Here is a 72,089-nt window from a genome sequence, read left to right on the forward strand (position 1 = left end):
AACAGACCGGGGTCTCCATTGTGGTATTTTAGGCTTCATATTGCTCCATTACCGGCAAGCCAGTCTAGTACCCGCACTCTTTTAGTACGAAGCCACGCTGTTGTAACACGTGCAGAATGTGGCTTGGCATTGTCTTACTGAAATAAGCAGGGGCGTCCATGAAAAAGACATTGCTTGGATGGCATCATATGTTGCTCCAAAACCTGTATGTACCTTTCAGCATTAAAGGTGCCTCCACAGATGTGTAAGTTACCCATGCCTAGGGCACTAATATGCTTGGGATAACCCCTCTTTTTTTGTAATAAATGCACATAAATATTGAAGGTAACAAAAGTTGCTTTTGCGTAATTTTGCGAAACAAAACGCTGGATAATGTCTTACCTTATACACACATCATAATAATACTCATATGTTGAAGCACAGTACAATCCATCAAGCGGTGCGGCTTCATAGCTTACCAAAGTCGTACTAAAAGATTTTGATGGATTTTTGAGCGCCGTGTGTAATGTTCGATATTTTCAATGGAATATATAAAACTTTGGTGTTGTTTACTTGAGTCATATTGCAGTCCACACAAATCTCTTATGTGTGACTGCCATCCACTGGTCACACTTATCATTTCACCATATACCAAATAAAATAGCTTCAAGGTCGGTAAGCACAACCAAAATTATTCCGTACTTTAGGCGCACCGGGTTATAAGGTGCACTGTCGAGTTTTGAGAAAATGTAAGTATTTTAAGTGCGCCTTATAGTCCGTAAAATACGGTGCGTGGTTAATCAGATTTGAAAACCAATCATTTGACAATAGAAGTTCAGTCACATATTTTTTGCACTTTGTTGCCCTGAAAAGTTTGGAAATAAAGACAATTTCGTGGTCAGTTTTTCTGTTTCTGCATCTGGGGTCCAAGCAACACAAATTTCCACAATAGTGGCGATTGCACGGCTCACAAATATGATGGAGCATTGTTGGAATGGGTTCTATGTTTCTAGTGAGATCTGGACACACTGATATTGAATTTTTTTTTTGTTTTGGTTATGGTACACACCAGTTGATGAGCTGAGCCATAATAGCACTTAAATGCTGGCAGTACAGTACTGTAGTAGGTCATACCCCACTTTGTGTGTGCTTAGTTAATTCTGCGTAACCCCCACACACACTCGCTATGGCTCAGTTTTATAATCTGTACAGTACTGAGCTTTTGTTGTATCAGGTTTGATGTTATCATTTGAAATATGTTGCTGAGAAACAACTGTTCTAACAAACAGTTGTTGAAATAAATGCAACACAGACGTGTGTTAAAGCAAATCGATGCCAAGCAAAGTGTATGTCGTTTGTTTACAAGTGGAGTATTAGCCGACATGATAGCGTACTGATCAGATTATATGGATTAGGGACATTTTAGCATGACATTTGGCCACAAAAAAGGATTTACCCTCAGTAAAATGTGATTTTAATGTGTTTAAGCTGCGACAGATCGTTTTTAACAAGTACTATAATCCAAACATTTAATTCTGTGAATTTGATAAAAGTCTTTTTTGAAGGACTTAGTAATGAGTCCGATGCAAGTAAAAGCAGACATGATGTTGGAAAAATGCGGAAGATTTTTTGATGATGCCATCACTTGAAATAGAGTATGATGAAGACTATGCAACTAAAAATGGACACAGCTTTGTCTCCTTTTCAGTATAACATTGCCAGTAACAAAATAAGTAGAGCAGGCAACGTGCTTTTGATAAAACTGGACCCTCTTGGTTTTCCCTACTGGTTCGTGTCCCCACAGTTAAAGGGGCCCTGTTCTGCTCCATGATGGTATTCCAGGGGCCCTTTAGTACACACATTTTAATGAATACTCCATAAATATCAACACAAATATACAGGTAAATCTGCATTCTTCACCTCCCTGCCGACACGCCTGCTATGCCATGGGTCGAGTGTCCGACACAATTGCTAGATTTACCTCTGTCTATATTAAGCCGGATAATTCCTTATTCCTATTTAGCCCAAACCCTGTGTCAGCCACACTAACCCATCGTTTAAGGTTCCCCTCCTTGGATATTATTTTACCAGTGACGGGGCCTCACCTGCCATCATGGAAAGAAAAAAAAATGTAAAAAGAAAAAAAATTAATTAAATTGTTATATGTATCCAGTGATTATACTATAAAGTTATTTTCCGTTTAACTTCACCAGTTTTAGATTATTTTTATTCAAAATCGCTGAATTTTCACATTTGCCGTTCAAATACTGAGAAGAGACGGTGCGGTGATCAGCAGCCAGTTGAGACACGTCACTCAGTTGTGCCTCACCATGGATTGCGGACTGGGCTAACTGCTGGCCTGCTGTGCAGTGAGACCGTATTGCCATATGAATTATATTATACATTTCCATAGTTTAGTTAGCTGAGGTATATAATGTACAGTGTATTTTGTCAACAACTGTATGTGTGTAACGTATTTCTTGTGCTGAGCAATCATAAAACGGCTGCGAAGACGCACTGTGTGAGGCTCGCGTAACCCCGCCTCCTGGTGCCGGTTATTGCACCTCCGCCGCAGACTGCACCCCCCGACGGGAGCGCTACACCAACCAAAGCCCACACCCAAACCCTCCACGTGCAAGACCGAATCCACCCAAAAAAAGTCACTTAACAAGAAGCCAAAAAGTGGAGCCGTGAACGACTGCAGGGACACAACATTAGGTACACCTGCAGACTGCAGCACGGATTTCATATTTCATTCATTCACAACTCCTCCAACACGAACACCACTGTTCCCGCACTTATAAGTAAAGGTAAGACCATAATAACGTGTTTTTTATTAAATGTGCTTTTTTGTGTGCTACAGTTTGTATGTGTAAAGTTAAAGTTAAGTTAAAGTATCAATGATTGTCACACACACACACTAGGTGTGGTGAAATTTGTCCTCTGCATTTGACCCATCCCCTTGCTCACCCCCTGGGATGTGAGGGGAGCAGTGGGCAGCAGCGGCGCCGCGCCCGAGAATAATTGTTGGTGATTTAACCCCCAATTCCAACCCTTGATGCTGAGTGCCAAGCAGGGAAGAATGCTGGTATGAGCTTTTAAACATAACCCGTTAACTGCTGCCAATCAAACGGTGAATAAGATACTCTTTAGGGTTCATATGTTTGTAAATCTGACTGTGATGAAGTCAGTGCCTCACCAGTCATGAACCTCACCGCACGTCACTGTATTTTACATGGGTAAATGCCCCATCTATTTCTTGAATCTCCGGCTCTGAGCTCTGTATGGACTGATTGATCGTTTATAAACGGAGTTCGGAAAGGAAGTGACGTCAGAAAGAACAGGCCGCAGCCAGCTTCATAACAACTTGTTTCCACTCAAAGGTAAACACTAGAAAGATGGAGGCGAATCATCCAGACATGCACGTGTTTCTCCTTCTACATGTACAGACGCTTGTAGAAATCATTCGATTGCAGCTATTTCGAATACAACACACCTCAGTCGGCAACATAGCAATGTTGAGCGACGGTTTTGGATAAGGCCTGGAAGAACGGCAGCCTGGTGGGATATGTTTGTCAACAAGTGTTTTGTGCCAGAGGAACGGCAAGAGAACTTTCGAATGTCCAGGTCAGCTGTGATTCTACTTAGCGAAAAACGTCCATTTGTCGAAGGGGAGACAACGAGAATGCGGGCTCCCGTGGATGTGATAAAAAAGGTAGCGTGTGGGAGACTTGTGTATGCTTGTTTTGTACTCCATAACTACTGTGAAGCCATGAAAGAGCCGCTAAACGAACAGTCAGGCATATATTCTCCAAACTCTGTGGAAGCTAAATTATGACAGCTGACGTTGTACTTTTGTAAAGCTGGGCTGCTTCACTGCATTATATACTGACTGGCTACGGAAGCATGTTGCACCAAACTCAAACTTAAAATCTCAAACAAACAACATTTCCAATGTCATGCGAAAAACTACCATTTTTATCGTTTTGCCATATTTTCAATTGTTGCTGCTTATTATACAAGGTATTTTGTTGAGATTTTTTTTAAGAGTCTAGAGACTTTTATGAGTTATTTAATTAAAAACAACTAGCAACAAATCGAGCTTCTTCTTCTGCTGTTATTATAAAATGTACTCGTGTTTAGAGACTCTACTCCTGTCCTTCGATGACCACGAAAGTGTTTGCACGGGAAGTAAAACCTATTGGAATTGTGCCGTTTGTAATCATAAGATTGGTAATAAAAGTAAAAATAGCGTCGGACTTTGTGTGATTTCTTCTGGGGGCTACAATATATTATATTACTTTAATTTGTTTTCATGTAAAAAAACAACAACTTATTTTCAAGGTGTGACACTAATAAAAATGCAGTGACGGTCCGCTACTATCATTACATTAAGGGGAAACCCATACACAAAAAAAAAATCATAATTGTGATTAATTGCAAAAAATATGCGTTAACTATGGACAAAATTGCGATTAATCACGATTAAATATTTTAATTGATTCACAGCCTTCGTTAAAAAAAATATTTGAAATGTGGAAAAAACAGAAAACACCAGCGTGGATGAGGCAGTGAACCACAAGTGAGTCAAAACATGACAAAACAGGTACATAGGACGAGCAAGGCAACTCAAAGAACAACAATTAACACACACAAGGAAAACCAGCGCTGATTGAAAACGGCCGCTGGTATACAGTAAATATGCTACTGATTAGTCATCAAGGACAGGTGAGTCTCCTGATCACTGATCAGTGGATTATGAAAATCAGAGCGCTGGGAAGGAAATTGCACCAAAAAGCAAGAAAGAACAAAACACAAGTCCACCAATCATGAAACTATTCTAAGTGATTATTACCAACTAAACGTCCACTACAGAGGACACTGGTTCCGAAGAGGTTACACATTAGCATATTTATCTCTTGTGCAGTGTCTAGTGCGGAGGTCAGCAATCCGCGGCTCGAGAGCCGCATTCTTTGGCGCTGCCCTAGTGGCTCCCTGGACCTCTTTCAGAGATATGTGAAAATGGAAAAAGATGAAGAAAAAAATTAATTTTTTGTTTTGATATATTTTCTGTAGAAGGACAAACATGACGCAAACCTTCCTAATTGTTAGAAATCCCACTGTTTATGTTATACATGTTTCACTGATGAGAGTATTTGGCAAGCAGTGTTTTGTCCTACTTATTTCAGCGAACGTTTAACTCATCGTAGTTTGCTTACATGTACAACTTTCTCTGATGCTGCCACAGAAAGACGTGTTTTATGCCACTCCTTCTTTGTCCCATTTTGTCCACCAAACGTTTTATGCTGTGCTTGAATGCACAAAGGTGAGCTTTGTTGATTTTATTGATCTGTTGGCGTGTTAATCAGGCATATTTGGTCAATCCATGATTGCAAGCTAATCGATGCTAACATGCTATTTCGGCTAGCTGTATGTACATATTGCATCATTATGCCTCTTTTGTAAGTATATTTGAGCTCATTTAATTTCCTTTACTTATGTCCTCTGTGTATTTAATTTATATTTGCATGTCTCATTATCTGTATGTAATATTGGCTGCATTTCTCATTGTTGTTTGTTGCCATGTTGTTCCAGACCACAGCAAACGTTACCCAGCTTGCAAAGATTGTAATAAGTCCATTAAAAGAAGACAGCCTGCCGTTTCCTTAAACTTGGACACACACATCTATACCTTTGGCCATTCTGAGCCAGAAATTTCCAGAAGTTATCTCATCCTGTGGGAAGCCTCCATTTTACTAATGATTTCCAATGTTGCAGAAATGTGTAGAATAAAAACTAAAATACAACATTTCTGTCAACAAAGATTTGCGTCAGCCTTTGATAGTAGGCTATTATAGCTAATATAGACACTTACAGCATGTGTTGCCTTTATTATAACACTTATATAAGACTTTTAAAGTCATTTTGATAGTAGGCTAATATAGCTAATATAGACGCTTACATCATGTGTTGCCTTCATTATAACATCCATCCATCCATCCATTTTCTACCGCTTATTCCCTTCGGGGTCGCGGGGGGCGCTGGAGCCTATCTCAGCTACAATCGGGCGGAAGGCGGGGTACACCCTGGACAAGTCGCCACCTCATCGCAGGGCCAACACAGATAGACAGACAACATTCACACTCACATTCACACACTAGGGCCAATTTAGTGTTGCCAATCAACCTATCCCCACGTGCATGTCTTTGAAGGTGGGAGACAGCCGGAGTACCCGGAGGGAACCCACGCAGTCACGGGGAGAACATGCAAACTCCACACAGAAAGATCCCGAGCCCGGGATTGAACCCAGGACTACTCAGAACCTTCGTATTGTGAGGCAGATGCACTAACCCCTCTTCCACCGTGCTGCCTTTCATTATAACACTTAAATATTTTTGACAGATTAATTTATTTTTGGTCCAATTGGTCTTTCAACGTTTTGGGTTGCCAACCCCTGGTCTAGTGGTTTTATAAGTTAATACAGACCTGGGCATTCTACGGCCCGCGGGCCACATCCGGCCCTTTGTGCGTCCCTGTCCGGCCCGCGTGAGGCCAATCATAAATTACAAAATACATTTTAAAAAGTATCTATGTCGAGTGTGCAATACAACGGTGCTGCTTTTATTTTGAAAAGCGTTATTTGTATTACTTCCGTGTGGACTATGCTCGTGCGCGATTGTGAGTGAATGTGAACAGCGGCAATCACAAATTACAAAATACATTTAAAAAAGCATCTATGTTGTGCGTGCTATACAACTGTGCTGCTTTTATTTTGAAAAGTGTTATTTATGGGCGTATGTCCGTATGTAACCTGTGAGTGAAGGTGCACAGCGACAAGTGATGAACGGTTACCCCAGAGACGCTAAAAAGAGAAAAGTTGATGACGAATGCCGTGTTTTCAACAAGACATGGACTGCCAAGTATTTCTTTACAGAAATTAAAGGTAAAGCTGTGTGCTTAATTTGTGGTACACAGGTTGCTGTGTTTAAAGAATATAATTTGAATCGCCACTACACGACGAAGCACAAGGAAAAATACCGGAATCTATCTGATGAAGCGCGCGCAAGGAAGGCTGATGCGTTGATGGTAAAACTACAAACCCAACAAGGACTTTTTGCCAAATTTCACACCCCCAGAAATGCAGCTGTCAGGACAAGTTTCGTCATTTCTCACAAAATCGCCAGAAAAAGTAAGGCGTTTTCTGACGGAGAGTTTATTAAGGAGTGCTTATTGGACTCTGTTGCGCTGATATGCCCGGCGAAGAGGGGCGCATTTGAGAACGTGTCACTCTCCCGACGCACTGTAACGAGGCGGGTTGAGACCATCGCTGGAAACTTGGAGCTTCAGCTGAAAAACAGAATGGCCGACTTTGACTGTTTTTCGCTGGCTTTGGATGAGAGCTGCGATGTACGTGACACCGCCCATCTGCTCATCTTCTTACGTGGGATAACTGCAGACTTTCAAATCACGGAGGAGCTGGCAGCCATGCAGTCAATTAAAGAGACAACCACAGGTAATGACTTGTTCACATAGGTAAATGCATGTTTGGACATGTTAGGACTGAAATGGGACAAGCTGGCAGGTGTGACAACAGATGGTTGTCCAAATCTGACGGGGAAAAATGTTGGACTTTTAAAGAGGATGCAGAATAAAGTGACAGAAATTGACATTTTTGCATTGTATTATACATCAGGAAGTGTTGTGTAAGACAGTGTTAAAAATAAAACCATCAAAATCTGCTTTTGTATAAAGTTAAGTTAGGTTAAATGAAATTATTATTATTATTTATCTTACGGTATATCAAAAATAATTTGAGCAAAATTTAATTGAAATATTGTTGGTGTGGCCCTCCAGCAGTGCTCGGGTTGCTCATGCGGCCCCTGGCAGAGGTGGGTAGAGTAGCCAGAAATTGTACTCAAGTAAGAGTACTGTTACTTTAGAGATTTATTACTCAAGTAAAAGTAAGGAGTAGTCACCCAAATATTTACTTGAGTAAAAGTAAAAAGTATGTTGTAAAAAAACTACTCAAGTACTGAGTAACTAATGAGTAACATACACACACATATCATATATATATATATATATATATATATATATATATATATATATATATATATATATATATATATATATATATATATATATATACACACACACACATATATACATATATATATATATATATATATACACACACACATATATATATATATACATAGATATATACAGTATATAATTTATATATTTTTTTTGCCGTTTTTGTTTACATGTTAATAGTGTTTTAATGAATATACATGCATGTTTAACACATATAGATTCCTTTCTTTCATGAAGACAAGAATATAAGTTGGTGTATTACCTGATTCTGATGACTTGCATTGATTGGAATCAGACAGTAGTGATGACAAACGTCCAGGTTTTCAAATGGAGGAGAAAAAAAGTTCCTCCTTTCTGTCTAATACCACATGAAAGTGGTTGGTTTTTGGCTTCTTATATGTCCAGCTTCCATATTCGTTTTTATACACTTTACAAGAAATACATTGGCGGCAAACTCCGTAGCTTGCTAGCTTGTTTGCGCAGGCTTTCGGAGACTCTTATTTTGAAAGCGCAGGCGCGATGGAGCGGCACTTTTATTGTGAAGACAGGAACTGTGCAGTCAGTCTTTAGGCTTTTGACGGGGTGTACGGTTGAAATAAAAAATGGTCGTTTTTCCTTCACACTTTTGATTGATTGATTGGAACTTGTATTAATAGATTGCACAGTACAGTACATATTCCGTACAATTGACCACTAAATGGTAACACCCCAATAAGTTTTTCAACTTGTTTAAGTCAGGTCATGTGACCCCTGGCTCTGTTTGATTGGTCCAACGTCACCAGTGACTGCATCTGATTGGTGGAACGGAGTGAACGTCACCAGTGACTGTATTTGTTGAAACGCAGGCACTATGAAGGTCTGTCTGACAGACCAAAACAAACAAAGCGTGCATTAACAGATCGATAAAAATTAGTAGCAAGTAGCGAGCTGAATGTAGATAAAAGTAGCGGAGTAAAAGTAGCGTTTCTTCTCTATAAATATACTCAAGTAAAAGTAAAAGTATGTTGCATTAAAACTACTCTTAGAAGTACAATTTATCCCAAAAGTTACTCAAGTAGATGTAACGGAGTAAATGTAGCGCGTTACTACCCACCTCTGGCCCCCGGTAAACATGAATTGCCCACCCCTGAGTTAATAGGTATGCCAAAGCAAGATGACTAATGAATGTAGGTAATGATCTCACTGAGTCTCTTCTGTGAACAGCTGACCTCTCTTTGTGGCTAATAGGTGAGAGTGTCCCATAGAGAGCATTCGTTTAGTTACTAGGCAGATTTTATTAATATTTAAAGAGGGCATTCTTGTACTTGTTGTGGTGCAAATTCACTTCTCCAGTGGTGCGCATGCTGCGCGCTCTCTCGGGATAAGTGACGTCTTCTCTGGAGACATATGGCTCCTCTGTTATTGTCGCACACAGTCGACAGACTACAGAGAAACCCTCTCACAGTGTGTTTTCTTATGCATACTCCGCGGACCCCGTTCTCATTCGAACAGAGAAATATACTCTTCGCCATCTTTTGAGCGCGTGAGCGAGCGGTACTGTGGGTTAAAAACCAATGTGTCTTATTGCAAGAAGAAGAAAAAGAGGCGATGCTATAATGAAACACCTTTCAAGTATGCAACATGCTCGACTGAATTAACATGAGATGAGAGGTTGTGACAATGACGGGACTAAAAAAAGAACAAATGGGAACTTCATCAGGCTGTGTACTGTACTGCCGGTGTAAAAACACACCATTTGCCAAGCACACGTTATATAAGCCCCTATGCATGGCGCTCACCTATGACCTGCTAAGTCAGCAGCCATGCTGTTGCCATGCAAAATGTAATAAAATGCGAGGCATATTCTGTATTAAAAATCCTACCTTCACAAAGACACTGACAATGTATAGGACAAGGCTTTTTCTCAATAGTGACTTAAAGCGCTTTACATTGAAAAACCCATTATCTGCATTGAAGCTATACATTTACACATTTACACTGGGGGCAAGGTGGGTCAAGTGTCTTGCCCAAGGAAACAACGGCAGTGACTAGGATGGCGGAAGCTGGATTCCAACCGCTCTACCACCTGAGTCTAACTTAATAGCAACTTAATCGAAAAGAGTTTGTATATCTTCGGTGTAGATTGCATAAAATATCATAGAATCTTATGGATTCAGGGTAGAACCACTTTGGCAGGGGTATTAAACACAATTTACTTATTTTAGAGGTAAAATTTAAATGTAAAAATAGTATATTTTGACACTGTTGAGTTTTTCAGGAGATGGTCAGAGACACATCTGCTTGCTTGTAGGAAGTTGCTCTTTGTGTTGCCCAATGTGTGTTTGTTGTACTGTCATTTTTGTGTTTGCACTGTTTGATTCACACATAGGACCTGATTTATATAAGATCCAAATACCATGAAAAAAAAAAAAAAAAGCTTTTACTATGAGTGGGCGTGTTGCCTGCGATTTACTAACACTGCATGTGCGGGTGCAATCGAAAAGTGGTGCAGACCGCTTTATTTAAATATAAAAGGCGTATGTAAAGTGAGTGTAAAAACTAATGTAAAGTATCAAACAACAGAAGAATAAGAGATTATTACATTTTAACAGAAGTGTAGATAGAACATGTTAAAAGAGAAAGTAACCAGATATTAACAGTAAATGAACAAGTACCGTATTTTTCGGACTATAAGTCGCAGTTTTTTTTCATAGTTTGGTCGGGCTCCAGTGCAACTTAGATATGTTTTTTTCCTTCTTTATTATGCATTTTCGGCAGGTGCGATTTATACTCCGGTGCGACTTATACTCCGAAAAATACGGGTAGATTAATAATTCATTTTCTACCACTTGTCCTTAATAATGTTGACAAAATAATAGAATGATAAATGATACAATATGTTACTGCATACATCAGCAGACCAATTAGGAGCCTTTGTTTGTTTACTTATTTATTTACTTTGTATGTTCACAATTTTATTTAAGGACTTAACTGCAATAAGCAACATATGTTTAATGTACCCTAAGATTTTTTGTTAAAATAACAGCAATAATGCAATTTTTTGTGGTCCCCTTTATTTCCAAAAGTACTGAAAAGTACCGAAATACATTTTGGTACCGGTACCGGTACCAAAATATTGGTCTCGGGACAACACTAGTCTTAACCGATTCAAACCATCCTAAAGTCAAAATACTTCTTACTCATGTTAAGTGTTGCATTTTTTTGTAGCTATTTTTGCATGTATAAACATAAGTCATATATTTTGATAGTTGACACATGCTAACTGTTTGCATGCTAGTTTTATTTGAGCTAACTTTGCACATATACACCTCAGTGTCATAAATTTTGGTACTTAACGGATGTTAACAATAGCATGCTAGCCTTTTTACGCCTCAGAGTAAAACATTTTGACATTTGACGCATTTCTACTGTTAGCATGCTAACATTAGCATGTTAGGTTTTTTACCTATCTTTGAAGGTATACACCTAATCATATTTTTGTACTTTACACATGCTGTTGAGTCATATTTTTGTTACCTGACGTTTTCTGGCCAGCGTGCTAACTGTTAACATTTCCGTTCCCGGCTTTGGCTTTTCAGCAATCTCACAAAATTTCGACTGGAATTGCAATTTCTAAACGTTTTTAGTGTTTTTTAGTATTGGATTTTAACTTGCCGTAATATATTTGTTTATTAGCTACAATTACACTAAACTATAAAGTTAAGTAGACGGCCAAAAAATACAGACCTGTGGGCTATAAATAGCCCACGCTGCTTTAGCGAGGTAATATGATTAAGGGTCTCTCTTTGCATATAGCATTTAGGGACAGACCAATCAGTGTCTCACTTATTGTCCTGAAAGAGGTCCATAGATGGCAGAAATCAGATAACAATGCAAACATTTGCTTTGACAGTGTCAAAATGCACTCATTGGTTAGCTTGGACTAAGCTATGGTTAATTGACATCTCGGCTCACACTTACTGAGAGTTGTAGTGATCTCCATCTGCTCCTGGCCTGGCCTCTTGTAGCTTGGTAGAAGTCCAGCTGACTGTCAGTTGTCCTGACAGTCTGACCTCCAGAAGGCTCCCAAACCAAATTTCACATCACATCAGGCTCCAATCGCAGCTTGGTCTGGTCCCTCACACCACATCTCCCCACGAGCACCTTTCAGACACCTAGAAGTGAATCCATGCATGCAGATTTTAATGATGCATTCTGTTTTGTACAATGAAGGACTGATAGGCTACAGAGTTGACACAACAAAAAAAGGCAACAGTGACAATAGATAGCAGTGTGATACCCTTTTTAAAGCAAGACGTTATCAGTAGCTTCAGCTGTTCAAACATACAAAGACCCCTAAAAATAAAACCAAGCAAAGTCTGCTCACAATTGTGTGCAAGGCCTGGATACACCAGATTCATTGTTGTTTTCGACTTTTTCAGGTTGACGGCATGATCAAAAGTCTGCATGGAGACTTCCAAAAGTTAATGTAGGTTGGCAGTGACAACACTCGTCACAGCTCTTTGCATCTTGAACTTCTAAATAAAGAGGTGTAAATGGGGCGTTGCGGTATAGCACACTGCAAAGGTTGAGGAGTTTATACATAAAAAGCAAAGAGGAAAAGACACTCAGTCTTTGTTCTCCTCACCCTTTGACCGAGGGTTGATGTTCTCTCTCAGCCCTTCAACTCAGCCGCTTGTGAGACTTTCCTACGATGGAAGTAAATCCGACAAAAGGTTTGTGCAGTTCTGTATAATTATTTTATTCCTCATGTGTTCACACCGACTTTGTTCACACGGCTGCATTTTCATTAGGATGCTGTCACTTTTCCTTCGGTCTGAACTGCTGGTCTTGTGTTTATACCTAAATTGCCAAGCACAGAACTATTGGAGGGTAGAAGTTCATGTCCCTTAAGGTACCCGAACTTGTTTTCATCGAGGGCCACATCGCAGTCATGGCTGCCCTCATCTGTAGCTACCATTATGATGTGCAGTGATGTTTTCAAATGACCGTAAGTCTTGAACTATACAAAGTATTTGAATGGTTGGAATCTGCGCTTTTACATGATGTACTAGTTACTATGGTAATCTAAGTCACAGCAGCTCAGACGAGGCACCAAGCATTGTGGGTGGGGAACGTTTCCACAGAGTGTTTCCAGAGCGAGCCTGAAAATGCGGGTGTTAGGGACAAACGCGGAAGGAGATTTTTACAACAAAGTTCTAAAGCTTAGCGATATATCAGATTGTAGGTGGGTTTTTTTTTACCCTTTGCGTTCATATTTCACTGTGTTTGTTGCTTTTTTGTTGCGTTTCGCTTGATTGTGAAATATGTCGATCGAGAGGGGGTGTGACGTTCATATGTTGTCAATATTCGGTGTTTTATCGTTCATAGTTAATATTGTAAATCCCACATTTTTTATTTTTTTCATGGAAATTTTGGGCGTCTCATTCAGTAAAAAAAAAGTAAGATTCCATTCCGTTTTTTAAGGCGGTCTGTCATAACGTTTTTAGCATTCAATCAGACGTTATTGTGAGGTTTTGTATTAGTGTTCCTAAAAATAAATATACCGGCCCTCAGACACATTTTTTTCTCTAAATTTGGCCCCCCCGAGTCAAAATAATTGCCCAGGCCTGTGCTACAATGATACTTACATACTCGTTTCTAGGAATTTGACCTTTATACCATATTTAAGACAGCTTGAGGTCTACTTAAGGTTACATTTGTTACGGTTCAAACACCTGCCGCGCGCTCTACCTGACGCTGATGAAATCCCTGCCTTCATAAGCCAGCGCGTCCTGCGTTCCAGTGCCAGAACGTAGCTACTTGTACCAGTCCAGTAAGCCTTACACGTCTCTAGTTTCCTTGCCTATGTGCTTCCTCGCTCTTTGTGTTTCCCCTCCGTTGTGCTCATTTTGTCTTGTCCTGTGTCGTTTCCTGGTTTTGAGATGTGTGTCTCGTCTTCCCGGATCCCCTCTGGACTTCCTGCTGCCTTCTCGGATCTCGACCTCACGCCTGCCCCTGGACAACAACACCTCGCTCCAGCCCCTGACCACCTGCCTGTCCCCGGACCTCCGAGCCTTCCTTGCCCTTTCTGGACTTTCACACTAATCTCAACACGCACCTTCAACACCACCCGGTAACACTCCACATATAATCGCTACAGAAAGTCACACCATATACATTTGGATTAGTCACACACTTCATTTAATAAACACGCTGCAAGCTAACGACGTCCCTGCTTCCGTGCCGTCTCCTTCTCCCACTGTACCGTGATCATTCTTTCACCTTGCACAAGTGATTAGGAATAACAAAAACATGCGTCTATGTCTCAAAAACAATAAATAGTAGACCGACGTGCCTTAAGGTCGAAGATGCAGACGCCAAATGAAGTTTAAAACAAAAGAGTGAACTTGAACTAAAGTGAACCCACTAGTGTATATTTGCCAGTGGTGTGCCGTCAGGGCCAGCAAGGCCTTTTCTGTTGGCCTACCATAACCAGAAATCATGATCATAATTACAGATAAAAGTAATGTTTAATTTACTTTCCCTAAATATCTAAAAGTATTCATATTCTCTTCTTGTCATATTATGCTCCTTTTTAGGTTATAGAGTTTTTATCCAATCAGAATTCAGCTAGCTTATGTTGCCATGCTGTACGAAGTCTGCCAGGGGCCTTCAGAATCAACAATGCGGGCGTCCGTGCACTGTAAGTGAAAGGGCACATAGAGTTGATAGACAATTGTGATAGCCAATCAGATCACGAGTTGTTGTCAGTAAGGCCTTCTAGCTGGCCCACGTTGAACGTGATATTTACTGTGATTGGATACTCACCGGACCGTTAAAAACTCCATTACCCAGCATGCCACAGTAGTGAAGAGCATGCGCAGTAGCCTCGTTTAGGGTTGTTGAATGTAGCCATGCTGGCAGCTGGATGTTATTGATGAGCACGCTGTGGAGTAAACTTTAAGAACTCAGCCAACATGCCTCGTCTGCATCTTTTCTGATTAGACAAGACAACACATATTTGCAAAGCCATTTTCAAGAATGATATTTAAAGAGAAAATACATCTTGTGAGACGATGTCGGCGATGAAATGGGGAAACGCCCGCCATTTCCACTCGAATCAGCAGACTTGAGGGATACCACTGGCTTATACGGCGTCGAATGGGTTCTACAAATTGTGAGTTCCATCCATCCATCCATTTTCTACCGCTTATTCCCTTCGGGGTCGCGGGGGTCGCTGGGGCCTATCTCAGCTACAATCGGGCGGAAGGCGGGGTACACCCTGGACAAGTCGTCACCTCATCGCAGGGCCAACACAGATAGACAGACAACATTCACACTCACACTTACCGGTAGTGTCGCCAATCAACCTATCCCCAGGTGCATGTTTTTTGGAGGTGGGAGGAAGCCGAAGTACCCAGAGGGAACCCACGCAGTCACGGGGAGAACATGCAAACTCCACACAGAAAGATCCCGAGCCCGGGATTGAACTCAGGACCTTCGTATTGTGAGTCGGACGCACTAACCCCTACTCCAACTTGCTGCCCAATTGTGAGTTCAAATATCTTATTTCTTTATTTTTTCACGTATAATATGTTTTTTGCTATTTTCATTTTGACAGTACCACATAAGATATGTTTTAATTGCTGATGCAGGTTTATTGATTTTTAAGTGTGCCAGAAAACAACCCATTTTGTACACTGTTGAGGTGTGTCAATGCCCAGTAAATGTGTTCCTGTATAGTATTTCTCCAGCAATGGTCGTGCGGTGACATGAATGATGGTATTTTGAGAGGTAATCATTGAAGTCGGACATCACTGAAGGCCTAAGTGGGAAACGCCACTGATATTTGCTATATAACATTCAAACAGTCTTTTTTTATGTGATTGCCCGCTCTTTCATTTTGCAACATTTTTTTCCTGTTGCATTTGTTTTAAGTAGACTGACCATACGTCCTCTTATTCCCGGACATGTCCTCTTTTGCGGGGCTGTCCGGGCGGGGTTTCTTAAATGCCTCAAATGTCCGGCATTTTGAGTCAGGGTTGTGTGTATTTTCAAAGTACGTCCAGGGTTAAGAAGGGGTTAAAAACAAAACAAATTGTGAAGGTGTGCGCACGCAGCAGCATTCATGAGGGAGGGGCAGAGACAGAGAGACAGAGAGACAGAGAGAGCGAGAGATCCCGGGGCAACCATTCTCCCGATTTCCACCGAGACAACAATATTGGGGGCGTGCCTTAAAGGCACTGCCTTTGCGTGCCGGCCCAGTCACATAATATCTACGGCCTTTCACACACACAAGTGAATGCAAGCATACTTGGTCAATAGCCATACAGGTCACACTGAGGGTGGCCGTATGAACAACTTTAACACTATTACAAATATGCGCCACACTGTGAACCCACACCAAACAAGAATGACAAACACATTTCGGGAGAACATCCGCACCGTAACACAACATAAACACAACAGAACAAATACCCAAAACCCCTTGCAGCACTAACTCTTCTGGTACGCTACAATATACACCCCCCGCTATCCCTCATCCCCCCTTACGCTTTTATATTGAAATAAATACACCTACAACTTATTACATAAAAACATAGAAAAAACTACCGGCAGCGGTAAAGTTTAGATCCATGAAGGAAAGAAGAAAGTGAATGAATGTTTATAACTGAATAAATTTACATATGTATACAAATTTGTCTTCTTTTTTTGTTATTTATTTTAATGAATTAAATAACGTTTATGACAACCTTTTTCCAAAACACAATATAGAATGTGAGATATAACAAGACAATGCATACCTTTATCATTTGTTTTCAAAACGCTTACAAAAAAGTGGTACCACAAAAATGTACTGTGGGACCCCATTTTTATGACTTGATGGGGTCCATTTTGAAAATTCCTATTTTATTTAAATAAATATATGGGTATAGGTTGATTGGCAACACTAAATTGGCCCTAGTGTGTGAATGTGAGTGTGAATGTTGTCTGTCTATCTGTGTTGGCCCTGTGATGAGGTGGCGACTTGTCCAGGGTGTACCCCGCCTTCCGCCCGAATGCAGCTGAGATAGGCTCCAGCACCCCCCCGCGACCCCAAAAGGGACAAGCGGTAGAAAATGGATGGATGGATTATTTATAAAGCAAGTTCAAGTATCATTGGCAAATTTTCACCCAGTCCCGGCCTTGGCGTGCTGCCCGCCTTGGCACGCATATATGTGTCCTCTTTTTGGGATTTCAAAATATGGTCAGCCTATTTTAAGTATTTTGTTTTTCTTTATGCTAGATAGGTTGATTGGCAATACTAAATGGTCCCCAGTGTGTGAATGTGAGTGTGAATGTTGTCTGTCTATCTGTGTTGGCCCTGCGATGGGGTGGCGACTTGTCCAGGGTGTACTCCGCCTTCCGCCCGTGTGCAGCTGAGATAGGCTCCCCCGAAAGGGACAAGCGGTAGAAAACGGATCGATGGATGGCATTCGTTTTAAGTGTTTTGTTTTTCTTTATGCTGGATAGGTTGATTAGCAACACTAAATTGGCACCCGTGTGTGAATGTGAGTTTGAATGTTGTCTGTCTATCTGTGTTGGCCCTGTGATGAGGTGGCGACTTGTCCAGGGTGTACCCCGCCTTCCGCCCGAATGCAGCTGAGATAGGCTCCAGCGAAAGGGACAAGCGGTAGAAAATGGATGGATGAATGGCATTCATTTTAAATGTTTTGTTTTTCTTTATGCTGGATAGGTTGATTGGCAACACTAAATTGTAGGGGTGTGGGAACAAACCAATTGGAATTCGAATCGCGATTCTCACATTGTGCGATTCAGAATCGATTCTCATTTTTTAAAAATATATATATATATATATATATTTTTTTTTTTTCATTTTTTTTTTAAACTAATCAACCCAACAAAACAGTACACAGCAATACCATAACAATGCAATCCAATTCCAAAACCAAACCCGACCCAGCAACACTCAGAACTGCAATAAACAGAGCAATTGAGAGGAGACACAAACACGACACAGAACAAACCAAAAGTAGTGAAACAAAATAGAATATTATCAACAACAGTATCAATATTAATTACAATTTCAACATAGCAGTGATTAAAAATCCCTCATTGACATTATCATTAGACATTTATAAATTTTTTTTAAAAAAGAACAATAGTGTCACAGTGGCTTACACTTGCATCGCATCTCATAAGCTTGACAACACACTGTGTCCAATATTTTCACAAAGATAAAATAAGTCATATTTTTGGTTCATTTAATAGTTAAAACAAATTTACATTATTGCAATCAGTTGATAAAACATTGTCCTTTACAATTATAAAAGCTTTTTACAAAAATCTACTACTCTGCTTGCATGTCAGCAGACTGGGGTAGATCCTGCTGAAATCCTATGTATTGAATGAATAGAGAGTCGTTTTGAATCGGGAAAATATCGTTTTTGAATCGAGAATCACGTTGATTAAAAAAAAATCGATTTTGAATCGCATCGTGACCCCAAGAATCGATGTTGAATCGAATCGTGTGTGAATGTGAGTATGAATGTTGTCTGTCTATCTGTGTCGGCCATGCGATGAGATGGCGACTTGTCCAGGGTGTACCCCGCCTTAGGCCCGAATACAGCTGAGATAGGCTCCAGCGACCCCCCACGACCCCGAAAGGGACAAGCGGTAGGAAATGGATGGATGGCATATCTGCGTTTGAAGCATTTGGATGTATCGGCCACCGTAAAAGGCAGCGGGTCTATTTTCTATTTTCCCCTCTAATAGCAGCGTTGTACCCGCCCGTCCATCCCCCACCCCACCCCACCCCACCCCGGCCCCGCCGCCGCCCTCTGCTGCCTTTGTTCTCCTCCCACCAAGCGGGAGCAGATGGTTCTCTGCTTGGCTTGGTGCGGGCTGACAGACAGCTGCTCTCCGCCAATAGGCTGCCCGGGAATCAGCTGACTGGCGTGGTTAGCGCCAGGTGTTTTTTTTTTAATCATTTTTGTGTGTGTTTTTTTTGCTTCTGTCGGTGTCAATTCGCTCGGTGAAGGCTAGCAGCAGGTCGGCTCGTCTCTCCGCCGACCAACGTGCATCTTTTCCGGCAGCAGCGGTGGAGGAATACACGTTTATATCCGGCTTTTTTGTGTGTGACAACAATTACAGTATTTATTGTTGTTTCGACGAAGGATCTACGCCTTTTAATGACATTGACATGAAACATCAACAAGGTGAGACCCACTGGAAAAACACCTGCTTTTATACACATTTTTTCTTTTTTTGACTTATTTCAAATGTTACTAATGGCGGGGAGTGTCGGACACAATGTGCTTATTGTAACTAAGCACTTTGTTTATCTCCCCCGTGCTTTTATTTTGGGCACACTCAAGGGCACCAATTTACGTCAATAAAACCATTATCCGATTTTATAATTAGACTTACCGAAAGCAGTTCGCCATAATAGAGAATATTATGAAATACGTCGAGGCAGCAATGCGTCAAAAACTAACTTTGATCTCTTTGCGGCGCCGGGGGCTTGTACGCATGCGCAGCATCGGCTATATGTGATTTGCATATTAATGTTTAAAGTGAATATGGGCAGATGTCTTCAGCTTCACAACAAGTGCGAGGAGGAGTTGCCTTTCTTGGAGATGCTGCACTGGGAGATGGGGGTGTGTTGGCAGGGGGTCCATTGTGGATTGTGCGGCTTCTTGCTGCAGCTGTTACACTATTGTGATAGAACGCAGGTGTCAAACTCGAGGCCCGGGGGCCAGATTTGGCCCGCCACATCCATTTGTGTGGCCCCCGAAAGAGTGGAAATAATGTGTAAATAAAGTGCCTTATCTCTTCTTAATAAATGTATTACAAAAATAAATGTACTGCATACAATTACATATTATATATATATATATATATATATATATATATATATATATATATATATATATGTATATATGTATATGTGTGTGTATATATATATATAATGTGTGTATATATATGTATATTATGTATTACAAAAATAAATGCACTGCGTACAATTAAATATATTTACACTTTAATCATCTCTAATGATAAAACAAAATATATCATACGTTTCAAAACAATGTTATCGTTCAAATAAAGATAACTACTTAAATATCTGCTTGACTTATGATTTCAAAGCAAGTAATCCAACAAACTCTTCATGTAAAAACTCGAGGCCCGGGGGCCAGATTTGGCCCGCCACATCCATTTGTGTGGCCCCCGAAAGAGTGGAAATAATGTGTAAATAAAGTGCCTTATCTCTTCTTAATAAATGTATTACAAAAATAAATGTACTGCATACAATTACATATTATATATATATATATATATATATATAATGTGTGTATATATATGTATATTATGTATTACAAAAATAAATGCACTGCGTACAATTAAATATATTTACACTTTAATCATCTCTAATGATAAAACAAAATATATCATACGTTTCAAAACAATGTTATCGTTCAAATAAAGATAACTACTTAAATATCTGCTTGACTTATGATTTCAAAGCAAGTAATCCAACAAACACTTCATGTAAAAATGTTACAGTAAAAAAATTTTGCAGTAAAATCCACTTTCCATATAGAGTAATAATACACTAGGGCTGCAACAACTAATCGATTAAAATCGATTATAAAAAGTTGGCGATTAATTTAGGCATCGATTCGTTGGATCTATGCTATGCGCATGCGCAGAGGCAATTTTTTTATTTGTATTTATTTAATTTTTTTTTTTTTTTAATAAACCTTTATTTATAAACTGCAACATGTACAAACAGCTGAGAAACAATAATCAAAAATAAGTATGGTGCCAGTATGCTGTTTTTTTTCAATAAAATACTGGAAAGAATAGAAAATGTAGTTTGTCTCCTTTATCCGATTATCAATCGATTAATCAAAGTAATAATCGACAGATTAATCGATTATCAAATTAATCGTTAGTTGCAGCCCTATAATACACTATAAAAAGTTAAAGTACTGATAGTCACATACACAAGGTGTGGTGAAATTACTCTCTGGGTTTGACCCATCCCCTCGTTCCACCCCCTGGGAGGTGAGGGGAGCAGTGAGCAGCAGCGGTGGCCGGGCTCGGGAATCATTTTGGTGATTTAACCCCCAATTCCAACCAAATATAACACAACATCCGTAGATTTTACAGTATAAAAAACTTGCATGAATTTGGTACCGTTTTGCCATTCCATTTAATTTAATTCCATGTATTTTTTTAAATTTTATATGCTGTAAAAAAAACAAAAAAAACCTGCAAATATTACGGTATAATTGTGGCGACTGAGCTGACAGTTTTATACAGTACAATCTCAGGATTTGGTTTTGTACAGCGTACGTAAAAAAAGACACGTTTTATATATACACATTTATATTCATACTGATTATTATTCACTGTTAAAGAGCAACCGTAACTGCGATGTGGCCCTCAATGAAAACGAGTTTGACACGCCGGCAAGGATGCTGACTAGTATCCACCGATACCGGCACCAAAATGTATTTCGATGCTTTTCAAAATAAAGGGCACCGCAACAAATTTCACTAGGAAAAGATACATATGTTTCTTATTGCAATCAAAGAACAATTTTGAAATTAAATAACAGTGAACATACTAGAGAACTTGTCCTTTAGTAGTAAGTAAGCAAACGGGTTACATAAACTCCTAATTTGGCTGCTGACATATGCAGTATATTGCAGCATTTCCGTATTATTTTGTCATAATTATGAGGGACATGTGGTAGAAAATGGATGGATTCTACTGTTCCCTCTAATTTTTCATGTGTGTGAGCAAACACAAAATCTCCCTGAGTTGAGCATGTGAGCAACATCAGATGTGCACACAGTGGCCATACCAGCATCACACCTGTCCCAGACCTGACTTAATAACAAGTTGCATGTTTTATTATAATAATAATCAAATGACAGCAGTCATTTTCATGAGATTATTTTCTGATATAAGTGTATTGTTTGTCTGGGTAGGGTTCCTACTCTGGAAATAATTTATACCCCTTTCAGAAATCACATTTAGTCCCCTTAAAACATTCGCATGTTGCACAATGAGATGTACGCATGGGATGAAGCAGACCTGGGAAAATTAAGGCACAAATGTTTTTTTAGATAATTAAGATGGAAACTGTAGCTTCCATTATGATGTGCAGTGATGTTTTGAACTATACAAAGTGTTTAGATCAGTGTTTTTAAACCTTTTTTCAGCCAAGGCACATTTTGTGCGTTGAAAAAATGCGGAGGCACACCACCAGCGGGAATCATTAAAAAACAAAAAACAGTTGACAGTAAAAAGTCGTTGTCGCAATTGTTGGATACGACTTTAAAGCATAACCAAGCATGCATCACTATAGCTCTTGTCTCAAAGTAGGTGTACTGTCACAACCTGTCACATCACACCCTGACTTATTTTGAGGTTTTTGCTGTTTTCCTGTGCGTAGTGATTTAGTTCTTGTCTTGCGCTCCTATTTTGGTGGCTTCATCTCTTTTTTTTGGTAGTTTCCTGTAGCAGTTTCATCCTTTAAGCGATATTTCCCGCATCTACTTTGTTTTAGCAATCAAGAATATTACAGTTGTTTGTATCCGTCTTTGTGAGGACATTGTTGATTGTCATGTCATGTTCGGATGTACATTGCCTTTGCTCCACAGTAAGTCTTTGCTGTCGTCCAGCATTCTGTTTTTGTTTACTTTGTAGCCAGTTCAGTGCATAGCCTTCCCTACGCTTTAATGCCTTTTCTTAGGGGCACTCACCTTTTGTTTATATAGACAGCACAGACACTCAAAAACAACACATCATTTGCAGACTATAAATTACTGGTTTGCAAAAAAGATTTTTAACCCAAATAGGTGAAATTGGATAATCTCCCACGGCACACCAGACTGTATCGGCACAGTGGTTGAAAAACACTGGTTTAGATGATTGGAATCTGCGCTTTTGCATGATATACTAGTTACTATGGTAGTCTAAGTCACAGCAGCTCAGACGAGGCACCAAGCAGTGTGGGTGGGGAGCGTTTCCACAGTGTTTCCAGAGTGGCCAGCCTGAAATGCGAATGTCAAGGACAGACGCGGAAGGAGATTTTTACAACAAAGTTCTAAAGCTTAGTGATATCTCAGATACATCAGATTGTAGGTGGGGTTTTTTTTACCCTTCACATTCATATTTCGCTGTTTGTTGCATGTTTGTTGCGTTTCGCTTGATAGTAAAATATGTCGATCGAGAGGGGGTGTGACGTTCATATGTTGTCAATATTCAGTGTTTTATCCTTCATACTTAATATTGTAAATCCCACATTCTTTATTTTCATGTACATTCTGGGTGTCTCATTCAGTAAAAAAAATGTACAATTCCATTCCGTTTAAGGCATTCAATCAGACATTATTTTGAGGTTTTGTATTAGTGTTCCTAAAAATAGATATACCGTATTTTTCGGAGTATAAGTCGCACCTGCCGAAAATGCATAATAAAGAAGGAAAAAAACATATATAAGCCCGGCCGAACTAAAAACTGCGACTTATAGTCCGAAAAATACGGTACCCGCCTACAGACACATTTTTTTTTTTCTAAATTCAGCCCCCGATTTAAAATAATTGCCCAGGAATGAGACAAATTGTATAATCCTGTCACTTTCTGTCTGTAAAATATATCTTTTCATGAGCATTTCTGTAATCTAGTAACAGCATTTCATGATTAATATTCATACCTTTATATTCTTAATACATAGGATAGGCACACATCTGATTGAGGAGTCATAGTACAATGACCTGGCATTTACACTTTGTGTGGTGTTGGAGGTGTGCGACTTTTTGTGTGGCCGTAAAAACATCAGCAGCTAAGTGCCATGAGTGTGTGTGTTGGTGCAAGTGAGAGAGAGAGCAGCTGCTGTTGTTATGACAGATGACCGAGTTGGTTTAAGTCTGGTTAATATAGCAGAAAATGACCAGTTTTGCTAGATATGTGTTTTTTTACTAATGTTTTTGGTGTGGTAAACTGTTTTGTTCAATAAAGTAAACGATTGAATTCCTGTCCTATTTAAAGCGTCTCAACAGACGTTCCAACGATCGAACGGTGTTGACGAACATTGTTTTATCTGTTGTTGGCCGCTTGTTGTCACCTGTCACTCACAGAGTTGCATTGCAAAATTCTACAAAACAAATTGTGTTAATTTCGTGTAGAGTTCAGATTGGATTTTATTTTGTGCGCGGCATAGTTGCTGTGCGCAAAGGATTATTAATCCACTTGTTCTTTTTCTGTTAATATCTGATTATTTTCTGTATTAACATGTTTTATCTACACTTCTTTTAAAATGTATTAAGCACTTATTCTTCTGTTGTTTGGATACTTATCATACATTTTGGGTGATACTACACATTTGGTTATTCATCCAATATTAAGTAATTACAGGATAATACATTGGTCATAATTAAAGTCCTCCTGTGTCCCGGGACATAGTTACTTAGTTTATAAACAATAAAAAAAGACAAACATTTTGTAATATTAAAAAATATCGATGTCATTATTGTAGTGTCGACTATAACGGCTCTTGTACTTGGTTTTGTTAAAATCGATATTTGTGTATATCCATTTGTTTACATTCTGGAGTGCTAGCTTGTTGTTAGCGGTTAGCTTTTGTTTCCTCCTACGGCGCGCCATGAAGCATGTTTAACTATTCCTTGTCTTTCAGGGATGATACTTGAATATCGTAGTTTTTTTTGTCGCCATGGAGGCGAGGAATAGTGATTTAGAAGTAGCTAGCTAGTTAATAGCAAGCTACGAGCTAGCTATGTGTTAAAGCACTGCTTGAAAAGCGGTGCTTCAATGTTTATAACTCCACTTTTATTATTAGTTTTAAAGCCAAAATATGCCCATTCTCCTTCTTTTGTCTCAACACTGTTTCTGCTTGCAAGTGTTCTGTGCGTGTGTTGATGTTGAGTCACGACATATGTGCCTCAGCGCGAACATCAGACGCATGAAAAAAACAAAAGTAACTCTTTTTCAATGGCAGTTAAGTATCTTTTTTCAATTTATTAGTACTGCGGTACTTTATTATTACTGGTATATCATACAATCCTACTCGTATCCTTACTTTCAATGGCACCCATGTGACGAGTGGAAGGGTGACGATGGGTGCTTTTTCAACAGGTTAGTTGTACAAACCCCGTTTCCATATGAGTTGGGAAATTGTGTTAGATGTAAATATAAACGGAATACAATGATTTGCAAATCATTTTCAACCCATATTCAGTTGAATATGCTACAAAGACAACATATTTGATGTTCAAACTGACAAACTTTTTTTTTTTTTGCAAATAATCATTAACTTTAGAATTTGATGCCAGCAACACGTGACAAAGAAGTTGGGAAAGGTGGCAATAAATACTGATAAATTTGAGGAATGCTCATCAAACACTTATTTGGAACATCCCACAGGTGAACAGGCAAATGGGGAACAGGTGGGTGCCATGATTGGGTATAAAAGTAGATTCCATGAAATGCTCAGTCATTCACAAACAAGGATGGGGCGAGGGTCACCACTTTGTCAACAAATGCGTGAGCAAATTGTTGAACAGTTTAAGAAAAACCTTTCTCAACCAGCTATTGCAAGGAATTTAGGGATTTCACCATCTACGGTCCGTAATATCATCAAAGGTTTCAGAGAATCTGGAGAAATCACTGCACGTAAGCAGCTAAGCCCGTGACCTTCGATCCCTCAGGCTGTACTGCATCAACAAGCGACATCAGTGTGGAAAGGATATCACCACATGGGCTCAGGAACAGTCAGAAATCCACTGTCAGTAACTACAGTTGGTCGCTACATCTGTAAGTGTAAGTTAAAACTCTCCTATGCAAGGTGAAAACCGTTTATCAACAACACCCAGAAATGCCGTCGGCTTCGCTGGGCCTGAGCTCATCTAAGATGGACTGATACAAAGTGGAAAAGTGTTCTGTGGTCTGACGAGTCCACATTTCAAATTGTTTTTGGAAACTGTGGATGTCGTGTCCTTTGGACCAAAGAGGAAAAGAACCTTCCGGATTGTTCTAGGCGCAAAGTTGAAAAGCCAGCATCTGTGATGGTATGGGGGTGTATTAGTGCCCAAGACATGGGTAACTTACACATCTGTGAAGGCACCATTAATGCTGAAAGGTACATACAGGTTTTGGAGCAACAAATGTTGCCATCCAAGCAACGTTACCATGGACGCCCCTGCTTATTTCAGCAAGACAATGCCAAGCCATGTGTTACATCAACGTGACTTCATAGTAAAAGAGTGCGGGTACTAGACTGGCCTGCCTGTAGTCCAGACCTGTCTCCCATTGAAAATGTGTGGCGCATTGTGAAGCCTAAAATACCACAACGGAGACCCCCGGACTGTTGAACAACTTAAGCTGTACATCAAGTAAGAATGGGAAAGAATTCCACCTGAGAAGCTTAAAAAATGTGTCTCCTCAGTTCCCAAACGTTTACTGAGTGTTGTTAAAAGGAAAGGCCATGTAACACAGTGGTGAACATGCCCTTTCCCAACTACTTTGGCACGTGTTGCAGCCATGAAATTCTAAGTTAATAATTATTTGCAAAAAAAAAAATAAAGTTTATGAGTTTGAACATCAAATATGTTGTCTTTGTAGTGCATTCAACTGAATATGGGTTGAAAAGGATTTGCAAATCATTGTATTCCGTTTATATTTACATCTAACACAATTTCCCAACTCATATGGAAATGGGGTTTGTATATCCTGGATTAGCATATTTGTTACTATGCCATGCCCTTTTATATTGGAGGTGTTCGTCTGCGTTTAATTTGTGACGTGTAATTCTCTGCCGAAACACTAGAGACAACTCCTTTGAGAAACCCATCCATCCATCCATTTTCTACCGCTTATTCCCTTTTGGGGTCGCGGGGGGCGCTGGAGCCTATCTCAGCTACAATCGGGCGGAAGGCGGGGTACACCCTGGACAAGTCGCCACCTCATCGCAGGGCCAACACAGATAGACAGACAACATTCACACTCACATCCACACACTAGGGCCAATTTAGTGTTGCCAATCAACCATTGCCAACTATTTTTTATCGTTATTAGTTCCTTACCATCTTTTGTTGAAAATAGGGGTGTAACGATAGGACAACGGATTATCACGGTTATTGTGACCAACATTATCACGGTTATCGTTATAATTGTGGGATTGTTGAATGTGCTCAAAGTACTTATACACACACTGAAATATTATAACTACCGTATTTTTCAGAGTATAAGTCCCTCCGGAGTATCAGTCGCACCGGCCGAAAATGCACAATAAAGAAAGAAAAAAACATATAAATCGCACTGGAGTATAAGTCACATTTTTTCTGGGAAATTTATTTGATAAAAGCCAACACCAAGAATAGACATTTGAAAGGCAATTTAAAATAAATAAAGAATAGTGAACAACAGGCTGAATAAGTGTACGTTATATGAGGCATAAATAACCAACTGAGAACGTGCCTGGTATGCATACTTGCCAACCTTGAGACCTCCGATTTCGGGAGGTGGGGGGGTGGGGGCGTGGTCAGGGGTGGGACAGGGGCGTGGTTGAGGGCGGGGGCGGGGGCGTGGTTAACAGGGGAGGAGTATATTGACAGCTAGAATTCACCATTCTACATCCTGAAAATATGCAAACAAAACTGTGTTTGGATAATTGATACTTCAAACTTGCATAAATAAATCTTAAGGAATACAACATAACTTGGCTTCTGAGAGCTTCAAAATTTAATGAATAAAATGCTAAAATTGTTGATAAACAAGCAATTATTTTAATAATTAAATATTGTCATTGTAAATGAATTATTATGATCATTTAGAATTAATTATTTCAAATATGTTTATTTTAATGTATAATTCTATGGCTGAATGTAATAAGGAGTCAGAAAAAATACAAATAAAAATACAATTAATTTTGATGTTTTTAGCAAAATTTAGTACAAATGTATTTATTTTTTTTTTTTTTTTAAATCCATCCATCCATCCATCTTCTTCCGCTTATCCGAGGTCGGGTCGCGGGGGCAGCAGCCTAAGCAGGGAAGCCCAGACTTCCCTCTCCCCAGCCACTTCGTCCAGCTCCTCCCGGGGGATCCCGAGGCGTTCCCAGGCCAGCCGGGAGACATAGTCTTCCCAACGTGTCCTGGGTCTTCCTCGTGGCCTCCTACCGGTCGGACATGCCCTAAACACCTCCTTAGGGAGGCGCTCGGGTGGCATCCTGACCAGATGCCCGAACCACCTCATCTGGCTCCTCTCGATGCGGAGGAGCAGCGGCTTTACTTTGAGCTCCCCCCGGATGACAGAGCTTCTCACCCTATCTCTAAGGGAGAGCCCCGCCACCCGGCGGAGGAAACTCATTTCGGCCGCTTGTACCCGTGATCTTGTCCTTTCGGTCATAACCCAAAGCTCATGACCATAGGTGAGGATGGGAACGTAGATCGACCGGTAAATTGAGAGCTTTGCCTTCCGGCTCAGCTCCTTCTTCACCACAACGGATCGATACAGCGTCCGCATTACTGAAGACGCCGCACCGATCCGCCTGTCGATCTCACGATCCACTCTTCCCTCACTCGTGAACAAGACTCCGAGGTACTTGAACTCCTCCACTTGGGGCAAGATCTCCTCCCCAACCCGGAGATGGCACTCCACCCTTTTCCGGGCGAGAACCATGGACTCGGACTTGGAGGTGCTGATTCTCATCCCAGTCGCTTCACACTCAGCTGCGAACCGATCCAGTGAGAGCTGAAGATCCTGGCCAGATGAAGCCATCAGGACCAAATCATCTGCAAAAAGCAGAGACCTAATCCTGCAGCCACCAAACCGGATCCCCTCAACGCCTTGACTGCGCCTAGAAATTCTGTCCATAAAAGTTATGAACAGAATCGGTGACAAAGGGCAGCCTTGGCGGAGTCCAACCCTCACCGGAAACGTGTCCGACTTACTGCCGGCAATGCGAACCAAGCTCTGACACTGATCATACAGGGAGCGGACCGCCACAATCAGACAGTCCGAAACCCCATACTCTCTGAGCACTCCCCACAGGACTTCCCGAGGGACACGGTCGAATGCCTTCTCCAAGTCCACAAAGCACATGTAGACTGGTTGGGCAAACTCCCATGCACCCTCAAGGACCCTGCCGAGAGTATAGAGCTGGTCCACAGTTCCACGACCAGGACGAAAACCACACTGTTCCTCCTGAATCCGAGGTTCGACTATCCGGCGTAGCCTCCTCTCCAGTACACCTGAATAGACCTTACCGGGAAGGCTGAGGAGTGTGATCCCACGATAGTTAGAACACACCCTCCGGTTCCCCTTTTTAAAGAGAGGAACCACCACCCCGGTCTGCCAATCCAGAGGCACTGCCCCCGATGTCCACGCGATGCTGCAGAGTCTTGTCAACCAAGACAGCCCTACAGCATCCAGAGCCTTAAGGAACTCCGGGCGGATCTCATCCACCCCCGGGGCCTTGCCACCGAGGAGCTTTTTAACTACCTCAGCAACCTCAGCCCCAGAAATAGGAGAGCCCACCACAGATTCCTCAGGCACTGCTTCCTCATAGGAAGACGTGTTGGTGGGATTGAGGAGGTCTTCGAAGTATTCCCTCCACCGATCCACAACTTCCGCAGTCGAGGTCAGCAGAACACCATCCGCACCATACACGGTGTTGGTAGTGCACTGCTTCCCCTTCCTGAGGCGGTGGATGGTGGTCCAGAATCGCTTCGAAGCCGTCCGGAAGTCGTTTTCCATGGCTTCCCCGAACTCCTCCCATGTCCGAGTTTTTGCCTCCGCGACCGCTGAAGCCGCACACCGCTTGGCCTGTCGGTACCTGTCCGCTGCCTCAGGAGTCCCATGAGCCAAAATAACCCGATAGGACTCCTTCTTCAGCTTGACGGCATCCCTCACCGCCGGTGTCCACCAACGGGTTCTAGGATTACCGCCACGACAGGCACCAACTACCTTGCGGCCACAGCTCCAATCAGCCGCCTCGACAATAGAGGTGCGGAACATGGTCCACTCGGACTCAATGTCCAGCACCTCCCTCGTGACATGTTCAAAGTTCTTCCGGAGGTGGGAATTGAAACTCTCTCTGACAGGAGACTCTGCCAGACGTTCCCAGCAAACCCTCACAATGCGTTTGGGCCTGCCAGGTCTGTCCGGCATCCTCCCCCACCATCGCAGCCAACTCACCACCAGGTGGTGATCGGTAGAAAGCTCCGCCCCTCTCTTCACCCGAGTGTCCAAAACATGAGGCCGCAAATCCGATGACACAACTACAAAGTCGATCATAGAACTGCGGCCTAGGGTGTCCTGGTGCCAAGTGCACATATGGACACCCTTATGCTTGAACATGGTGTTCGTTATGGACAATCCGTGACGGGCACAAAAGTCCAATAACAAAACACCACTTGGGTTCAGATCCGGGCGGCCATTCTTCCCAATCACGCCTCTCCAGGTTTCACTGTCGTTGCCAATATGAGCGTTGAAGTCCCCCAGTAGAACGAGGGAATCACCCGGGGGAGCACTCTCAAGTACTCCCTCGAGTGAATCCAAAAAGGGTGGGTACTCTGAGCTGCTGTTTGGCGCGTAAGCGCAAACAACAGTCAGGACCCGTCCCCCCACCCGAAGGCGGAGGGAAGCTACCCTCTCGTCCACCGGGTTGAACTCCAACATGCAGGCTCTGAGCCGGGGGGCAACAAGAATTGCCACCCCAGCCCGTCGCCTCTCACTGCTGGCAACGCCAGAGTGGAAGAGAGTCCAGCCCCTCTCGAGAGAACTGGTTCCAGAGCCCTTGCTGTGCGTCGAGGTGAGTCCGACTATATCCAACCGGAACTTCTCTACCTCGCGCACTAGCTCAGGCTCCTTCCCCCCCAGCGAGGTGACGTTCCACGTCCCAAGAGCTAGCTTCTGTAGCCGAGGATCGGACCGCCAAGTGCCCTGCCTTCGGCTACCGCCCAGCTCACATTGCACCCGACCTCTATGGCCCCTGCTATGGGTGGTGAGCCCATTGGAGGGGGGACCCACGTTGCCTCTTCGGGCTGTGCCCGGCCGGGCCCCATGGGGACAGGCCCGGCCACCAGGCGCTCGCCATCGTGCCCCAACTCCGGGCCTGGCTCCGGAGGGGGGCCCCGGTGACCCGCGTCCGGGCGAGGGAAATCTGAGTCTCGGTTCTTGCATTTCCATAGAAGTCTTCGAGCTGCTCTTTGTCTGATCCCTCACCTAGGACCTGTTTGTCTTGGGAGACCCTACCAGGGGGCATGGAAGCCCCCGGACAACATAGCTCCTAGGATCATTGGGACACGCAAACTCCTCTACCACGTTAAGGTGGCAGCTCAATAAATAAATATATTTATTTTTAGGTAAGATAAACATAATAATACAATTTATCTCTAGTCTGGATGATTTAGTTCTTGTCACCCTGTTGTCCTCCCGTCGTGAAAAAAGGCTGTCCTCACTCAGGTCTGCATGGAGCTGGAGGGGGCGTGGCCTCCAGCTCCGGCTGAAAATCGGGAGATTTTCGGGAGAATATTTGTCCCGGGAGATTTTCGGGAAAGGCGCTGAATTTCGGGAGTCTCCCGGAAAATTCGGGAGGGTTGGCAAGTATGCTGGTATGTTAACGTAACATATTATGGTAAGAGTCATTCAAATAACTATAACATATAGAACATGCTATACGTTTACCAAACAATCTGTCACTCCTAATCGCTAAATCCCATGAAATCTTATACGTCTAGTCTCTTACGTGAATGAGCTAAATAATATTAATTGATATTTTACGGTAATGTGTTAATAATTTCACACATAAGTCGCTCCTGAGTATAAGTCGCGACTGCGACTTAGTCCGAAAAGCACGGTAAGTTTGAAAAGGAAATGAATAAATAGACAGACATTATACTTACTTGGCAGAAGAAACATAAAATATTGTTCTGGCTACTTAAGAGCCAAATCATTTCTATTTGAGGGTTTAAAAATGTTTTTCCGTCGTAATTTGTTAGAGTGTTTTTTTAAATGATAACGGCAAAAATTATAGTATAATTATATATTTACGGTTAATGTGACATCATGGGAGTTAATTTTCCTGTGAGGATGTAATTAGAGTTAGTGACTAAAACAGTTGTCATTATTATTGGGGTATTGTTGAATGTGCTCAAAGAGAACTTGTACACACACTGAAATCTTTAGATTTTTTTTAAATAACTAAAATAAATGTGACATCATGGGAGTTAATTTTCCTGTGAGGATGTAATTAGAGTTAGTGACTAAAACAGTTGTCATTATTATTGGGGTATTGTTGAATGTGCTCAAAAAGAACTTGTACACACACTGAAATCTTTAGATTTTTTTTAAATAACTAAAATTAATGTGACATCATGGGAGTTAATTTTCCTGTGAGGATGTAATTAGAGTTAGTGATTAAAACAGTTGTCATTATTATTGGGGTATTGTTGAATGTGCTCAAAAATAACTTGTACACACACTGAAATCTTTAGATTTTTTTTAAATAACTAAAATATATCAATCAATCAATCAAAGTTTACTTTCATAGCCCTACATCACGAGTGTCTCAAAGGGCTGCACGAGCCACAACGACATCCTCGGCTCAGATCCCACATCAGGGCAAGAAAAAACTAAAACCCAATGGGATGACAAAGAGAAGCCTTGGAGGGGACCGCAGATGTGGGGACCCTGTTGGAAAGCCAACTATTTTCCACATTTTGTGTTTCTTTAGCATGACTAATCAAAAGGGTTCTGGCGGGCTGAATATGTACCGTAAAAACACCTCTCTGTCTTAGTCCTCCGAGTATAGATGGATTACTCTGTGATACGAGAGCACAGCTTGTAGGTTCAACGTGTACAATTGAATAGCTTAGTTGCTCAGACAGTAATGTTTTTATACAAGTTTATATTGGAGTATGTTGTTTCTGAATGGGGAAAGACGTTAATGTCTCTTGTATTCATGTTAGCATTTAAGTGCCAGTCGGTCCTTGAGTTTATCAAAGTGCGGCTAACAATCCCATTTTTGATCATTTTATTTTAAAATACTAACCATTGAGAGTTTTACCGCTGTTTTCATTAATACTGTTTATCATTACATCTCTAATAGATACAAGAATAGTCACAGTCTGTATTTCAAAGTGCACAATTAAGTAGCTTAGTTCCTCAGTCAGCAATGCGTTTATATTGGTTTAGATTGGTGTATGACATTTCTTAATGAATAAGCAGTGTCACCGGTCCGTAAGATCAATTTAAGTAATTAAATTTCTTCTAAATTTAATTTAAAACTATGATACTAACCTTTAGGAGTTTAACAGCGGTTTATCATTAACACTGTTTTTCATTACATGCCTGCTCGTCAATTATCTATTAGCGTTGTTGGTTTCTAAACTTCCTTTGACGCAAGCGAACAACGGCAATTAAAGAGCGATAACGAGTGTTATTGGAGCCGGAACTAATCAATGTGTTATCGGAGATCCGAGGAGAAGGTGTCAGCCGACTAAATAAGGAGCTTCCTTTGGGAGGCAGTACTTTGATCTTGAACAAAACACTTCATCAAACAAAAATGTAGCTTTTCATATTACAAATAAATCAACTCCAACATTAAGATTAATAAACTGCGAAGCTTTAAATCGATTTTTTTGTAAAATAAGATTTTATATCTATATGTATACCTAATAATATAGGTATAAATACAAACCCCAAAACCAGTGAAGTTGGCACGTTGTGTAAATGTTAAATAAAAACAAAATACAATGATTTGCAAATCCTTTTCTATATTCAATTGAATAGACTGCAAAGACAACATACTTAACGTTTGAACTGGAAAACTTTGTTATTTTTTGCAAATATTAGCTCATTTGGAATTTGATGCCTGCGACATGTTTCAAAAAAGCTGGCACGAGTTGCAAAAAACACTGAGAAAGTTGAGGAATGCTCATCAAACACTTATTTGGAACATCCCACAGGTGAAGAGGCTAATTGGGAACGGATGGGTGCCATGATTGGGTATAAAAGGAGCTTCCATGAAATGCTCAGTCATTCACAAACAAGGATGGGGCGAGGGTCACCACTTTGTGAACAAATGCGTGAGCAAATTGTCCAACAGTTTAAGAACTACATTTCTCAACCAGGAATTTAGGGATTTCACCATCTAAGGTCTGTAATATCATCAAAAGGTTCAAATAATCTGGATAAATCACTGCACATAACACTGAATGCCCCTGACCTTGGATCCCTCAGGCGGTACTGCATTAAAAACCGACATCAGTGTGTAAAGGATATCACCACATGGGCTCAGGAACACTTCAGAAAACCACTGTCAGTAACTACAGTTTGTCACTACATCTCTAAGTGCAAGTTAAAACTCTACTATGTAAAGCGAAAGCCATTTATCAACAACATCCAGAAACGCCGTCGGCTTCGCTGGGCCCGAGCTAATCTAAGATGGACTGATGCAAAGTGGAAAAGTGTTCTGTGGTCTGACGAGTCCACATTTCAAATTGTTTTTGGAAACTGTGGACGTCGTGTCCTCCGGAACAAAGAGGAAAAGACCCATCCGGATTGTTCTAGGCGCAAAGTTCAAAAGCCAGCATCTGTGATGGTATGGGGGTGTATTAGTGCCCAAGGCATGGGTAAGTTACACATCTGTGAAGGCACCATTAATGCTGAAAGGTACATACAGGTTTTGAAGCAACATATGTTGCCATCCAAGCAACGTTATCATGGACGCCCCTGCTTATTTCAGCAAGACAATGCCAAGCCACAAGTTACAACAGCGTTGCTTCGTAGTAAAAGAGTGCGGGTATTAGACTGGCCTGCCTGTAGTCCAGACCTGTCTCCCATTGACTGTTGAACAACTTAAAGTGCACATCAAGCAAAAATGGGAAGGAATTCCACCTGAAAAGCTTCAAAAATTGGTCTCCTCAGTTCCCAAATAATCAATCTAAGTTTGTGTCTGCAGCGATCACTTTGTAAAATGTTTGTTTGAACATTTGATTTGTTTGAGAAACTTTCTGTGATGCGCTCGAGTTTATTCTCGACTATATTAATAGTGTTTGAGACCAGAACTAAACGTGAAGAAAGCACAAGATGCTTAAAAATAACTACGAAGACCTGGTTGTGCAAATAAACTAACGTCATGTTAAGTACAGTGTATTGTCATTGTCCATTTTCACAGCAGTTTGTGGCTGTGCAGGAAAGAGTGTTTTATTCGACACAGATGACCATATTATAGCGTCTTTTGTGCTATTTGTTAGCTTCAATAAAATATCCTTAATAGTATTAATAAACTAGATAAACGCATCTCTCATAGATTCAACAGCATATACTGAATCGTGATATCGCTCGCAAACATTGCTGAGCAACAGGGACATCTTTAGCTAAATAATGTGATAACATAATAATTTTACACCATGAAAACAACTGTTGACAGTGATTAGACTAATATTTGTAGCAGGAACTCATTAGCGTCACGTTTACAGCAGCACAGCACTCAATGATATCAATCTAATACGTTACCGATGCATGAACAAGTCCAACATTGTATTTCACAGATGAATGCCTAAATTGTGGACCTTTACAGACGTAAAGACATGATGTATCTCTAATCTTTCCTTCTTTATGTCTTTTTGAGTGTCAAAGGATGTAACGTCTTGGTGATGATAAATGGTTTAAAATCTTTCAATAATAATCTTTCTTAAGAGTGTATAAATCCACCCCATCCAATTTTGTTCATGATCATTTATGTCTGCCTCTAAACCAGGGGTGTCAAACCATACTTGCCAACCCTCCCGGATTTTCTGGGAGACTACCGAAATTCAGCGCCTCTCCCGAAAACCTCCCGGGACAAATTTTCTCCCGAAAATCTCCCGAAATTCACGCCCCCTCCAGCTCCATGCAGATCTGAGTGACGTGTCGACAGCCTGTTTTCACGTCCGCTTTCCCACAATATAAATAGCGTGCCTGCCCAAACACATTATAACTCTAGAATGATCGAGGGCGAGTTCTTGGTTTCTTATGTGGGTTTATTGTTAGGCAGTTTCATTAACGTCCTCCCAGCACGGCAACAACACACAACAGCGGCAGTCACGTTTTCGTCTACCGTAAAGCAGTTCGTCTGCCGTAAACAGCAATGTTGTGACACTCTTAAACAGGACAATACTGCCATCTACTGTACATGCATCTGTGACAATAACATCTATGGCTTTTAGAGAGTGCAGTGCACAACTGCGCACACAAGGAGACGAAGCAGAATGCATCATCAGAGAGGGTGTTCAGCATGGTTAGAAAAATAGTGACAGAGAATAGAACAAGGATGGACAATTCAAACCTTAACTCAACAATGAGTAGATGAGTGTTATGTGTGTGTATATGTGTAAATAAATGAACACTGAAATTCAAGTATTTCTCTTATTTATATATATATATAATTCACTGTAAGTCAAGTATTTCTTATATATACTTGGTGAATTCTAGCTGTAAATATACTCCTCCCCTGTTAACCACGCCCCCACCCCAACCCCCCCACACCTCCTGAAATCGGAGGTCTCAAGGTTGGCAAGTATGTGTCAAACTCATTTTAGATTGGGGGCCACATGGAGAAAATCACGGCACGATAACTTAAAAATAAAGACAACTTCAGATTGTTTTCTTTGTTTAAAAATAGAACAAGCACATTCTGAAAATGTACAAATCACAATGTTGCTGGGTTGTTTTTACACTTACATGTTGCTGTTAGGGATGTCCGATAATGGCTTTTTGCCGATATCCGATATTCCGATATTGTCCAACTCTTTAATTACCGATACCGATATCAACCGATACCGATGCATACAGTCGTGGAATTAACACATTATTATGCCTAATTTGGACAACCAGGTATGGTGAAGATAAGGTCCTTTTTTTTTTTTAATTAATAAAATAAAATAAGAAATAAATTAAAAACATTTTCTTGAATAAAAAAGAAAGTAAAACAATATAAAAACAGTTACATAGGAACTAATAATTGATGAAAATTAGTAAAATTAACGGTTAAAGGTTAGTACTATTAGTGGACCAGCAGCACGCACAATCATGTGTGCTTACGGACTGTATCCCTTGCAGACTGTATTGATGTATATTGATATATAATGTAGGAACCAGAATATTAATAACAGAAAGAAACAACCCTTTTGTGTGAATGAGTGTAAATGGGGGAGGGAGGTTTTTTGGGTTGGTGCACTAATTGTAAGTTTATTTTGTGTTTTTTATGTTGATTTAATAAAAAAATAAAAAAAATCCGATACCGATAATAAAAAAAACGATACTGATAATTTCCGATATTACATTTTAAAGCATTTATCGGCCGATAATATCGACCTGCCGATATTATCGGACATCTCTAGTTGCGGTTAATAGTATTCCATCTTTATTTGTCGTTATTTATACTTTCTGAGTACATTATGTGATAATGTTCATCAGTCAACTCATTGGTGTTCATTTTAAATCTATCACGATAAAAAAATATCAAAATCAAATTACAGGATGCTCTTTCTTTCTTTCTTTCTTTAGTTTATTTTGAACATAAACACACTTACAGCATAATACATCACACAATTTCATATCATTTCATTTTACATCATGCTCGAAAAGGAGTAGAAAGAAGCAAAGCTTATTTAATCCTACCCCTTTCCCACTTCAGAGCGTTTACAAATATATAGAATCATTTACATGTTATTTATGTAGTTTGCTAATTTTCCTCATGTGTTTTTTTTTTTTTTTTTTTACACATGTAGCATAATCTACAAATATACAAATAATTGCTATTATGACATCTAGTGGACACATTTAGAACAGCAGTTTCTTTCATTCAAAAAGTTCGGCTCATTTTTATACTTAGCAAACTCATCCCGCGGGCCCGGATAAGACCTGTTCGCGGGTCTGAAAAGTTTGACACCCCTGCTCTAAACCTTTCAGGATACGGCCAAATTTGCACGGATGCAGATGAATAAACAGTAGCCTAATGGAACTCTAGAGCGCCACCTGAAACCTGGAAATGCCTCTCGGTCATGTGAATGCAACCCAACAATAGTTTATCTGTGGTTGTTGTTATTTTTTTACCCCCCCCCCCCAAAAAGAAACATTTTATTTTATTTTTTTCCAAATGTGTTTACCACATAAGTGTTTTACTTTGAACCATGATGAAACGTGTGTGCTTAGCAAGCAGGTGTCTGTATTTATCACAATGTAAGTAGACAGCAGCGCTCATGGGGGCTGGGACCTATACTGCTCCAAGCGGCATTTAGTCCGTGTGGGCGTACGGCATAGAGTGACTAGAAAGGCGGGGGCGCGGGGGCTGGTATATTGAGCTAAAGCCTCTGACCATTATTCATAAAAGAAAGACTAAGGCATTAGCCCCTTTGTCCTATGTGGGCTAGAGGTCTCAGAGACAACAGATGTAGTTACAATCCACTACCAGGGATCTCCTTAGGCATCATTTCACCCGTGATTCAAACGGTTAAACACTGATGATACTTTATAATCTCAAGGCTGTGTGTGTGTGTGTGTGTGTGTGTGTGTGTGTGTGTGTGTGTGTGTGCGCAGATGTTTGACCTTGATATGTCAGTGCCATCTGGCTCGGCTAATTTACCTGTGCTGCTGTTGGGTTTCTGGTAACAGGTGTCTGTATGCATGTGAGTGAGTGTGTGTGTGTGGTCGGACCAGGCAGTTTTGTTTTTCTTTATCTAATGATTATATAGTTGATGGTGACAGCATGAATGATTATAGGATTTCGAAAAAAAAATTGTAAATTGCTAAAAAAATGGCAATCTCTATTTCTCTATCTATTTTTCCATCTGTATTTAGTATCCTTTAGTTGCTCCATCCTGACACTCTAATGCAGACCCGGGCAAATTAAGGCCCGGGGGCCACATGCGGCCAGTTAAGCTTTTCAATCTGGCCCGCCAGACATTCCCAAATATTTTTTTTAGATCTTTAAGATGGAAAGTTTATCTGCCATTATGATGTGCAGTGATGTTTTCTAATGACCGTAAGTCTTGAATGATACAAAGTATTTCAATGGTTGGAATCTGCGCTTTTGCATGATATTTTAGTGACTAGTGTTGTCATTCCATCCATCCATCCATCTTCTTCCGCTTATCCGAGGTCGGGTCGCGGGGGCAGCAGCCTAAGCAGGGAAGCCCAGACTTCCCTCTCCCCAGCCACTTCGTCCAGCTCTTCCTGTGGGATCCCGAGGCGTTCCCAGGCCAGCCGGAAGACATAGTCTTCCCAACGTGTCCTGTGTCTTCCCAGCGGCCTCCTACTGGTCGGACGTGCCCTAAACACCTCCCTAGGGAGGCGTTCGGGTGGCATCCTGACCAAATGCCCGAACCACCTCATCTGGCTCCTCTCGATGTGGAGGAGCAGCGGCTTTACTTTGAGCTCCCCCCGGATGGCAGAGCTTCTCACCCTATCTCTAAGGGAGAGCCCCGCCACCCGGCGGAGGAAACTCATTTCGGCCGCTTGTACCCGTGATCTTGTCCTTTCGGTCATAACCCAAAGCTCATGACCATAGGTGAGGATGGGAACGTAGATCGACCGGTAAAGTGAGAGCTTTGCCTTCCGGCTCAGCTCCTTCTTCACCACAACAGATCAATACAGCGTCCGCATTACTGAAGACACCGCACCGATCCGCCTGTCGATCTCACGATCCACTCTTCCCTCACTCGTGAACAAGACTCCGAGGTATTTGAACTCCTGCACTTGGGGCAAGATCTCCTCCCCAACCCGGAGATTTGCTGAGATAGTGTTGTCCTGATACCAATATTATTTCGATAGTTATCGGTACTTTTCAATACTTTTATAAATAAAGGGGACCAGAAAAAATGGCATTTTTGGCTTTATTTTAACAAAAAATCTTAGGGTGTGGCGGACCGGTACTCTTCAGCGGCGGTATGGTACCGAATATGATTCATTAGTATCGCGGTACTATACTAATACCCATATACCGTACAACCCTACTAGTTACTATGGTAATCTACGTCACAGCAGGGCAGACGAGACACCAAGCAGTGTGGGTGGGGAGCGTTTCCACAGAGTGTTTCCAGAGCCTGAAATGCGGGTGTCAGGGACAGACGCGGAAGGAGATTTTTACAAGAAAGTTCTAAAGCTTAGTGATATATCAAATATATCAGATTGTAGATGTTTTTTGTTTTTTTACCCTTCACGTTCATATTTCGCTGTGTTTGTTGCATTTTTGTTGCATTTGGCTTGATTGTAAAATATGTCGATTGTGAGTGGGTGTGACGTTCATGATGTTCTCAATATTCAGGGTTTTATCGTTCATAGAAAATAAAATTCCATTCCGTTTTTAAGGCGGTCTGTCATAACATTTTTAGCATTCAATCAGACATTATTGTGAGGTTTTGTATTAGTTTTCCTAAAAATAGATATACCGGCCCCCAGACACATTTTTTTCTCTAAATTTGGCCCCCGAGTCAAAATAATTGCCCAGGCCTGCTCTAATGCTACATTTACACTGCAGGGTAGAATGTCTTATTATGATTTTTTTTTTTATGTACCGTATTCTCCGGGCTATAAGCCACTACTTTTTTGCCCGAGCATTGAACTGTCATGATCCGTTGCCCGGATCAGGTTTTGTTTAGTGTTTGACTCCCTTAGTTGGGTTTGTGTTTTAGTTGCCATGACTGCAGACTAGTTTCACCTGCCTCTGATTAATGTTCGGGACGCTCACCTGCTCCTGGGCACTAATCAGAGAGCTACTTATTTCCTGCTTTTCGCCACACTCAGTCTGGCTGTCTTGTTTGCTTTACGCAACAGTCACGTTTGATGAATTCTTATCTCTATAATTCTTGATTCCGGTTTATATACCCCCACCAAGGACTGTTTTCACTGCTGGACTCTAGAAAGAGGTTCCGCAGCCTCCGAAGCAGAACCTCCAGGTTCTGTAACAGCTTCTTCCCTCAGGCCGTAAGACTCTTGAACGCATCATAAATAAATTATCCCCTCAACTCCCCCCAAAATGGATTAACTCACTGGAATATAAAGACAATATAACATACATCCATAAACGTGGATGCATATGAAAAAGTGCAATATATTTATCTGTACAATAACCTATTTATTTATTTATATATGCACTTTATTGCTTTTTGATCCTGCACTACCATGAGCTAATGAAACGAAATTTTGTTCTTATCTGTACTGTAAAGTTCCATCTGCATTTTGGGAGAACGATCCGCACATTACCACGCAACCCAGACGTGACATGACTTATACACGGCTTATACAAAAGGTGCAGCTACTCTATGGATTTTTCTTCGCTAAAACTAAATTATGGAATGGATTAAGCAAAGAATGTACCAAAATGATCCACTTTAAGAAACTGTTCAAACTCAGTGTTGTGTCTACACAGCACAAGGAAGAAGACTTCTGATAAACATCTTGAACCTTATTAAAAAAGGAGAACATCTTATTCATCTCAAAGAATGTATAAAGACATCAATTACCTCTGTTTTGTTTGATCAGCTGTTTTACTACCATGTTATACTGTATGTACCCTTTAGAAACAATTAAGGTATGTAAATAAACATTTACAAAGTCTATGTAAATACCTCATTTCACAACATACCAGACGGTATATATTAGGGCTGCGAATCTTTGGGTGTCACACGATTCGATTCAATATCGATTCTTGGGGTCACGATTCGATTCAAAATCGATTTATTTTTTTTATTTTTTTTTTATTATTTTTTTTATTCAACGCGATTCTCGATTCAAAAAACGATATTTTCCCCGATTCAAAACGATTCTTTATTCATTCGACACATAGGATTTCAGCAGGATCTACCCCAGTCTGCTGACATGCAAGCAGAGTAGTAGATTTTTGTAAAAAGCTTTTATAATTGTAAAGGACAATGTTTTATCAATTGATTGCAATATTGTAAATTTGTTTTAACTATTAAATGAACCAAAAATATGACTTATTTTATCTTTGTGAAAATATTGGACACAGTGTGTTGTCAAGCTTATGAGATGCGATGCAAGTGTAAGCCATACTTGCCAACCTTGAGACCTCCAATTTCGGGAGGTGGGGGAGGGGGAGGGGGGGCTTGGTGGAGGGGCGTGGTTGGGGGCGTGGCTAAGAGGGGAGGAGTATATTTACAGCTAGAATTCACCAAGTCAAGTATTTCATATATATATATATATATATATATATATATATATATATAAGAAATACTTTCAGTGAATTCTAGCTATAAATATATATTTCTTTTATTGTATGTATGTATATATATATATATATATATATATATATATATATATATATATGTATATATATATATATATATATATATATATATGTATATATGTATATATATATATATATATATATATAAGAAATATTTGAATTTCAGTGTTCATTTATTTACACATATACTTGTTGAGTTAAGGGTTGAATTTTCCATCCTTGTTCTATTCTTTGTCACTATTTTTCTAACCATGCTGAACACCCTCTCTGATGATGCATTGCTGTGTGGCACGCACAAAAGTGCTTTCATCAAATACACTAGATGGCAGTATTGGCCTTGTTTAAGAGTGTCACAACATTGCTGTTTACGGCAGACAAACTGCTTTACGGTAGACCAAAACGTGACTGCTGTTGTTGTGTGTTGTTACCGCGCTGGGAGGACGTTAATGAAACTGCCTAACAATAAACCCGCATAAGGAACCAAGAACTCGCCCTCCATCATTCTACAGTTATAACGTCATTGGGCAGGCACACCGTTTATATTGTGGGAAAGCGGACTCAGGTCCGCATGAACCTGAGTCCGCCTGAATTTCGGGAGATTTTCGGGAGATAATTTGTCCCGGGAGGTTTTCGGGAGAGGCGCTGAATTTCGGGAGTCTCCCGGAAAATCCGGGAGGGTTGGCAAGTATGGTGTAAGCCACTGTGACGCTATTGTTCTTTTTTTTTATAAATGTCTAATGATAATGTCAATGAGGGATTTTTTATCACTGCTATGTTGTAATTGTCACTAATATTGATACTGTTGTTGATAATATTCATTTTTGTTTCACTACTTTTGGTTCTGTGTCGTGTTTGTGTCTCCTCTCAATTGCTCTGTTTATTGCAGTTCTGAGTGTTGCTGGGTCGAGTTTGGAATTGGATTGCATTGTTATGGTATTGCTGTGTATTGTTTTGTTGGATTGATTAATTAAAAAAAAAAAAAATAAATAAATACAACTAAGGAAAATAAATAAATAAATAAATTTAAAAAAAATCGATTAAAAAAAAAAAGAGAATCCATTCTGAATCGCACAACGTGAGAATCACAATTCAAATTCGAATCGATTTTTTCCCACACCCTTAGTATATATCTGCAGCTTTTATTGCAGTGCGACTAAAATATGGGAAAAAAAAGTATCTTCTAAAATATTGTGGTTGCAGCTTATATACAGATGTCGCTCTTAGTCCGGAAAATACGGTAGTCGTTCACATTGCAAAAAAGATGCGATGTCAAATGTGAGCACAAACTGCATGCAGACATATGATGTCATGACGTCACATGTGCTGCAGTGTTTACAGAAGCAAACACGGCTCCTATCTCAAAACTGCCTTAAATTGAGCTACTTTTATTGCCTAATCCAGAATAATACAGTAGCTATCATAATGTCCTGTACAGTCCTTTAGCTTGAAGAAAAACAGATCACTACATCCCTGCATCACCAGTGCCACTCCTGTACCCAGTGCCATAGGGAGGTGGCCACTCCTGTCTTCTCTATGCTGTTGCCAGGCAGGTTCCATTCAGACAAATTGGTCAGCTCTCTTGTTGGAAAGCCTATTAGGGTCTAGCTGATTATGTTGACCATAATGCCGTGACAATGGAGACATGGGCCTGTGAAGGCTTGCCTCCTTTAGTAAATACACCTAATTGAGTAATGGGATCTCTTAAGTGTTGCTCCTGTTAATACAAGCACATGGATTTGTTAATGATGTGCTGGTAAACTAATCCTGTTTGTTAGAAATTGGGGAGGATAACAGTGTGTCTGTCGAGTGTTTGCCTGGGGGAAACAAATATTTGCTTGAGATTTAGTATTTGACTCTGATGAAAGTGTGACTTTATGAAAACATCTCACACTACACATTCTTTACTGTAAGGGATAGTTTTTCAAATTCCTAATTACTTCCCAAATCCCAGTTATTATATTCCGATTACCTATAGCTTCATTTTAAATGTGTATTACACATCAGACAATTTGTGCCAACTACCTGACATTCTATGTAGTACAAACCCCGTTTCCATATGAGTTGGGAAATTGTGTTAGATGTAAATATAAACGGAATACAATGATTTGCAAATCATTTTCAACCCATATTCAGTTGAATATGCTACAAAGACAACATATTTGATGTTCAAACTGATAAACTTTTTTTTTTGTGCAAATAATCATTAACTTTAGAATTTGATGCCAGCAACACGTGACAAAGAAGTTAGGAAAGGTGGCAATAAATACTGATAAAGTTGAGGAATGCTCATCAAACACTTATTTGGAACATCCCACAGGTGAACAGGCAAATTGGGAACAGGTGGGTGCCATGATTGGGTATAAAAGTAGATTCCATGAAATGCTCAGTCATTCACAAACAAGGATGGGGCGAGGGTCACCACTTTGTCAACAAATGCGTGAGCAAATTGTTGAACAGTTTAAGAAAAACCTTTCTCAACCAGCTATTGCAAGGAATTTCGGGATTTCACCATCTGCGGTCCGTAATATCATCAAAGGGTTCAGAGAATCTGGAGAAATCACTGCACGTAAGCAGCTAAGCCCGTGACCTTCGATGCATCAGGCTGTACTGCATCAACAAGCGACATCAGTGTGTAGAGGATATCACCACATGGGCTCAGGAACACTTCAGAAACCCACTGTCAGTAACTACAGTTGGTTGCTACATCTGTAAGTGTAACGCCGTCGGCTTTTCTGGGCCTGAGCTCATCTAAGATGGACTGATACAAAGTGGAAAAGTGTTCTGTGGTCTGACGAGTCCACATTTCAAATTGTTTTGGGAAACTGTGGACGTCGTGTCCTCCGGACCAAAGAAGAGAAGAACCATCCAGATTGTTATAGGCGCAAAGTTGAAAAGCCAGCATCTGTGATGGTATGGGGGTGTATTAGTGCCCAGGACATGGGTAACTTACACATCTGTGAAGACGCCATTAATGCTGAAAGGTACATACAGGTTTTGGAGCAACATATGTTGCCATCCAAGCAACGTTACCATGGACGCCCCTGCTTATTTCAGCAAGACAATGCCAAGCCACGTGTTACATCAACGTGGCTTCATAGTAATAGAGTGCGGGTACTAGACTGGCCTGCCTGTAGTCCAGACCTGTCTCCCATTGAAAATGTGTGGCGCATTATGAAGCCTAAAATACCACAACGGAGACCCCCGGACTGTTGAACAACTTAAGCTGTACATCAAGCAAGAATGGGAAAGAATTCCACCTGAGAAGCTTAAAAATGTGTCTCCTCAGTTCCCAAACATTTACTGAGTGTTGTTAAAAGGAAAGGCCATGTAGCACAGTGGTGAACATGCCCTTTCCCAACTACTCTGGCACGTGTTGCAGCCATGAAATTCTAAGTTAATTATTATTTGCAAAAAAAAATAAAGTTTATGAGTTTGAACATCAAATATCTTGTCCTTGTAGTGCATTAAATTGAATATGGGTTGAAAAGGATTTGCAAATCATTGTATTCCGTTTATATTTACGTACATGTAACACAATTTCCCAACTCATATGGAAACGGGGTTTGTATTTGAAGTCCTAACCTCATCGTGAACTATTGAGTCTGAGTTAGCTTCGTGGAAGGTTTAAAAATGTTACTTCTGTAACAACTGTTCTCTGCTGAAAACTTTTTGTCCTGAATTCCAGACACTGAAGTTCTTGCATTAAAAATCGTAGATGTGCATCTCTTCATTGTGGTTCACACTAATGCCTTGTTTTGTGTAATGATGTTCGAAAAGTTAATGATCAAGTCTGTATGGGCCTGCTGGATAGATGAAAGCTCTCCAAGGAATTTCATTCATTTTCCAAGTAGTTCACAGCAGTGTTTTGTGCTCGCGTCGTAATGAGCTAACTTGCAGTTTCAAAACTGTTGATGCTGCATATATTTATAGACTCACAAGGAAACAGGGAAAGTAATTGTTCTCTTTGGTACCTGATATGTTATGATTTACTGATTTACACATTATATGCTTGCCTATTCATTCAATGTGTAATTGAAGCAAAACAACCACAGTGTGCTTGACACAATGTTGTTTAATGACATGCATTTGTCTTTTCTTTTTCAGATTATTCCGCTACATAATCCTTCTCTTCATCTGGCTTCAGCTCTCAGTACTTTCACTCAACTCAGGACCCAGTAAAAGATCTGGTTGATGACTGTTAGGTCCTCTTTCCCGAAGTCATCTGCCCCTTAAACCGTCCTTCCGCAGCATGGCTGGATGGAGGTTAGGTTGCTTTGGTCCAGGCCAGATCTTGGCCGTACTGATTGTGGTATCAACAAGGATATCCTTTGTCCAAAGCAATGATTGCCCCCAGCTTTGTGTGTGTGAGATCCGGCCTTGGTTCACCCCACAATCAACATACAGAGAAGCTATCACTGTAGACTGCAACGACCTGCATTTGACACGCATCCCAGGGAACCTCTCGAGTGATACTCAGGTTCTTCTTCTGCAAAGTAACTACATCGGAAGGACCAGTGAGGAACTGGAGCAGCTTTTCAATTTAACTGAGCTGGACCTATCCCAGAATAATTTCAGTAGCATTCAGGATGTTGGCCTCATCAATATGTCCCAGCTCACCACACTGCATTTAGAAGAGAATCAGATCACAGAAATGCCTGATTACTGTCTGCAAGACCTCAACAATCTACAAGAACTCTATATTAACCACAATCAGATTAATACTATTTCTGCAAAAGCTTTCACTGGACTCCACAATTTGCTGAGGCTTCACCTAAACTCCAACAAGCTTAGGACCATCAACAGCCAGTGGTTTAAAACAACGCCCAATCTCGAGATCCTCATGATTGGGGAAAATCCTATTAGTGGAATTACAGATTTTAACTTCAAGCCCCTGGGTAATCTAAGAAGCCTGGTCTTGGCAGGGATGGATTTGACAGAAATTCCTGGAAATGCCTTTGTGGGACTAGATAACCTTGAAAGCCTGTCTTTCTATGATAATAAGCTGGTTAGAATTCCTCAAAAATCCCTTCAAAAACTACCTAACCTCAAGTTCTTGGATTTAAACAAGAACCCAGTGCACAAGATTCAGGAGGGAGATTTCAAGAACATGCTAAGGCTAAAAGAGCTGGGTATAAACAACATGGGTGAACTGGTTTCTATGGACCGCTACGCTCTGGATAATCTTCCTGAGCTCACTAAACTGGAGGCGACAAACAATCCCAAGTTTTCCTTTATCAACAGTCACGCCTTCCATGATGTCCCAGCCTTGGAAAGTTTAATGCTGAACAATAATGCCCTGAATGCCCTCTATCAGACCACTGTGGCTTCTCTCCCCAACTTGCGTGAGATCAGCATCCACAGCAACCCTTTTCGTTGTGATTGCGTTATTCAGTGGATGGCCATCAACAAGACTACTGTTCGTCTCATGGAGCCTTTATCCATGTTTTGTGCCATGCCAACAGAGGTCAGGGGTAGGCATGTGCAGGAGGTTCTGCAGAAGAACTTTGCAAACCAGTGCTTGCCAATGATCAGCCATGATACCTTTCCCAGTCACTTCAACATAGACATTGGTACGACTATAGACTTGGATTGCAGAGCCATGTCCCAGCCTGGACCAGAAATCTATTGGGTGACACCGACAGGGAACAAGGTCATGATCGGCACGCAATCTGATAGGTACAGCCTCAGCAGCGAAGGTACCTTAAGGATTTCTCATATTCAAGTTGAGGACTCTGGCAGGTACACCTGCGTGGCTCAGAATTCAGAAGGCGCCGACACGAGAGTGACAGCCATACGGGTGAACGGCACTCTGTTAGACAGCACTCAGCTTATGAAAATTTATGTCAAACAGGCAGAGTCCCACTCAATTCTCGTCTCCTGGAAGGTAAACTCGAATGTGATGACCTCCAACCTCAAGTGGTCATCTGCCACCATGAAAATCGACAACCCACACATCACATACACCGCTAAGGTACCTGTGGATGTACACGAGTACAACCTGACGCATTTGCAACCAGCAACAGAGTACGAGGTTTGCCTCACCGTCTCCAACATCCACCAACAAACGCAGAAGTCGTGCGTGAACGTGACGACAAAACAAACCACCTTTGCTGTCGAGGTGTCCGACCAAGTGACCAACAACGCTCTGGCGGCAGTCATGGGGACGATGTTCACGATCATCAGCCTGGCGTCCTTGTGCGTGTACATTGCCAAGAGGTGGAAAAGGAAAAACTACCATCATTCCCTAAAAAAGTACATGCAGAAAACCTCGTCAATACCCCTAAACGAACTGTACCCTCCGCTTATCAACCTGTGGGAAGTGGACAATGAAAAAGAGAAAGAAGGCTCCTCTGAGAGCAAACCCAGCCAGGTGGACACCACACGCAGCTACTATATGTGGTGAGAGCGACCACTCCTTTTTCCGACAGACATTCGTCAAAGCACATAGGGTATATGTGCATGTAAAAGTAAACTACCTTATCTTTTTTCATACTTGATTTGGTTTCTAAAACATTTCAGTTCCTTAGTTCTACACATTGCCTTTTTCAAACCATGTCTTTTAATGACAGGCACTGGCAGCTTTCTTTGTCTTACTGAATAAAGTAGACACTCTGTTTTATTTTTAGTCCAGGTTATGAGAACACAGCATGAGTATTGTCACAGTTTCAGTAGACATGTGCTAATTCACACACTTTTTTAACTCGTTTCCCTAGCAGGAGTGTTAGGAAGCTATCTTTCTCTTGTAAAGCAGTTTCACTGTTGTGCACTGAAATATATACACTGACTTGTCCAACAATGCATTTGTAAGCTGACAAAGTATGTTTAGACTTTATATACTATCGAACAACGTTAGCGGTTTTAATGTAATGTTGTATCAACGATTTCCTTTACTTTTTTGTACATTGATAATCATGTTTGATTTAGACTTTGCAAAGCAACTACTGTAAACCAGCAATAGAAACATGAATGTTCCAAATTAGGTGAATTGATGTAATCTAAGGCTTTCTACATTTCTTTGATATTTCTTACCTTGCTAGAATGTTTACAATCACTTGCTTTTTGTGGTTTACACACAAATATGTTGTTTATTGGGGAGCAAATTAAATAAAATCTTTCAGCTTATTTTTAAAACCCTGATTTCAACATGACTTTTTGTTCCGAATGCACCACACTGCTGATTAGTTATAAGGTTCTATGGGTTATGGTTGGACGAGCGCACACGTTTTACATTTATTCATGTTGAAGTGATAGCTGGAGGTGTTAGAAAAACAACCCAAGTGTTGATTGAGACTTGAAAACATGGGCTACACCATGTACGCCTCTGCACAGCAATTATCAAAGAATAATCAACATTTGAGTGCAGGCAGAGGCAGAGTTTGCCACAGAATATTTAAATGTACTGCTACAGAGCTCTGGGAGATGCATGCAAAATAAAAACACAGGAAAAACATAGTTTGAGAAATATTGTCCGTGTTTTTTTATAGCTGCGGTTTTGATTGATTGTTTGAAACTTTTATTAGTAGATTGCACAGTACAGTACATATTCCGTACAATTGACCACTAAATGGTAACACCCCAATACGTTTTTCAACTTGTTTAAGTCGGGGTCCACGGTGTGGGTATCATACTTGCCAACCTTGAGACCTCCGATTTCGGGAGGTGGGGGGCGTGGTTGGGGGCGTGGTTAAGAGGGGAGGAGTATATTTACAGCTAGAATTCACCAAGTCAAGTATTTCATATATATATATATATATATATATATATATATATATGAAATACTATATATAAAGTATTTCATATATATATATATATATATATATATATATATATATATATATGAAATACTTACTAGTCAAGTATTTCATATATATATATATATATGAAATACTTTATATATAGTATTTCATATATATATATATATATATATATATATATATATATATATGAAATACTATAAAGTATTTCATATATATATATATATATATATATATATATGAAATACTTGAGTTTCAGTGAATTCTAGCTATATATATTTCATATATATATATATATATATATATAAGACATACTTGACGAAATACTAAGTCAAGTATTTCTTATATATATATATATATATATATATAAGAAATACTTGACTTTCAGTGAATTCTAGCTATAAATATATATTTATTTTATTATATATATTTATATATACTATATATATATATATATATATATATATATATATATATATAAAATAAATACTGGAATTTCAGTGTTCATTTATTTACGCATATACACATACATAACACTCATCTACTCATTGTTTAGTTAAGGGTTGAATTGTCCATCCTTGTTCTATTCTCTGTCACTATTTTTCTAACCATGCTGAACACCCTCTCTGATGATGCATTGCTGTGTGCACGCACAAAAGTGCTTTCATCAAATGCACTAGATGGCAGTATTGTCCTGTTTAAGAGTGTCACAACATTGCTGTTTACGGCAGACGAACTGCTTTACGGTAGACGAAAACGTGACTGCTGTTGTTGTGTGTTGTTACCGCGCTGGGAGGACGTTAATGAAACTGCCTAACAATAAACGCACATAAGAAACCAAGAACTCGCCCTCCATCATTCTACAGTTATAACGTGATTGGGCAGGCACGCTGTTTAAATTATGGGTTATGCGGACCTGAGTCCGCCTGAATTTCGGGAGATTTTCGGGAGAAAATTTGTCCCGGGAGGTTTTCGGTAGAGGCGCTGAATTTCGGGAGTCTCCCAGAAAATCCGTGAGGGTTGGCAAGTATGGGGTATCAACAAACCAGGAGATGGGAAGGATTTCCAGAAATCCCGAAAAACTACACGAGTGGATTACCTTTGTAAAACAAGCTAGAAACGAGCGATAAACTGACAAAGTCGTACGTTTTGTTTGGGGGGATGTATTTTTTTTTTTTTTTTTAATCAAGCATATCCGTCTGGCTGTGAGTGTGGGATTGGAACTGCTATTTAAGGGCCTACCAACTGAGCCACGCCGCCCCAACAGCTTCAGGGTTCCAGGTTCGATACCCGCTTCCTTAGACTGAGACAAACTATATTGATCCACAAGGGAAATTGTTCCACACAGTAGCTCAGGTACAAAAGATGGAAAGGATAATGCAGGTAGTAGACAAAAAATGTACCATAGTAACACTATAGCATGTGTACATATTACATACCGTATTTTTCGGAGTATAAGTCGCTCCGGAGTATAAGTCGCACCGACCAAAAATGCATAATAAAGAAGGAAAAAAACATATATAAGTCGCACTGGAGTATAAGTCGCATTTTTGGGGGAAATTTATTTGATAAAACCCAACACCAAGAATAGACATTTGAAAGGCAATTTAAAATAAATAAAGAATAGTGAACAACAGGCTGAATAAGTGTACGTTATATGAGGCATAAATAACCAACTGAGAACGTGCCTGGTATGTTAACGTAACAAATTATGGTAAGAGTCATTCAAATAACTATAACATATAGAACATGCTATACGTTTACCAAACAATCTGTCACTCCTAATCGCTAAATCCCATGAAATCTTATACGTCTAGTCTCTTACGTGAATGAGCTAAATAATATTATTTGATATTTTACGGTAATGTGTTAATAATTTCACACATAAGTCGCTCCTGAGTATAAGTCGCACCCCCGGCCAAACTATGAAAAAAACTGCGACTTATAGTCCGAAAAATACGGTATACAGTATATAATATATACTGCTATATTATATTGTTATATAATATTTAAAAAAAATCCCAATTACCATGTACAATATTACAGTATATGTAACAGCTGCAGCATAAACTAGAGAGTAGATCCAGCAGAAAATATACATTATAAACAAAGAGAGGTAGCTAACATAGAAGCGGTCAGGTAATATAATCTATTGCTGTATGGCGAGTGATTATGCAGCTGGATGGAGTGCGGAATGATTCCGCCATCCCATATCCATCCCCGTAGTGTCCTTGGGCAAGATGCTTCACCCACCTGTGCTCCCAGTGCCACCCACACTGGTTTAAATGTAACTTAAATAATGGGTTTCACTATGCAAAGCGCTTTGAGTCACGAAAGAAAAGCGCTATATAAATATAATTCACTTCACTTAAACAGTGCGTGCAATCTGTAAAAATAGCGTGTACTATTAGTGGGCGTGTGATCTACGAAGACTGCGTGTGCAATTGACGAGTGGTGCAGACCGCCTTATTTAAATGAAGATTTTACCACGGAGTAGCTCTCATTTACTGCACATTCATGTTATCACCTGTGGCGTTTTTGCTGTGCAGGAGACACCTACGACTTCAGGGGTTCTACAGGCATCAGCAAATCCAATTTAAGGCCATACGCCCTTAGCATTCTCCTATAACAGAGGTGTCAAACTCATTTTTAGCTCAGGGGCCACATGGAGGAAAATCTATAGTAAAATCATGGCATGATAACTTAAAGGGGAACATTATCACCAGACCTATGTGAGCGTCAATATATACCTTGATGTTGCAGAAAAAAGACCACATATTTTTTTAACCGATTTCCGAACTCTAAATGGGTGAATTTTGGCGAATTAAACGCCTTTCTATTATTCGCTCTCGGAGCGATGACGTCACAACGTGACGTCACATCGGGAAGCAATCCGCCATTTTCTCAAACACCGAGTCAAATCAGCTCTGTTATTTTCAGTTTTTTCGACTGTTTTCCGTACCTTGGAGACATCATGCCTCGTCGGTGTGTTGTCGGAGGGTGTAACAACACGAACAGGGACGGATTCAAGTTGCACCAGTGGCCCAAAGATGCGAAAGTGGCAAGAAATTGGACGTTTGTTCCGCACACTTTACCGACGAAAGCTATGCTACGACAGAGATGGCAAGAATGTGTGGATATCCTGCGACACTCAAAGCAGATGCATTTCCAACGATAAAGTCAAAGAAATCTGCCGCCAGACCCCCATTGAATCTGCCGGAGTGTGTGAGCAATTCAGGGACAAAGGACCTCGGTAGCACGGCAAGCAATGGCGGCAGTTTGTTCCCCGCAGACGAGCGAGCTAAACCCCCTGGATGTCTTGGCTCACACCGTCCCTTATGCCACCGAAGATGATCAAGAGAAGAATATCGACCCTAGCTTCCATGGCCTGCATTGGACATCAACTCCAAAACTGGACAGATCAGCTTTCAGGAAAAGAGAGCGGATGAGGGTATGTCTACAGAATATATTAATTGATGAAAATTGGGCTGTCTGCACTCTCAAAGTGTGTGTTGTTGCCAAATGTATTTCATATGCTGTAAACCTAGTTCATAGTTGTTAGTTTCCTTTAATGCCAAACAAACACATACCAATCGTTGGTTAGAAGGCGATCGCCGAATTCGTCCTCGCTTTCTCCCGTGTCGCTGGCTGTCGTGTCGTTTTCGTCGGTTTCGCTTGCATACGGTTCAAACCGATATGGCTCAATAGCTTCAGTTTCTTCTTCAATTTCGTTTTCGCTACATGCCTCCACACTACAACCATCCGTTTCAATACATGCGTAATCTGTTGAATCGCTTAAGCCGCTGAAATCCGAGTCTGAATCCGAGCTAATGTCGCTATAGCTTGCTGTTCTTTCCGCCATGTTTGTTTGTGTTGGCATCACTATGTGACGTCACAGGAAAATGGACGGGTGGTTATAACACTTTGAAGCTTTTTTTAGGGATATTGCGTGATGGGTAAAATTTTGAAAAAAACTTAGAAAAATATAATAAGCCACTGGGAACTGATTTTTAATGGTTTTAACCATTCTGAAATTGTGATAATGTTCCCCTTTAAGGCCCAATCTGTTTGTTTACATGCTTTTTTTAATTTCTCTTTGCTATTTGGGCTTATTGAACCCTAATTAAATCTAAAAACTAAAAATCATCTTTTGATATGACGTACTTAGTCCATACGTAACAAACGTGTACTTCATGTTTAGTGACATGCTAATTCTTATTTTTTACACTTTTTTCCCCCAAAATTCCATTATATGTTATACTCTTCTGACACCACCAGATGGCAGTATAAGTGTCCACATAAGCGGCCATAAGACCCCAATTGTCAAGACGAGGACTATGGTGTGTTTGTTTTCCCGAGATGCAAGTAAAGCTGGACTGGTCATGGCGTGAAGGTAAATACATATTTATTTATAACACTCAAAGGAACAAAAAGCGCGCTCAAGGCGGATGTACAAACTTGACTAACGAAACAAAAAGACTTGCACTTGGGCAAAAAACTGTGAATAATTAAACAAAAAAACACTAACTGTGGCATTAATAGAAAAAAACGTACTTGGACATGGCATGAAGTGCGCAGAGGTAAAAGTGTGACAGGGGTATGAATCCGGGATTTCGCCAGGACGACGAACTGAAAACAATGAACTTAAATACTACCTACATGATTAACGAAAACAGGTGCGAGACTCAAAACGTGAAACAGGTGCGTGACGTGACAGGTGAAAACTAATGGGTTGCTATGGTGACAAAACAAAACAAAAGTGCACAAAAAGTCCAAAAACAAAACCGAACATGACTAAAACAAAACATGATCACACAGACATGACACCAATTCAGTAGTGTACACAATTTTGGAAATAAGAGCTAAAGGTGCTGTCCACGCATGTGGCCACTAAGCCTTTTGAGGTTTTAATGGCAAAATGGTTCTTTTATTGCAATTAGAAGCACATTTTTAATTTATCATAAGATTTTCTGTTAAAATAATGCCAATAATGACATTTTATTGTCGAGAGTAAGTGTCGGCAGGGTCCTTGAGGGTGCATGGGAGTTTGCCCAACCAGTCTACATGTGCTTTGTGGACTTGGAGAAGGCATTCGACCGTGTACCCCGGGAAGTCCTGTGGGGAGTGCTCAGAGAGTATGGGGTAACGGACTGTCTTATTGTGGCAGTTCGCTCCCTGTATAATCAGTGTCAGAGCTTGGTCCGCATTGCCGGCAGTAAGTCGGACACGTTTCCAGTGAGGGTTGGACTCCGCCAAGGCTGCCCTTTGTCACCGATTCTGTTCATAACCTTTATGGACAGAATTTCTAGGCACAGTCAGGGCGTTGAGGGTATCTGGTTTGGTGGCTGCAGGATTAGGTCTCTGCTATTTGCAGATGATGTGGTCCTGATGGCTTCCTCCGGCCAAGATCTTCAGCTCTCACTGGATCGGTTCGCAGCCGAGTCTGAAGCGACTGGGATGGGAATCAGCACCTCCAAGTCCGAGTCCATGGTTCTCTCCCGGAAAAGGGTGGAGTGCCATCTCCGGGTTGGGGAGGAGATCTTGCCCCAAGTGGAGGAGTTCAAGTACCTCGTAGTCTTGTTCACGAGTGAGGGAAGAGTGGATCGTGAGATCGACAGGCGGATCGGTGCGGCGTCTTCAGTAATGCGGACGCTGTATCGATCCGTTGTGGTGAAGAAGGAGCTGAGCCGGAAGGCAAAGCTCTCGATTTACCGGTCGATCTACGTTCCCATCCTCACCTATGGTCATGAGCTTTGGGTCATGACCGAAAGGACAAGATCACGGGTACAAGCGGCCGAAATGAGTTTCCTCCGCCGAGTGGCGGGGCTCTCCCTTAGAGATAGGGTGAGAAGCTCTGTCATCCGGGGGGAGCTCAAAGTAAATCCGCTGCTCCTCCACATCGAGAGGAGCCAGATGAGGTGGTTCGAGCATCTGGTCAGGATGCCACCCGAACGCCTCCCTAGGAAGGGGTTTCGGGCACGTCCGACCGGTAGGAGGCCACGGGGAAGACCCAGGACACGCTGGGAAGACTATCTCTCCCGGCTGGCCTGGGAACGCCTCGGGATCCCCCGGGAGGAGCTGGATGAAGTGGCTGGGGAGAGAGAAGTCTGGGCATCCCTGCTTAAGCTGCTGCCCCCGCGACCCGACCTCGGATAAGCGGAAGAAGATGGATGGATGGATGGACATTTTATTGTGGTCCTCTTTATTTAGAAAAGTATCGGTACCGAAATATTGGTATCGCCAGACATCCATTTAACAATGTTATTTTTTTATGAACACAGTCCTAATGAATTAATCATGCATCCCTATGGTGGCAGATTGTTTTGCTTATCTTAGGTCGGCTTTAACCAGTTTTGATGGCATTTTCTCTTGATTTTCAAAGCTGTTATTTATTTATTTTTCTAGTGCAGGACGGAGAAACTGCTCCTTTTTAGGAACAGCAGGTCTGATCCGCCTCCCTCTCCATCTAAAAACAATTTTGAGTCCTGGAAAGCAATTATTGTCAAGGTCATATGAACCCACACCAGAACCAAGGACTTGTGTTGTTGCAATTATTTAGCCACCATGCTGCTCTTCTGAATGATGGCAGATGGTATACAGATCTCTTGAAATTCTGCACGTCTGTAGTTTTTTCTAATATCTTTTGTCATAAGTCATACTGTATACCGTACTGTACATGGCGGCGGGATGCAAGGACATGGTTGTACACCCGAGAGAGCGATCACTGCATCACAGTCATGCAAAGTAAACTCAAGGATAATCAATGCCGTCGCCTCTCTTGGGGGTAGCACACTTGTTTTGGTTGCTTTATAGTCCGATACAATAAACTGCTGTTCACCGACTTACAGTATAATAACTATTCAATGGGACTTTAAAGCATGTCAGGCTATGACACCTACAGGACGACCACAAGCTAAACAGGAAGCATGATGTCATAATTAGGATTTCACAGAATGTACTGTAATTATGACAAATGTACAGTTCCGAAAGGTCTGACAATATCCCAATCGTATGAAAAAATCCATTCCAGACACCCAAACATACTAACACAAGGAAAATGATTATAGCTTTACTTGCAGACAACAATGTGAAATATATACACAAATTGCATCATTTTGAAATGAACATTTACCTTTATTGAAAACAGGAGAAGAGAGTCATATTTTGCAATTAATTCTCTCTGGAATTCCATAGTGTTTTTTTACTTTCGGTTTGACGCAAAACAGGAAGTACATTTTTCAACTTGCGCCTATACAACAATAACACACCATTTCAGTCCTCTGCTCGGGTTTAATGAAAACTATTGAACACAAAGCAGTATAGCAATTAGAGAGAAAAAATAGCTGCACCATTGATTAAGCCGCAGGGTTCAAAGTGTAGGAAAATAGTAGCGGCTTGTAGTCCGGAACCTTTAGTAATGTTTTGCTGTTCACAGATTTTGCATAACATTTTCCAGCAACTTGTTTTTTTATTGGATTCTGTATTGTTGTAGCGCCCCTCTTCACACAATTACAAACCCCGTTTCCATATGAGTTGGGAAATTGTGTTAGATGTAAATATAAACGGAATACAACGATTTGCAAATCCTTTTCAACCCATATTCAATTGAATGCACTACAAAGACAAAATATTTGATGTTCAAACTCATAAACTTTATTTATTTTTTTTTGCAAATATTAATTAACTTAGAATTTCATGGCTGCAACACGTGCCAAAGTAGTTGGGAAAGGGCATGTTCATTACTGTGTTACATGGCCTTTTCTTTTAACAACACTCAGTAAACGTTTAGGAACTGAGGAGACACATTTTTAAGCTTTTCAGGTGGAATTATTTCCCATTCTTGCTTAAGTTGTTCAACAGTCCTGGGTCTCCGTTGTGCTATTTTAGGCTTCATAATGCGCCACACATTTTCAATGGGATACAGGTCTGGACTACAGGCAGGCCAGTCTAGTACCCGCACTCTTTTACTATGAAGCCTCGTTGATGTAACACGTGGCTTGGCATTGTCTTGCTGAAATAAGCAGGGGCGTCCATGGTAACGCATACTTGCCAACCCTCCCGGATTTTCTGGGAGACTCCCGAAATTCAGCGCCTCTCCCGAAAACCTCCCGGACAAATTTTCTCCTGAAAATCTCCCGAAATTCAGGTGGACTCAGGTCCATGCGGACCTGAGTCCGCTAACCCACAATATAAACAGCGTACCTGCCCAATCACGTCCTAACTGTAGAATGATCGAGGGCGAGTTCTTGGTTTCTTATGTGGGTTTATTGTTAGGCAGTTTCATTAACGTCCTCCCAGCAACAACACACAACAACAGCAGTCACGTTTTTGTCTACCGTAAAGCAGTTTGTCTGCCGTAAACAGCAATGTTGTGACACTCTTAAACAGGACAATACTGCCATCTAGTGCATTTGATGAAAGCACTTTTGTGCGTGCACACAGCAATGCATCATCAGAGAGGGTGTTCAGCATGGTTCGAAAAATAGTGACAGAGAATAGAACAAGGATGGACAATTCAACCCTTAACTCAACAATGAGTAGATGAGTGTTATGTGTGTGTATATGTGTAAATAAATTGACACTGAAATTCAAGTATTTATTTTATATATATATATATATATATATATATATATATATATATAATAAAATATATATATATTTATAGCTAGAATTCACTGAAAGTCAAGTATTTCTTATATATATATATATATATATATATATATATATATATATATATGAAATACTTGACTTAGTATTTCGTCAAGTATTTCTTATATATATATATATATATATATATATATATATATATATATATATATATATATATGTATATATATATATATATATATGAAATACTTGACTTGGTGAATTCTAGCTGTAAATATACTCCTCCCCTCTTGTCCTTATGAACAAGCATCAAATTAGTTACATATTACTTACATATGCAAAGTCTCCAAGTCAGAAGTTTATTAGAAAGTATCAAGTAACAAATGTGTCCGCATCATAAATTCACTGCGTCATGAGCTTCATTTAATGAATTTTTGTGACCATGAAGTATTGCTAAACACTAATTACACTCAAAAACATAAATCTGTCATTGGGTTAGTGTTTTTAACCCCATCATTAGTCTCTGATTAATTTCACTTGATCAAACCTTTTCTAACATTCCACACTACAAAAGAATAAAAGTATGTAATATGACTCGTGCTGATACGGTATCAAGTTTACTATCCGTATCGGCCAATACTTACCGTATTTTTCGGACTATAATGCGCACTTAAAAATCCTTTCATTTTCTCAAAACTTGACAGTGCGCCTTATAACGCGGTGCGCCTAATGTACGGAACCATTTTGGTTGTGCTTACCGACCTCGAAGCTGTTTTATTTGGTACACGGTGAAATGATAAGTGTGACCAGTAGATGGCAGTCACACATAAGAGATACGCGCAGACTGCAATATGACTCAAGTAAACACCAAAATTAAATATGTTCCATTGAAAATATAGAACATTACACGCGGCGCTCAAAAATCAATCAAAATGTTTTAGTACGACTTTGGTAAGCTATGAAGCCGCACCACTTGATGGATTATACTGTACTTCAACATACACGTATTATTATGGCGTGTGTATAAGGTAAGACATATCTGGCATTTTGTTTTGCAATATTATGCAAAAGAAACTTGTCTTACCTTCTGGTACCTGCTGATCTGTATTTGGGATCTGCATAAGCCCCGTCGATATGTTTCTTCTTTTTCCCTATCTTCTTGTTATGAGACATTCATCCTCCGCTGTTGCCATTTCTAATATAAAGTAGTGTAAAGTTCTTACTTATATCTGTCAGTAAACTCGCCATGAAAGCGCTAAAACATACCGGTGTAGTGAGTTTACATTATTCACCCAAGGAACTTTAGTTATTAGAGAGTTCCGGTCGGACGTTTTTTTCACGGGACACATTTCCTGAAGCGACTGTCAGAAAGCGACTTGAAGATGATCTGTAAAACATAATCCATGCAACATTTTGACCAAAGAACTACCATTACATGTTATGTAGACCAGTGTTTTTCAACATTTTTTCAGCCAAGGCACATTTTTTGCGTTGAAAAAATGCGGAGGCACACCACCAGCGGGAATCATTAAAAAACAAAAAACAGTTGACAGTAAAAAGTCGTTGTCGCAATTGTTGGATATGACTTTAAAGCATAACCAAGCATGCACCACTATAGCTCTTGTCTCAAAGTAGTTGTACTGTCACTGTCATGTCTGTGTAATCATGTTTTGTTTTAGTTTTGTTTAGTTTAGTTATTGGACTGGCTTTTCACTCCCTTGTCTTGTTTCCATGGTTACCCATTAGTTTCACCTGTTCCACGTTTGGACTCATTGTGCACTCGTTTGTCACCATAGCAACCCATTAGTTTTCACCTGTCATGTCACGCACCTGTTTTGAGTCACGCACCTGTTGTTAATCATGTCTGTGTTATTTAAGCTTTTCATTTTCTGTTGTTCGTCCTGATGTCATATCTTTTCTAACCCTGCTATCCTCTCGTATCAAGCCATGTTCACAGCCCCATGCCACAGTAAGTGTTTTTATTTAGTGTTCACAGTTTCTGCCTTTGTGCAAGTTTTGTTTTCATTCGCCAAGTTTTTTACCCCCGCCATTGTGCGCACCTTTTGTTTGCTTCTGTTTTGTAGTTTGTTAGTGTTTAAAATAAATCATGTACCCACCTTCTAGTCATGTCCGATCCAAATTCACTTGCATCTCGGGAAAACAAAAACTCCACAGTCCAAGTTTTGACAGTAACAACCTGTCACATCACACCCTGACTTATTTTGAGGTTTTTGCTGTTTTCCTGTGCGTAGTGATTTAGTTCTTGTCTTGCGCTCCTATTTTGGTGGCTTTATCTCTTTTTTTTTTGGTAGTTTCCTGTAGCAGTTTCATGTCTTCCTTTAAGCGATATTTCCCGCATCTACTTTGTTTTAGCAATCAAGAATATTACAGTTGTTTGTATCCGTCTTTGTGAGGACATTGTTGATTGTCATGTCATGTTCGGATGTACATTGCCTTTGCTCCACAGTAAGTCTTTGCTGTCGTCCAGCATTCTGTTTTTGTTTACTTTGTAGCCAGTTCAGTGCATAGCCTTCCCTACGCTTTAATGCCTTTTCTTAGGGGCACTCACCTTTTGTTTATATAGACAGCACAGACACTCAAAAACAACACATCATTTGCAGACTATAAATTACTGGTTTGCAAAAAAGATTTTTAACCCAAATAGGTGAAATTAGATCATCTCCCACGGCACACAAGACTGTATCTCACGGCACACTAAGTGCCGCGGCACAGTGGTTGAAAAACACTGATGTAGACCACAAGGAAGTGTTTTACATTTAGAAAAAAATAATAATAAAATGACCCCTTTAATGCGACCTATAATCCAGTGCGCCTTTCGTATGAATATAGACCTGACTAAACCCACTTTCGTATGAATATAGACCTGACTAAACCCACTCATCGGCAGTGCACCTTATAATCCGCTACGCCCTATGGTCCGGAAAATACGGTAATGCTCCAATATCGTTATCAAAGTGAAAAAGTTGTATCGAGACACCGCTCCCAACAATTGGTGTATACCGTCTAACATGGTCTGATGATGCTAAGTAGACATAAATTCTCTTTAATGGCATCATTTAGTGTGCGGCCTTGAACAGCCCTTAAGATGGTCTCCATGGAGATGTTTGAGCCCGTAAATCAAAGTGAGCAAAAGTGGAAGTGGAGTCGCATTAGTGGTGCCTGACTAGAGAGGGCAATGTCAACAAGATGACTTTATGTCGCCATAAAAATCATGTGTGGTCCAAAAAAGAGGCTGACCGCCTCCCAGGCCTGAGGAAGCAGCATCCAGGAGTCTTCTCAGTGTAATAGTGTGATGTTGTTGCGCTATATTATGAACTAGACAGGGTGTTATATTTATTTTGAAGTAACGCTTTTATTTTGAAGAACCGGATGTCCGGTGCGGGAAGTGTCTTTGCTGTTTTTTCGATTGCTTTACTTCCTCTTCCTTCGGACTTTTGAATGAGAAGGTAATAGTTCTTCACTGCTCCGTGTTTCTTCATATTGTAAATATTCTTCCTAAACGTTCCTAGATACTAGTGATGGGTTGATGAGGCGTCATGAAGCGTTTCGACACATTGCAAAACTGTATTGATACTGTGTCGATACTCCATCCATCCATCCATCTTCTTCCGCTTATCCGAGGTCGGGTCGCGGGGGCAGCAGCCTAAGCAGGGAAGCCCAGACTTCCCTCTCCCCAGCCACTTCGTCCAGCTCTTCCTGTGGGACCCCGAGGCGTTCCCAGGCCAGCCGGGAGACATAGTCTTCCCAACGTGTTCTGGGTCTTCCCCGTGGCCTCCTACCGGTCGGACGTGCCCTAAACACCTCCCTAGGGAGGCGTTCGGGTGGCATCCTGACCAGATGCCCGAACCACCTCATCTGGCTCCTCTCGATGTGGAGGAGCAGCGGCTTTACTTTGAGCTCCTCCCGGATGGCAGAGCTTCTCACCCTATCTCTAAAGGAGAGCCCCGCCACCCGTCGGAGGAAACTCATTTCGGCCGCTTGTACCCGTGATCTTGTCCTTTCGGTCATAACCCAAAGCTCATGACCATAGGTGAGGATGGGAACGTAGATCGACCGGTAAATTGAGAGCTTTGCCTTCCGGCTCAGCTCCTTCTTCACCACAACGGATCGATACAGCGTCCGCATTACTGAAGACGCCGCACCGATCCGCCTGTCGATCTCACGATCCACTCTTCCCCCACTCGTGAACAAGACTCCGAGGTACTTGAACTCCTCCACTTGGGGCAAAATCTCCTCCCCAACCCGGAGTTGGCACTCCACCCTTTTCCGGGCGAGAACCATGGACTCGGACTTGGAGGTGCTGATTCTCATCCCAGTCGCTTCACACTCGGCTGCGAACCGATCCAGTGAGAGCTGAAGATCCTGGCCAGATGAAGCCATCAGGACCACATCATCTGCAAACAGCAGAGACCTAATCCTGCAGCCACCAAACCAGATACCCTCAACGCCTTGACTGCGCCTAGAAATTCTGTCCATAAAAGTTATGAACAGAATCGGTGACAAAGGGCAGCCTTGGCGGAGTCCAACCCTCACTGGAAACGTGTCCGACTTACTGCCGGCAATGCGGACCAAGCTCTGGCACTGAGCATACAGGGAGCGGACTGCCACAATCAGACAGTCCGATACCCCATACTCTCTGAGCACTCCCCACAGGACTTCTGGAGGGACACGGTCGAATGCCTTCTCCAAGTCCACAAAACACATGTAGACTGGTTGGGCAAACTCCCATGCACCCTCAAGGACCCTGCCGAGAGTATAGAGCTGGTCTACAGTTCCACGACCAGGACGAAAACCACACTGTTCCTCCTGAATCCGAGGTTCGACTATCCGGCGTAGCCTCCTCTCCAGTACACCTGAATAGACCTTACCAGGAAGGCTGAGGAGTGTGATCCCACGATAGTTAGAACACACCCTCCGGTTCCCCTTCTTAAAGAGAGGAACCACCACCCCGGTCTGCCAATCCAGAGGCACCGCCCCCGATGTCCATGCGATGCTGCAGAGTCTTGTCAACCAAGACAGCCCCACAGCATCCAGAGCCTTAAGGAACTCCGGGCGGATCTCATCTACCCCTGGGGCCTTGCCGCCGAGGAGCTTTTTAACTACCTCAGCAACCTCACGCCCAGAAATAGGAGAGCCCACCACAGACTCCCCAGGCACTGCTTCCTCATAGGAAGACGTGTTGGTGGGATTGAGGAGGTCTTCGAAGTATTCCCTCCACCGATCCACAACATCCGCAGTCGAGGTCAGCAGAACACCATCCTCGCCATACACGGCGTTGATAGTGCACTGCTTCCCCTTCCTGAGGCGGCGGATGGTGGTCCAGAATTGCTTCGAAGCCGTCCGGACGTCGTTTTCCATGGCTTCCCCGAACTCCTCCCATGTCCGAGTTTTTGCCTCTGCGACCGCTGAAGCCGCACACCGCTTGGCCTGTCGGTGCCTGTCCGCTGCCTCAGGAGTCCTATGAGCCAAAAGAACCGGATAGGACTCCTTCTTCAGCTTGACGGCATCCCTCACCGCCGGTGTCCACCAACGGGTTCTAGGATACTGTGTCACTAAATACTGACATCTGCTGGACATTAAAAATCCCTACAGGCAACCTATGGACCGACTCAACTGACACTGATTTTATGACCTAGTACAGGGGTCGGCAACCCAAAATGTTGAAAGAGCCATATTGGACCAAAAATACAAAAACAAATCTGTCTGGAGCCGCAAAAAATTAAAAGCCATATTACATACAGACAGTGTGTCATGAGATATAAATTGAATTAAGAGGACTTAAAGGAAACTAAATGAGCTCAAATATAGCTACAAATGAGGCATAATGATGCAATATGTACATATAGCTAGCCTAAATAGCATGTTAGCATCGATTAGCTTGCAGTCATGCAGTGACCAAATATGTCTGATTAGCACTCCAACAAGTCAATAACATCAACAAAACTCACCTCTGTGGAAAGTTTGGTGGACAAAATGAGACAGAAAAAGAAGTGGCATAAAACACATCCTATAAAGTCGGAGAAAGTTATAAATGTAAACAAACTACGGTGAGTTCAAGGACCGCCAAAATTAGTAGGACAAAACGGTGCTCGCCAAATATTCGAATCAGTGAAGCATGTTTAATATAAACAGTGTGCTTTGTAACAATTAGGGAGGCTTGTGTCATGTTTGTCCTCCTACAGAAACCATATTAAAACAAAAAATAGATTTTTTTCCCCTCATCTTTTTCCATTTTTCATACATTTTTTAAAAAGCTCCAGAGAGCCACTAGGGCGGCGCTAATGAGCCGCGGGTTGCCGACCCCTGACCTAGTATCATACTTGCCAACCTTGAGACCTCCGATTTCGGGAGGTGGGGTTTGGGGACGTGGTTGGGGGCGTGGTTTAGAGGGGAGGAGTATATTGACAGCTAGAATTCACCAAGTCAAGTATTTCATATATATATATATATATATATATATATATATATATATATATATATATATATATATATATATCCTGAAAATATGCAAACAAAACTGTGTTTAGATAATTGATACTTCAAACTTGCATAAATAAATATTAAGGAATATAACATAACTTGGCTTCTGAGAGTTTCAAAATGTAATGAATAAAATGCTAAAGTTGTTGATAAACAAGCAATTATTTTAATAATTAAATATGGTCATTTTAAATGAATTATTATGATAATTTAAAATCAATTATTATGTTTATTTTAATGAATAATTCTATGGCTGGATGTAATAAGGAGTCACAAAAAAATACAAATCAAAATACAATTAATTTTGATGTTTTTAGCAAAATATAGTAAAAATGTATTTAGTTTTTTTTGTTTTTTTTAAGTTAATAAATATATTTATTTGTAGGTAAAATACACATAATAATACAATTTATCTCTAGTCTGGATGATTTACTTCTTGTCACCCTGTTGTCCTCCCGTCATGAAAAAAGGCTGTCCTCACTCAGGTCCGCATGGAGCTGGAGGGAGCGTGGCTTCCAGCTCCGGCTGAAAATCGGGAGATTTTCGGGAGAATATTTGTCCCGGGAGGTTTTCGGGAGAGGCGCTGAATTTCGTGAGTCTCCCGGAAAATTCGGGAGGGTTGGCAAGTATGTCTAGTATATACAATAATATAGACCAAGTCATTGTATTTCATTTAGGATTATTTCATAACTTCATTTAAATAAAAATATCTTTTTTATCTTTTTTAGATACAGTCAATAAATAGTGTGAACATGTATCATAACATGGAAATCTAAGGGAACATGTTGTGAATGAGGATGCTTGTGGACTGGGAAAACATATTTTTTTTTTTTTTTTTTTTACACATTTTTATTTTTTTTTTAAAAACAGTTTTTCCAACGTATTCGATTTTAGACGCTTTCTCTTCTTAGTTATTATTTCTCCGGCTGTAGAAAAGAGCCGCTCACAGGGCACAGAGGAGGCGTCAGTGCGACACAGTTCGCGTATCGGTCACGTGACCAAAACAGCTCATAATCGGTCACGTGACTTTCTAAAAGCGGTACACGCACCGACACAGGGTGTTGCTCTATGAGCTCGACGCATGCGCCGATGCATCGGTGTTGCCGGACCCATCACTACTAGATACTTGAAAAGTTAACCCAATATTGTTGTGGGTACAAGTGATGTGTTGCTTTGAGTAATTTTTATGCACAATTTCGTCTATTTAGACGTAGAGCGTCGACTGTGTGAATTGTTTGTTAGTATTTACGCATGGTATTTACATCACACAGGAGCAGATATCACTCCGCCAGAAAGTTGAGACCTGTGTGTGTGTGTTAGAGATGCGCGGTTTGCGGGCACAACTGCGGAGTCCGCGGATTATCCGCGGATCGGGCGGATGAAATTAAAAAAAATTAGATTTTATCCGCGGGTCGGGTTGGGTCGGGTGGTTGAAATAAAGAACAATTTGATTTTAAATAGATTCAGGCGGGTGGCAGTTAAACCAATTCGGAAATATATATACATAGTTAAATGTTGTTACCCACATACGAAAAACGAGCAGGCACCTGCTGCATATGCCACAACAGAAGAAAAAAAAGAAAAGAGATGGACACTTTTACGGAGCGGAGAAGGGACGCCTCGCCGGGGTCCGGGACCGAGGCCCCTTCCCCCGAGAGGGCCCCACCGGGAGCCGTAGCTGAGGCGATCCGCGAGAAGGGCCCGACGCACGTCCAGGGTCACCACCGCGCCCACCGCACCGACACCCCGCCTCGTCCGCCTTCGCCGCGGCCGGCGTCACGCGCAGCAGGTAAGCAGCTTACCTGCCCGCCACCCCCGTGGCCGGGGGCTCGTAACAGGGGTCACTCCGCGCGCTCCGCCCGCGCAGCTTACCTGCCCGCCAACCCTGTTGCCGGGGGCGCGTAACAGGGGTCACTCCGCGCGCAGTGCGCTCACGAAAGGGGTGGGGCTCACCCTGGTTGATATAGACAGCAGCTAGGACGGTGGCCATGGAAGTTGGAACCCGCTAAGGAGTGTGTAACAGCCCACCTGCCGAATCAACTAGCCCTGAAAATGGATGGCGCTGGAGCGTCGGGCCCATATACCCGGCCGTCGCCGGCAGCGAGACGCGCTTGGAGGTGCGCTCAGCGCGGCTCCCATATGATTGTGCACTGGTGTGCGTCTGGGCCGTGACAGCGTGGCACGCGAATGTCTGTGCTGCATTGGATCAGTCTCCTTTCTTTAACAGGCAAAAGCTTTATAACCTCACTAATGCCTTGCATCGTCTATATTAGATATATAACAACGGGCGGGTGCGGGCGGATGGCGGGCGGATGCGGTTCTGATCAAATGTTAGATCGGGTGGATTGCGGATGGTTGACGACTTTCTGATGCGGTTGCGGATGAAATAATTGCCTATCCGTGCATCTCTAGTGTGTGTGTGTTTCATGTTTCCAACACAGGTACGTGGATTTGTGCATTATTATTATTTTGTGAGAAAACGTTTTTGTTAATGTAATTTATTATTATTTTTATATGAATGAATGAATGTTTCTTCCTCTTCCTTCGGACTTTTGAATGAGAAGGAGCAGATATCACTCCGCCAGAAAGTTGAGACCTGTGTGTGTGTGGTTCATGTTTCCAACACAGGTTGCCAATAAATACTGAACCGACGGCATGGTGAAGTGTCTTTTATTTTATTTTTAATTACACAACGCAGAATAAGACTCACTACATCAGCACGGACGATTCATTCTGAAGGCATCTTTTGTCAAGAGGACCTTTTTTTTGTCTGCTGACGGAAGCTCCGTGTTCTGTCAGGCGTTTGAAATTCAAATGTCGTCTTTCAATTTTAGGTCTTTGATGGAGACGCCGCAAACACGGGTTGAACGAGAACAAAAAAATTCCTTCCCTCAAAATAGATGCCGGCATTCAGAAGAAAAGCTGCAAGAACATGATCATAAAGCTTTTCGGGACAAGTGTTTGACAATGATGTGGAACTGAAATAGATTAGTATGACTATTTTTGTACTGGTACTGTCATGTTTAATGTGGGTTTTTTTGGTTTTTTTTTTGCAGTTTTTTTACATTTGTAAAGTGGATCAAAGCTGTCCCAATTAATTATTTATAGCTCACACTCAACCTCTATGAGTCCCCAGTAAATGGAAGACATGAGAATTTGTTTCGACACTCTTTGAGAATGTGTAAAAAAAAATATGACTATTTAAAGCAGGGGTGTCAAACTCAAATACAGAGTGGTCCAAAATTTAAAACTGAACAAAGCCGCGGGCCAAGGTTGAACAAATTAACCTTTTAATAGGGACCATACTTGCCAACCCTCCCAAATTTTCCGGGAGACTCCCGAAATTCAGCGCCTCTCCCGAAAACCTCCCGGGACAAATATTCTCCCGAAAATCTCCCGATTTTCAGCCGGAGCTGGAGGCCACGCCCCCTCCAGCTCCATGCGGACCTGAGTGAGGACAGCCTTTTTTCGACGGGAGGACAACAGGGTGACAAGAACTAAATCATCCAGACTAGAGATACATTGTATTATTATGTTTATCTTACCTAAAAATAAATATATCTATTAATTTTTAAAAAAAATAACTAAATACATTTTCACTATATTTTGCTAAAAACATAATTAATTGTATTTTTATTTGTATTTTTTCTGACTCCTTATTACATCCAGCCATAGAATTATACATTAAAATAAACATATTTGAAATAATTAATTTTAAATGATCATAATAATTCATTTAAAATGACCATATTTAATTATTAAAATAATTGCTTGTTTATCAACAACTTTAGCATTTTATTCATTACATTTTGAAGCTCTCAGAAGCCAAGTTATGTTGTATCATATATATATATATATATATATATATATATATATATATATATATATATATGTATATATGTATGAAATACTTCACTTGGTGAATTCCAGCTGTCAATATACTCCTCCCCTCTTAACCACGCCCCCAACCACGCCCCGCCCCACCCCCGACCACGCCCCCAACCCCCCACCTCCCGAAATCGGAGGTCTCAAGGTTGGCAAGTATGATAGGGACCCAAACAAGTTTTGCATTGAATATTGAACAAGCAAGGCTTACATAACTTTATAGTGACATGCAAAAGCGAGTTTCAAATAATAATAATTCAAAAATATCAATGGCATATCAAATCAAATTTAAATAAAAATTGAATGCCTCTTTTCTATTTGCAGCCTTCTGAGGTCAATATCAAAACAAACTTTTTCCACAGGCTAATAATACATTTGGAAATAAAATAAAAACATTCAAGCCTTGAAGTAGCTAGAGAAAGTGCATGATTAAAACGTTAATTATTGCTCAGTTTGCTACACTGATTTGCTTTAACACTGAATATGGAACAAGCAACGCTTATATAACTTAATAGTGCAAAATCAACTTTCAAAAAACAAACGAAAAAACATCAATGGTATATTAAATCAAATTTAAACAAAAAAATCGAATGCCTCTTTTCTATTTGCAGCCTTCTGAGGTAAATATCAACATTAACTTTTTCCACAGGCTAATAAATTTGAAAATAAAACAACAATGAATAAACCAACCATTCAGGCCTTTTTACTGCTCAGTTTGCAACACACTGATCTAATCTGATGTGCCCAAGCCAGATACCTGCCATCTTTTCTGGGATGCTAGTTCATTAATGTCGGGGCTCAGGTGGGCGGGGTTTGGTGGTAGCGGGGGGTGTATATTGTAGCGTCCCTGAAGAGTTAGTGCTGCAAGGGGTCCTGGGTATTTGTTCTGTTGTGTTTATGTTGTGTTACGGTGCAAATGTTTTCCCAAAATGTGTTTGTCATTCTTGTTTGGTGTGGTTTCACATATTTGTAACAGTGTTAAAGTTGTTTATACGGCCACCCTCAGTGTGACCTGTATGGCTGTTGATCAAGTATGCATTGCATTCACTTATATGTGTGTAGAAGCCGCATATATCATGTGACAGGAGCCAGCACGCTGTTTGTATGGAGGAAAAGCAGACGTGACGACAGGTTGTAGAGGACGCTAAAGGCAGTGCCTTTAAGGCACGCCCCCAATATTGTTGTCCGGGTGGAAATCGGGAGAATGGTCGGGAGACTTTCAAGAGGGGCACTGAAAATTGTGAGGGTATGAGTATTAGCGGTGAATGCGGTGTTATAATACCGGCGGGCCAGCTCTAATGTTAATTTGATATTGCCTCAAGGGCCAAATGAAATTACACGGCGGGCCACATTTGGCCCGCGGGCCAGAGTTTGACACTCATGATTTAAAGGATTCGCCCATTTAAAAGCCCCAAAACTGCTTTTTTTGATGCTCTAAATTAGAGATGTCCGATAATGGCTTTTTTGCCGATATCCGATATTCCGATATTGTCCAACTCTTAATTACCGATTTATTATTGAAGTCACAAAGTGCATAATTTTTTTTAACATGCCTCAAAACAGCAGCTTGGAATTTATAATTTATAATAATTCATAATCTCCCTGAGTGGTGGGGGGCGGGGGGGTTTGTAGCGGGGGGTGTATATTGTAGCGTCCCGTAAGAGTTAGTGCTGCAAGGGGTTCTGGGTATTTGTTCTGTTCTGTTTATGTTGTGTTACGGTGCGGATGTTCTCCCGAAATGTGTTACTTGGTCAACAGCCTTACAGGTCACACTGAGGGTGGCCGTATAAACAACTTTAACACTGTTACAAATGTGCGCCACACCGTGAACCCACACCAAACAAGAATGACAAACACATTTCGGGAGAACATCCGCACCGTAACACAACATAAACACAACAGAACAAATACCCAGAACCCCTTGCAGCACTCGCTCTTCCGGGACACTACAATATACACCTTGTTACATTGTTTAATGCATCCAGCGGGGCATCACAACAAAATTAGGCATAATAATGTGTTAATTCCACGACTGTATATATCGGTATCGGTAATTAAGAGTTGGACAATATCAGGATATCGGCAAAAAAGCCATTATCGGACATCTCTAATATAAATATATATTTTTTAAATTATTATTATTTTGTGTCTTTTTTTAACTTCAGATGTTCCGTGGGGCCGGATTTTGGAAGGGCCGCGTAGTTTGGGGACCACTAGGTTAGGCAGTTAGCGTACGTGATTGACTACTATTCGAAGACAAATTTAATCAGCAAACTTTTAGAGCTTAACGAGATAACACAATAGAGTGTACTACTAACAGCTACAGTAGTTTTATGACGTAATGTATTAATAATGTACATCATTTACATTGAGAGAGGACTTCTGCGATACCTCCTTTTGGCTGCTTCTCCGTCAAACACACCATCAGCAGCTATTTGGTCTTGTGTCGTTAATTTAGTGTATTAGATCATTCATAATGTTGCAACAATTATTACAGCTCATTTAACTAACTGTTTATGCGTAGATCTACTATAATTATTTCATAAACATGAGAGGGAATATGAAGATTAAAATATATTTGATGGTGTTAAAAGTCCAATTAAGGTTTTCATAATTATATCAAATGCTTGTTATGAGAAATGTGTTTTAATTACACCCTAAAGTGAAATGAGCAGCCTGATTCAATTGTGGACCAATTGAGGAGCAATCCTATTTAAGAATGAATGAGATGAACAATGCTGTTTACAACCATCGGACATAAAGACACCCATAAAAAATCACTATTGGTGGTTAAGAGGCTTTTTTTCCACGCACGAAGGATGCCAAAGACGCTCAGCACCTTCCTCATCTGGCGCACAGCCCAGCTTTGTAAAAAAAGCAGATTGTGTGGCAAGGTCTACTGAGAGTCATGCTGTCAAATTTTACACGTGTTGTGTGGGCCATGTTGAACCTCACTTGGCAATTCCAGCATGGTCTCCCTTGTGAGCAAATCTTTC

General features: G+C 41.0%; 1 protein-coding gene across 1 annotated transcript; it reads left to right on the top strand.

Annotated features, from left to right (window-relative positions):
- The first annotated feature begins 18,990 nt into the window (after positions 1-18,990).
- On the top strand, positions 18,991-49,477 carry lrrn1 (leucine rich repeat neuronal 1). The gene is made up of 2 exons (XM_061923915.1): positions 18,991-19,277; positions 46,451-49,477. The coding sequence occupies exon 2, from the start codon at positions 46,596-46,598 to the stop codon at positions 48,747-48,749; it is 2,154 nt and encodes a 717-aa protein (XP_061779899.1). The 5' UTR covers positions 18,991-19,277; positions 46,451-46,595; the 3' UTR covers positions 48,750-49,477.
- The last annotated feature ends 22,612 nt before the right edge of the window (positions 49,478-72,089 follow it).

The sequence above is a fragment of the Nerophis lumbriciformis genome, linkage group LG28, assembly GCF_033978685.3.
Source record: "Nerophis lumbriciformis linkage group LG28, RoL_Nlum_v2.1, whole genome shotgun sequence".
Taxonomy (NCBI): Eukaryota; Metazoa; Chordata; class Actinopteri; order Syngnathiformes; family Syngnathidae; genus Nerophis; species Nerophis lumbriciformis.

Coding starts and splice junctions, on each gene's coding strand:
- lrrn1 (XM_061923915.1), top strand. CDS start 46,596: ATGGCTGGATGGAGGTTAGGTTGCTTTGGTCCAGGCCAGATCTTGGCC.